Here is a 67,077-nt window from a genome sequence, read left to right as displayed (position 1 = left end):
CTCTGGGCACCAGCATCCCGTCTGCCAGATGGGATCAGTCATACTGAGCCAACAGTGGAGCACTGAGGGTCAAAGCATTATCCGAATCTGAGGAATGAGGAGGCTGGGACCATTCTCAAGGGGCCTCAGCATCACAGGATCTGAACGTCAGAGTTCCGCGAGCCCTTGGTGGTCACGTAGCTCAGATTTGTTTTTCTAAGTGAGGAAGCTGAGGCCTAGAGAAGATACACCTTGAACAGGCTGCCATGGCAAGAGGGAGGCCCTGCACGCCAAGCCCTCCCCCTTTCAAAGGATTTGTGCTAGGGACGCCCAAACTGCCCTCTACCTCTGTTTCTCTGTTTCTTCCATCTCGTTCTCGCTTCTCTTCTGCTTTTTCCTCTGTGCCTTCCCTCTCTTCCTCTCTCTCTCTCTTCCTCTCTCTCTCTCTTCCTCTCTCTCTCCCCTTCTTTTTCCCCCACCTTTCTCCCCCTTTTCTTTCTTTCCCTTTCTCTCTCTCTTTCCCTCTCTCTTTCTCTCCCTCTCTCTCCTTCCCCTTTGCTCTCTTTCCCCCTCTTCCACTCACCTCTCCCTCCCTCTCTCTCCTTCCCTCTCTCTCTCACCCTCTCTCGCTCCCTCCCTATCTTCCTTCTTCTTTCTGTCTTTCCATCCCTCCCTCTCTCTTTCCCTCTCTCTCCCTCTGTCAATCTCTCTCTCTCCCTCCCTCTGTCCCCCCACCTCCTTCCCTCTCCCCCACCCTTCTCTCCCTCCCTCTCTCATCGGTGTAGGTATGCCCGTTGGTCTCTGAAGCGGGAGTTCCGATGCTGTGGGTCGTGGCTTCTTGCATTACTCTCTCTGTCCCTCCCTCTTTCCCACTTCTAATCCCATAAATTCTCTGAGATTTTATAAACAGCTTAAAATAAGGAGAAAAAAGTTTACAAGTACAGAGTAGGGATGAGAACAGGTTGTAATTCACTGGGGTGCCAGGGGCCTTAGAGAGTGGAGCGGAGCTCTGTGCACATGCGCCAGAGAGAGAGAGAGAGGAAGGGAGGGACAGAAAGAGAGAAGGAGAGACAGAGAGAGAAAACCAGTGAGAAGAGCAAGCAAGATGGAGGAGGGACAGAGAGGCAGAGACAGAGCAAGGGCAGCTTCCCCAGCACAAAGCCCACTGAAATGAGGGGTCTTCACACACTTGCTTCACAGGCCCAGGGAGCGCAGCTCAGACCCGGCTGGCTGGATGACCTCCGGGCTCTCTTGCACTCATCCAGGCTCTGAGTCCAAGGACAGCACAGTGTCCAGAGGCCCGGTAAAAATAGAGCCGGGGTGGTGGCTGGCCTCCCGGACCTCTGGCTGCCCAGGGCCCTGGAGAGTCAGCCCAGTGCCTCCAGCAGAGGAGGAAACTGCAGCCCAGAGTGGGCAAGTGACCTGGCCAGGGTCACAGCGCAGTTGGGCAGCAGAGCTGGAGCCGGAGCCCCAGGCCTCCCAGCTGGCATTCTCCACAGTACCTGAGCCCTCCCTGTGGGCCCTGAGGCAGGCCCTCCCCTCTCTAGATGGTGACAGCCTTCCTTACTTGAGTCTCCACTGCCTGTAATCTCCTTGAGGCCTGGCGGGATGGGCGTGGCTGTCCCCTGCAATGCACTTCTTACCAGGCGTAAGAAGAACAAGAACAAATAGCTCACAAGGTGTGCCGGGTGCTTTCCAAGTGCTGCACACATATTCACCTCATCTTCACACCAGGCCTAGGAAGCAGAAGCTGCCATCACACCCATTTTCCAGATGAGGAGACTGAGGCCCAGAGAGGTTAACTGACTTGCCCAGGGTCACAGAGCGTGAAGTTTGGTGTGGCTGGTGCTCCAAGCCAAGCTGTCTGGCTCTAAACGAATTAATGGATGCAAAGGAAAATAAAGGCTTGGTGCTCCAGCATAGCTAATAGCTGCCGCTGTCATTTGATTTTGGGGCCACCAAAGGTCACAGAGTCCTCCCTACCACACACACAGGCAGGCTGGGCCCACAACCGTTCCCTCGGAGTTCCTTTTGTAGGGACCGTGGTGCTGGGAGTGGAACCACTCCTTCAAATCCTAAGTCTCATTCCTAGCCAGATAATTCTTTGTCATTCCCCAAGGCAATTTGGTGGGATGGGTCAACGTGAGGGTACAAAGCAGAGAGCAGCCTGAAAAAGCATGTTCCAAATTGTATTTCTTTCGGTTGAGGTATGGTAATCGTTTTAACAATACAACGTTCCAGGCCGGGCGCGGTGGCTCAAGCCTGTAATCCCAGTACTTTGGGAGGCCGAGGCGGGCGGATCACGAGGTCAGGAGATCGAGACCATCCTGGCTAACACGGTGAAACCCCGTCTCTACTAAAAAAATACAAAAAGCTAGCCGGGCGAGGTGGCGGGCGCCTGTAGTCCCAGCTACTCCGGAGGCTGAGGCAGGAGAATGGCGTGAACCCGGGAGGCGGAGCTTGCAGTGAGCTGAGATCCGGCCACTGCACTCCAGCCCGGGCGACGGAGCGAGACTCCGTCTCAAAAAAAAAAAAAAAAACCAATACAACGTTCCAGGAGGTGGCTCATAACTGTGGCACTTTGGGAGACCGAGGTGGGAGGATCCTTTGAACTCAAGAGTTTGAGACGTCTCCTGAGCAACCTAGTGAGACCCCGCCTCTAAACAAAAATAAATAATATTTGAGTCCCAGCTACTTGAGAGGCGAAGGCAGGAAGATCACCTGAGCCTGGGAAGTTGAGGCTGCAGTGAACCATAATCGCACCACTGCACTCCAGCCTGGGTGACAGAATGAGATCCTGTCTCAAAATAAAATAAAATAATACAAATACAAAGAGCATTTCAAGAGGTCCTGAAATGTTTGCGTTTATCCCAAGGAGACTTGCCAGGAATGGGGTGAGTAGAGCTCCCTAAGGGCGTGAGGGCACCTGCCGAGGCTGACCCAGAGGACAGACTGGGGAGAGCTGTCTCCCAGCCCCAACAGGTGCTGGCCAGGCCAGTCCTGGCACAGCCTCCCGGGTGCTGGTGATAATCACGTCCTGGGGGTCAGCTCCAGCTAGAGAGGGACAGGTGTTGGGAGAGGGTGGAGGTGGCAGAGGGGACAGTGGCTCAGGCTGAGTCATCGTAGGAAGGCTGGCGGCTGGGGACTGGGAGTGTGAGCAGAGTGGACTGCTTTCATGGGGGAGGTAGGGCAGGAGAGGGGGGAATTATTAGGAACCTGTGACTTGGTCAATCAGTGCCAGAGAAGGGGTGGCCCTCAGGAGTTCCCAAAGGTAAATTTAGCCACCCCAACCCTTCCCCAATGACTGCCTTATATATTTCCTTTTCTCCCTGTAACTCGAGGGTGTAGAGGCCAGACCTGTGCCTCCCCCAGGCCCTTCACCCTCCAGCCCTGGCCCTTAGGATTCACAAACTCCCCGACCCTCCCAGCCTTTCTTCCAGTCCTAGATCCCTGAGCCTAGGCCCCTGAAGCTGTCTGGCTACTCTGGATTCCGGCCCTAAGAAGGGTGGCTGAGGATCTCTGGAGTCAGACAGACGTCTTCCAGATCTGACACACCGTTTCTGAGCTGGGTGACCTCGGGCAAGCTCTTAACCACGCTGAGCCTCCGTTTCTTCATCTATAAAGTTGAGAGGACAGGCCAGGTGTGGTGGCTCATGCCTGTAATCCCAGCATTTTGGGAGGCTGAGGCAGGTGGATCACCTGAGGTCAGGAATTTGAGACCAGCCAGGCCAACATGGCGAAATCCCGTCTCTACTAAAAATACACAAATTAACTGGGCATGGTGGCTGGCACCTGTAATCCCAGCTACTCAGGATGCAGAGGTAGGAGAATCACTTGAACCCAGGAGACGGAGGTTGCAGTGAGCCGAGATCGTGCCATTGTACTCCAGCCTGGGTGACAGACCAAGACTGTGTCTCAAAAATAAATAAATAAAATAAAATAAAATTGAGAGAACACTGTTTTTACTGCAAAACGTTATTATAAGACTTCAAAAAGCGGTGCCTGCAAAAGACCATATGTCGTGTGATTCCATTTATACAAAACACCCAGAAGAGGCAAATGGATAGAGACGGAAAGTAGATATGTGGCTGTCTAGGACTAGAGGTGAGGTGGGGAGCGGGGGTGGGGGCTAGGGGCTGCGGGATTTGTTTCTGGGGTGATGAAAATGTTCTAAAATGGCTGTGGTGCTGGTTGCACAGCTGTGAATATGCTAAGACTGCACTTTGGTTTTTTGTTTGTTTTTGAGACAGGGTCTCACTCTGCCGCCCAGGCTGGAGTGCAGTGGTGCAATCTCAGCCTCCCAAGTTCAAGCAATCCTCCTACCTCAGCCTTCCAAGTAGCTGGGACTAGAGGGGCATGTCACCATGCCGGGCTACATTTGTTTATTTTTAGTAGAGAGGGGGAGGTCTCACTATGTTGCCTAGGCTGGTCCTGAACTCCTGGACTCAAGCGATCCTCCTTCCTTGGCCTCCCACAGTGCTGGGATTACAGGTTTGAGTCACCGCGCTCAGCCTGTGCACTTTAATTGAGCAGAGCGTATGAGTGTGAGTTGCTCTGGGTGGCAGCGGGGCTGCCTGGGTGCTAGAGGCTTACAGCCCAACCTTGTGGCTGCCTGGCCACCTACCCCACATCCTGACCAAGGGCAAGAAGCTGAGTCATTTTCCAGAGGGTGGAGGCTGAGATTTCCTCACCCAGTGTGCTCATCCCCTGCTCCCTGGAAGGGCAATGCCAACCCAGGGTGACCGAGGTCTCAGGGGCCACTGCTAAGCTTCTCTCCTTCCTGGCTGACTCTGTGACCTCAGGCCAGTGATTTCACCTCTCCGGCAGCAGTTTCCTTTTCCTGAAGAAATGTAGATGATGAAATTCCCAGTCCTTATCTCACAGGAGGCTGTTAGGCTCAAACCGACTTAATGTATGGGGATACCTCAAGAAGGGTTTAGTGCATCCTGCATGCTTGGAAAATATCTCATCATCTGCTAGGAGGGCAGCGTGGGCAGGGGCAGAGTGTGGACCAGAGACCCCGAATCCCATCCACTTTGTGCCAGAGCGGCAGGCTTTGTGAAGCCCAGCCCACCCCCTTCACGTCCCTTCCTCCTATTTCCGCAGCAGCCTGTGCCCTGCATGGCATCAGATCTGGGACAGGAGAATTGGACCCCCGTGGCCTTGATTTGTTCATCTGTTGAATGAGCGGACTGAACCAAAAGAAGTCCAAGGTGTCCGACACTCACCTTGTTTCTGACAACCTTCACCTGCTCCCTGGCTCTGAACACCCGCCAAGTGGCCACCTTTGTCTTCAGGACTCACCCTCACCTTGTCTACGGTCCCGTGGCTTCTTTTTTACCCTTCCTCCTTCTCCTGGCCCTTGGAGGAAGGAGCCCACCTTTCTCCTGGCATGATATAGGGCGGGTTCAACCGTGTCTTGATGAAGTGACCTTGGGCATATTCTGGCTCTGGGCCTCAGTTTCCCCTGCTGAACCCTCTTTGTCTTTGGGGGAGGATAGTGAAGAACCCCAGCATCTAGGGGGTAGTAGGGGTCTCAAGCGGCACTGGGTTCAACACCAAACCCAATGCTTAAGGCCTCCACTGCACCCAGGCTGTGCTTGCATACCTCTGGAGGGATGGGGAGCTCACTGCTTCTCCAAGCAACCCACTCTGTCTGTTCGCTAGACAGCAGTGACTGTGTCTAACAGGGATCACACACAGTGGCTGGTACTGAGTCTCAAAAATGAACAGGAGCAGGATGGCACAGAGGTAAGGACCTCGTTCGGGTTTGAATCCTGACTGTCTCCACCTCATACTGGCTGTGTGTGGCCGGTGAGAGTGACTGAACCTAATCAAACCTCGGTTTCTTCATGTGCAGATGGCAGTAATGAGACTTGCCTTGCGAGGTTGTTGGAAAGATTAGTGCTATGAAAACCACACATCCCAGCACACATGAGTGTTTGTCTCATACCAGGCTCATTCATTCTCAGGAAATAGGTGCTGCTGCCACCTGCATTTGTTCAGATGAATTGTTTAGAGGCACAGAGAGGTTAAGGAACTTGCCTGAAGTCACACAGTGAGTGTGATGGGTAGAGACCAGACCTGGACCCAGGCATCCTGTGCCCAGACCCCTTGTACCCTCTCAGAAGGCGTCCAGCTCTGTGCCAGCCCAACTCTCTTCTCACGATGGTGTGGGTCTGAATGCTACCTGCTCCCTGGACCCTAACATCCTTTTAGGCTTCATTTCTCAGAGGACAAGAGAGGCTTGGGGTTTTCCATTGTTACTTCCAGCTCTGTCCCAACTTTATCATTTCAGATCCAGAGGACGAAGGCTCTGAGTCCAGCCAGAACCCTGGGGTGTGTAACCTTAGGAGGTTTGCTAAGGAGACCAGCACGATGAGCCGGCTGGAATCTGAGCTCTCTGACACCCACTCCTGCCCCTACAGCCACTAGGTTCCATGGGGCGTGGCTGGACAGAAGCCATCCTTTTCCTTCTGCTCTGTCCAACTGGCTTCTACCGGTAGGTGACAGGGCAGTGTTCCCAGCAGTGGGACAGGAGGTGCTGGCGCCAGGCCATGAGTCATGCATTCCTAGCTCTGCAGGGCATGCATGCCACATGGACTGTGGCAGCGAGCTCTTCCAGGCGCCCAGTGAGTCTGAGAGGGGGTTTGGGAAGAATCAGGAGACACCCAGACAGTGCCATGTGACAGTGAAGCATCTGGCCCCAATCTGCCAGGGTGAAAGCCCCAGGACTGCTGGTGTGATGTTGGGTGAGTTATTTAACCTCACTGTTCCTATTTCTCCATCTATAAAATGGGTAGAGGATAGTAACCTTCTCACAAGGCTGTTGTGACAGTTTCCTATGAATTAGCACATGTAAAGTACTTAGCACGATGCCTAGTGCACAGAGAGGGCTCAGGGAGTGGGAATTGTTGTTATTCTCATTCAGCATCCATCTCTCCACCACTTTATACAACAGCTACTTAGAAAGTGTTTGGGAGGCCGAGGCGGGTGGATCATGAGGTCAGGAGATCGAGACCATCCTGGCTAACATGGTGACACCCCGTCTCTACTAAAAAAATACAAAAAACTAGCCGGGCGAGGTGGCGGGTGCCTGTAGTCCCAGCTACTTGGGAGGCTGAGGCAGGAGAACGGCATAAACCCGGGAGGCAGAGCTTGCAGTGAGCTGAGATCCGGCCACTGCACTCCAGCCTGGGTGACAGAGCGAGACTCCGTCTCAAAAAAAAAAAAAAAAAAAAAGAAAGTGTTGGATTCAGTTCTGCTCCATAACAAGGTACTCCAAAACTTAGTGGCTTAAAACTATCAGCATTTCTTCTCACATACAATGTGTGAGGCATCAGGAATGTGGGAGTGGTTTGATCTCTCACAATGCTGCTTGAGTGTCTTCCCACATGGCAGCTGTATTCTCCCAGAGCACGTGGTGCAAGAGAGCCAAGGAGGAAGTGAGGTATCTTTCATAACCTAGCCTTAGAGGTCTCACTTTGGCATTTATGCAAAGTCCTCTCGGTAGCACAGGACCTCTGCTCAGTGTGGAAGCAGACACCACAAAGATGTGCATACCAAGAAGCCAGGATCTGGAAGGCTGGCTAAACTCTGTTTTGCTTTAGGGATGCAGCAGTGAGCAAAATCACGGTGACTGCTCTCACAGTCAAGTACGACTATATGTGTTTGTGGTTGTGTGTGTGCACGCTGAGTACAAAAGAACAACAGACAGCAAACTCAAAGAAATACCTTGAGACATATTATACGAAGCAAACAGACAGGGTGGCATGATGCTGTATAACAGGGTGTTATAGAAAAGGCTTCTCCAAGGAGGCGGCTTTGGGATTGAGGCCCGAGGGTAAAACAAGCCCACCAGGGGCCAGGGAGTGGGAAAGGGGGCTGCAGGCAGTGGAACAGCATAGGCACACTCGGAGAGGTGGCAATGCAGTGGCCCCTGGAGCTGGCCTGCCTGGCTTTAACGCTTCTTGGCCACCCTCTTTGGACTCAGTTTCCTCATCTATAAAAGGGGATAATAACAGGTCCTACCGCCTACGGGGTTGGAGGGATTAAGGGAGATACTTTGAGTAAAGTCCATAGTGCACTGCGTGGTGAACCAAGTGCTCAGGAATGTGACTGTCATCATCACGATTCAACAGTGGCACGCAAAGATGACAAAGACCTGGCCCAGTTGTAACTGTGGGGCCTAACATGGAGGGAGGAACTATTCAGTGTTTCCTAGCGGTGATCTCACCTAATGGAAGGCAAAGATCTAGTATGGGAGATGGGCACATAAGGCAAGCGTTGGAACACCCTGGACAGCGGCTGGGAGCACAGCTGGGAGAGGGAAAGGGGGAGGAGGGTGAGCTCCCTGACCCTGCGGGGGAGGGGTGCCTGGAAAGGCTTCCCCCGGAGTGGCATAGCCATCTGGAGAGATGAGTGGGCAGAGAACCTTCTAGGCGGCCAATAGGGGCTGGAGGGAGCGCAGAGTCTAGCTCCGTGTAGTTCCAGGTGGCTGGAACTCTGGTCTCTGTGGACACTAGGAAGGAGATGGGGAAACAGACTCATGTAAATGAATGGGGTGGGCCTTGCCCGTCACAGTTGAGTGGGCTTTCCTGTAGGGTGGGGTCAACGAGCAGGAGGGCTGGAGGAGGCAGGGACAGACAGATTTGGTCTTCCTCTGGCTACAGGGTGGAAGGAATGGAGGCAGGGAGGCCAGTGGAAACACAAGGCCAAGCAAGGCATGGTGAGGTCAGGCCCAGAGCAGTGGGTGTAGGAATGGAGGGGAGGGGGTGTGCCCCACAGGGGAAGGGGGAGCTGAGCAGAAGGAGAGGAGGGGCAGAGGAGGGGAAGAGGGCAGTGCCTCCTGCCCATTCCACAGCCTGGCCAAGTCCTCACTCCTTTCCAGGGAGCTTCCCTCTTCCCTCCTCTCCCTGACCTCAGATGCAACTACCCCCAGCCCTAAGATAATATCAGAAGAGCTCGGCGCAATGGCAAAGGCCTGTAATCCCAGCACTTTGGGAGGCCAAGGTGGGTGGATCACCTGAGATCAAAAGTTCAAGACCAGCCTGGCCAACATGGCAAAACCCTGTCTCTACTAAAAAATATTAAAAAATTAGCAGGGCATGGTGGCAGGTGCCTGTAATCCCAACTACTCAGGAGAATCACTTGAACCTGGGAGGTGGAGGTGGAGTGAGCCAAGATCACACCATTGCACTCCAGCCTGGGCAACAGAGCAAGACTCCATCTCAAAAAAAAAAAAAAAAAGGATAATTCCAGATAGGCATGAGATTTTGGGAACTCTTTGGCATTCCTGCATTACAGCACTTACTAATTCAATGGTGGCTACCATCTATAGAGCACTTTCTGTATTCCAGGTAACACACAAATACACACACACACAACTTCATTTTAACCTCACAATAGCCTAGCAAGGTAGGCACATGGCCTCTGTTTTACAGATGAGAATCTTGAGGATTGGAAAGGCTAAGTAATTTACCAAAAGTCACGCCGCTAGTCAGAGAGGGTCTGGGTTTCACTAAATTAGCTAATCAAAAGTGCTTATACTAGTGCTTGGCATATAGTAGGCACTCAATAAATGTTAGCCACACCACAATTTTTTTTAAGAGACAGGACTGGGGCCGGGCACGTTGGCTCATGCCTGTAATCCCAGCACTTTGGGAGTCCGAGGTGGGCAGATCACGAGGTCAGGAGATTGACACCATCCTGGCTAACACGGTGAAACCCCGTGTCTACTAAAAATACAAAAAATTAGTCGGGCGTGGTGGTGGGTGCCTGTAGTCCCAGCTACTCGGGAGGCTGAGGCAGGAGAATGGCGTGAACCTGGGAGACGGAGCTTGCAGTGAGCCGAGATCGAGCCACTGCATGCCAGCCTGGGTGACAGAGCGAGACTCTGTCTCAAAAAAAAAAAAAAAAAAGAGATAGGATTGGGCTAGGTGTGGTGGCTCACGATTGTAATCCCAGCACTTTGGAAGGCTGAGGCGGGCAAATCATAAGGTCAGGAGTTCAAGATCAGCCCGGGCAACACGGTGAAACCCCATCTCTACTAAAACTATAAAAAATTAGCTGGGCGTGGTGGCAGGTGCCTGTAGTCCCAGCAACTCGGGAGGCTGAGGCAGGAGAATGGCGTGAACCCAGGAGGCGGAGCTTGCAGTGAGCCAAGATCACACCCCTGCACTCCAGCCTGGGCGAAAGAGCAAGACTTCATCTCAAAAAAAAAAAAAAAAAAAAAAAAGATAGGATCTTGCTATGTTGCCCAAGCTGGAGTGCAGTGGCTATTCACTGGTGTGATCATGCACACTACAGCCTCTGACTCTTGGGCTCAAGTAATCCTCCTGCAGAGTAGCTGGGACTACAGATATGCACCACCATGGTTGGCCCTTCCACTATTTTTGCTAACATCATCAGCTAGATCTGTCTGGTTGCAGAGCCCATGGCGCTCTGGGAGGCCATTTGAATTTATCTTGTCCAGTTCCGAGAGTCTGTCATCTGTTTATCTGCCCCACTGAGCTGTGGAATCCTGCAGAGCAGGGACCAGATCTTGTTGGTCTGTGGGTCTTGAGCGCCCCTCATGGGGAAGGCACAGAGTGCATGGTCAGTGATGGTTTGTTGAAGGAATGAACAATATATCAAGTTCCTATGCCTCTTAGAATCATGGGATTTCTCAGCCATGTTTATCCCTTAGCATGATGGAATTTCATTAGCCATGTTTGTTTCTAAGCATCCTGGGGTTTCTCCAGCCATGTTTGGCCTTAGATCATGGGATTTCTCTATGGAGGAGCTTTGGTGATCACTTCAGACAGGACACTCTCTGGCCCATAATCCAGCTCCTACCAGCCATACCCTCTTCCTTGTCCCAGGCCAGTGCCCCCTCCCCATCCCCAGGCCAAATCTGGAGTCTCCACGAAGAGCTCACTTGTGTTGTTCTGGCCTCCTAGCGGCTGGACAGACTCCCTGCTCAGGCTCAGGGCAAGCCCCACCTCCCTGCCAGTCCCTCCAGCCACCTGCATCTGCCCCTGACTGCGCTGGGGTGTGTCAGTCTCCTCTCTGAGCCTCTGTTTCCTCAACTGCAAAATGAGGAGGATCATTTCGAACACTTTTAGCTCAGCTTTGTCAGTTTGCTACCAGGATCCAGCTGGGTGGAGGATCCTTATGTGTTACTCTCTCTCCCTGCGTCTCTGTGGGGTTCCTTGCAGCTTCCGGGGGAAGCGCATGTCTCTTCACAGCCACTAGATGGCACCAGCGGGTCACCCGTCTCCCTGCAGGCTGCCCTCAGGAGGAATTCCACCTGTGAGGTTACACCCTAAGGACCACAGCCATCTCCCTCCTCCCACTGGTAGAAGCCCCCGAAGATCTGCCGGGGCGCAGGCAGGATGTGCAGTAGTTAGGGACAGGTGTGGGGGTCGGACAAATTTGAACTGGGGAGTTCTGAGCCAGACCCTGCTCTTAGAGAACATCCTGGATCTCCGCTTGGCAGTTAATTATCTGGGTGACTCTGGGTGTGTCATAGGACCCCTTTGAGACTTCAGGTTCTTCCTCTGTGAAACAGGGCACCAAGTCTCTTCTCCTGTGCATCATGGAAACTGAATGATGCTGGGCACGTAAAATGTCCATTCTGCCTCCAGGCACAGAGCAAGCTTCCACAAGCATTAGCTGCCACACTAGTTATTAGTGTTACTTTGTAATTTGGTATTATGTCTCAGAATCTCCTCTGGGAGGAGCCTTAGGCAGGATGCCCAGAGATCTGGGTCTGCAATGGACTGTTCTCTCGCTGTGTGACCTTTGGCAAGTCACTTCCCCTCTCTGGTCTTCGGCTTGGCCTCCGCCAGCCTCAAGAGGCTGGGAGTATCATGGAAAAATAAGGGCTTGGGAATCAGACAGACTTGGGTGTGAATCCCGCCCACTTCTCCTCTTCCCAGCTGTGTGGCCTTGGGCTGCTCTGATAATTCCCTAATGATTTGTGTGACTGTTTGTTTTAAGTCTGTCTTCCTGGTTCTCTGGGATGTTCCACAAGGGCCAGGCTCATGTCAACGTGGCTCACCTACATAAACTCAACACTCAGCTCAGTGTCTGGTACAAGTAGCTGCAATAAACAAGGGCGATTCATTATCCGTGTTACTATCACTGTATACATTCACTCAGCAGCAGCAGCAGCAGCAGGCCCTGTGTTCAGAGTTTCCTCGGCACTCTTTTTTTGTTGTTGTTGGGTGGAGTTTCGCTCTTGTTGCCCAGGCTGGAGCGCAATGGTGCGATCTCGGCTCACCGCAACCTCTACCTTCCAGGTTCAAGTGATTCTCCTGCCTCAGCCTCCCGAGTAGCTGGGATTGCAGGTGCCTGCCATCATGCCTGGCTAATTTTTGTATTTTTAGTAGAGACAGGGTTTCTCCATGTTGGTCAGGCTGGCCTCCAACTCCTGACCTCAGGTGATCTGCCTGCCTCAGCCTCCCACATTTCTGGGATTACAGGCGAGAGCCACCACACTCGGCCCCTGCACTGTCTTAATAATCCTCCATCTGTTTTATGGATGAGGAGACTGAGAGCCAAAGAAGTTAGGTTGTTGCCCAAGGTCACACAGCTACAAAGTGACAAGCACTGGGCTTAGAAGCTGAGCTCCATGACAGCCTTGTGTGAATGGATGTGGCAAGCTGAGTGAGGGTCCTCCAAAGATACCCGTGTCCTAACCTTATCCAGCAAAGGGAATTCTGCTAATGTAATTAAGTTAAGGATCTGGAGATGGGGATAGTATCCGGGATTGGCCAGGTGAGCCTAACGTCCTCACAGGGATCCTTCTATGAGGGAGAGAGGCACGTGGCAGTGGGAAAAAAAAGATGAGACGACCGGGCGCGGTGGCTCATGCCTGTAATCCCAACAGTTTGGGAAGCCAAGGCGGGCAGATCACCTGAAGTCAGGAATTCGAGACCAGCCTGACCAACATGATGAAACTCTCTCTCTACTAAAAGTACAAAAATTAGCTGGGTGTGGTGGCACGCACCTGTAATCCCAGCTACTTGGGAGGCTGCGGCAGGAGAATCACTTGAACCCAAGAGGTGGAGGTTGCAGTGAGCCAAGATTGTGCCACTGTACTCCAGGCTGGGCAACAAGAGTCAAACTCCATCTTAAAAAAAAAAAAAGCAAAAAAGAGAGAGAAAGAGATGAGACTGAGGAAATGGGAGAAAAGACCATGGGATGTGGGAATGAAGAAAGCATTGATTCTATCTTGAAAGACAAGGAAAACCAGCCGCGCTGACACCATTAACACAGTGACACTAGTTTTGGACTTCTGACCTCCAGAATTATAAGGTAATAAACGTGTGTTGTTTTAATTTACCAAGTTTACAGTAATTTGTTACAGAAGCAATAAGGAGAATAAGACACAGACAAGTGAGATAAAGCATAAAAAACACCTGGTATATAGTTGCCGCTCACCAAATGCTCTTTCCTTCCCAGCACTACCCCATTTTCCTTTTCCAGCTACAACAGAATGGCAGAGAGGAAAGGAAGCTCCGGGATCTTCCATTTCAGCCAGTCCATTTTACTGAGGTGGAGCCTACCCAGCCAAGGAGAAGGCTGCCAGAGGTAGGGAATGGCCCCTATCTTGCAGAGGTGAAAGGGGTCCAGGGAGCGATCTTGGGGGAAGGTCCTGGGTTGCTTGGTCTGTTCTAGTGTCTAGCACTGGGCAGCCTGGGTGAAGTCACCCAGTCCAAACCCATTTTCCAGGTGAGGAAACTGAGGCTAGGCATTGCCTGAGAGATCTGCAACTTGCACCCCAAGCTGACAGGGTGTGTGCAGGCCTGGAGCCCTCATGAGTCCTCCTATTCAAAGGCCCTTCCCTCCCCCTCTTGAGCACTGCTCCTCCGTGTGTATCCATTGCAGACAGGGGCCAGCGGGGTCTGGGAAAGCCACATCAGAAGCCTGCCCAGCTGTGGTGGGGGAATGGGAGAGCACTCCTCGGAGGTCTTCAGCCTGGGAAAAGTCCGAGGCCTTCCTGTTCCCGCCCACCCTGCTCCTCCCAGGCGGGTCTGGTCCAGACAGCTGTGAGAAATCCCCTGGAGGCAGCATCCCAGTGGAGCTAGGAGGAAAGAGGGGCCCAGAAAGAATGAACTTGATCTCTGATCCCCAGCCAGTTGGTAGCATTATCCTGGATTATCCTAAACTGAGCCTGGAATCCTGGGCTTGTGTGACAGACCAAGGGGCCCCATGGGCTCTCCCTGCTCAGGCAGCTGGAGAGACAGGTAGCACCGTAACATCCAGCGACACAGGCACGGTTCTTTTCTGTAAAGCATTCACACCACTGCCAGCCTTGATTCTCAAAAGAGCCCTGCCAAGGAGAGGCTGTTATTGTTCCATTTTACAGATGAAAAAACCAAGGCTCAGGGCCGGGCGCGGTGGCTCACGAGGCTGAGGCAGGCAGATCACCTGAGGTCAGGAGTTTGAGACCAGCCTGGCCAACATGGTGAAGCCCCATCTCTACTAAAAATACAAAAATTAGCCAGGTGTGGTGGCGGGCATCTGTAATCCCAGCTTCTCGGGAGGCCGAGGCAGGAGAATTGCTTGAACCCGGGAGGCGGAGGTTGCAGTGAGCCGAGATCGCGCCATTGCACTCTAGCCTGGGCGACAGAGCGACTCCATCTCAGAAAAACAAACAAACAAACAAACGAAAAAAGGCTCAGAGAAAAGAGGGGACTTTCCAAGGTCAACGTCCCATGGTGGCAATGCTAGAACTCCACTAGCTCCGGGACCTAAGCTCTTGTGGGATGACCTTGGACCTGACTCTAGCATGTTCTAGTGGCAGCCTTGCTGTGGGACCTTGAGCAGACCCCTTCTCTGAGCCTCTGAGTTCCCATCTGCAAAGGAGCAGATAGCAACCACATCTACTTCATGGGAGCACCGTGTGGACAAAGGAGTGAGCACTGTGCCTGGCACACGGGAAGCACTTCACTATTGCTCACCCTCACCATCACGGCATGGGTTACTGGATCACCGCGAATGATACTGAGTGTGTACCGGGCATCAGGAACCCAACGGACAAAAGTCCTTGCCCCGTAAACAGGCAATGCAGGAAGTGAGGGAGTGGCCACCCCGGTCCCTGGAGGAGGAGCCTGCCAGGTAGAGGGAAGAGTAAGTGGGGTGGGGCTGCCTGGAGTGTTCAAGCCACACCAGACAGGCCAAGCCAAGTCGGCTGAGCAGTTGGGCAAGGCCCAGTAGAGACCAAAGAGATGGTGGGGGTAGGACTAAGCCTGCAGACCACGGTACCCACTGGTGGACTTCAGCTTCCAGTTTCATGAAATGGGGCCATCGCAAGGTGGCCTCATTGTCAACAAAACCCACAAGGCCTAAAATAGGCCCTTGGACCCTGGGTCACCATCTGAGAAGTGGAATGGTCACGAGGCAGCCACTGTCCCCCACTGGGGACATTTTGTTCTTCTGGCTGAGACCCAGGGAGTCCCCAGGGGCACACTGGGATTGCCCTGCTGAAGGCCTCTGCAGCTGAGGTCCTCCTCTGCTGTGGCTCCGAAGCTGTCTGCAGAAGCTATGTAGCCTGCTGCTCTGGTGTGGGTGCAGGGCCCCTCCCAGGCTGCCCTCCTGCTGTATGCTGTGTTGAGGGGAGTGTGAGTGTGAGCGTGGGCCCGGGCACCTTCTTCCCACTCATCTCACTCCTAGGGCTTCCGTTCCATCCTTAGACATTGGGGTACAGTAAGCAACTGCTCACTACCCCATTCCACGAGTGCCCTGGGTGAACAGTCAGCTCCTACCTCTCTTCCCCACCCTCAGGATGCCTATGGTAAGGCTGTAGCTGCTGCCATCAGCCCTTTGGCTTCGTTCAAGGAGAAGGAATATCTGCCATCCATCCATATCCTGGTCTTCTGCCCTCCTACCTGTCTATCTGCTTGCTTGTTGGTCCATGCATTTATCTTTCCACCAACCTACCCAGTGATTTCACTCACATATCCAACTATCCATCCATCCATCCCTCCATCCATCCATCCACCCATCCATTCACCATCCATCCATCCATCCACCCATCCATCTTTCACCCATCCATCCATCATCCATCCATCCATCCATCCACTCATCCATCCAGCATTTATCTATCCATCCATCCATCCACCATTTATCCATCCATCCACCCATCCAACCATCCATCCATCCATCAATCCATCCACCCATCCATCCATCCACCCATCCACCATCCATTCACCATCCATCTATCCATCCATCCATCCACCCACCCATCCATCCATCATCCATCCATCCATCCTTCCATCCATCCATCAATCCATCCATCCATCCACCCATCCACCATGCATTCATCCATCCACCCATTCATCTATCCATCATCCATCCACCCACCCATCCATCCATCATCCATCCATCCATCCTTCCATCACTCCATCAATCCATCCATCCATCCACCCATCCACCATGCATTCATCCATCCACCCATTCATCTATCCATCCATCCATCCACCCATCCATTCACCATCCATCCATCCACCCACCCATCCATGCATCCATCATCTATCCATCCATCCTTCCATCACTCCATCAATCCATCCATCCACCCATCTATCATCCATTCATCCATCCACCCATTCATCTATCCATCCATCCATCCACCCATCCATTCACCATCCATCCATCCATCCACCCATCCATCTATCCACCCATCCGTCCGTCATCCATCCATCCATCCATCACTCCATCAATCCGTCCATCCATCCACCCATCCATCTATCCACCCATCTGTCCATCATCCATCCATCCATCCATCACTGCATCAATCCATCCATCCATCCATCCACCCATCCACCATCCATTCACCATCCATCCATCTATCCATCCATCCATCCATCTACCCACCCACCCATCCATCCATCCACCATCCATCTATCTATCCATCCATCCATCCACCCACCCATCCATCCACCATCCATCCATCCATCCATCCATCCATCCACCCATCTATCCACCTTCCTTCCTTCCATGCATCCACCATCCATCCATCTTCCTTCCTTCCCTCCTTCCTTCCTTCCTTCCTTCCTTCCTTCCTTCCTTCCTTCTTTCCTTCCATGCTCTGAAAAACCACCAGTCTTTCTGTCTGATTGCTATTGGTCCATCCTCTCACTCATCCAGCCAGCCATTTATCCATCTTACACTCTCTCTCATCTACCTATTGGTCTTCCCCAAAACATATCTCTCTGCCTGTCAATTGGTCTATCCATCCATCCACCCACCTACCCTCTTGCCAACTTCCCATTCATCCTCCGTCTATCCACCTTTCTCCCATTCATCCATCTCTCCACCCCACTTCCCACTGGTCTGCCAAACAACTTATTAGCCTGTCTGTTGTTTCATCTGCCCATTCATGGGACATTTATAGAGGCCTATCCTGTATGTTCAGCATTGTAATAATAGCTGCCAATAATAGTAAAATCTACCAATCACAGAACATTTGTTTTACGTCAGGGAATTTTCTACCTTCTCACGTTAACCTATCCTCATTTGACAAATGAGGAGAAAATGCTAAACAACTTTTATTTTTATTTATTATTATTTTTTGGAGATGGTGTCTCACTCTGTCACCAAGGCTGGAGTGCAGTGGTGCGATCTTGGTTCACTGCAACCTCTGCCTCCTGGGTTCAAGCGATTCTTCTGCCTCAGCCTCCCGAATAGCTGGGACTATAGGCACGTGCCATCATGTCCAGCTAATTTTTTGTGTTTTTAGTAGAGACGAGGTTTCACCATGTTAGCCAGGATGGTCTCCATCTCCTGACCTCGTGATCTGCCCACCTTGGCCTCCCAAAGTGCTGGGATTACAGGCGTGAACTACCACGCCCGGCCGCTAAACAACTTTTAATAGACAATTGTCAAACTGTTTGATTCTAGCAGTGACTTTACAAGGTAGATACAATCGCCATTTTGCAAATAGAGACTTGGTCGTGCAGTTTGCCTGAAGTCACATCTCTCATGAATGGCAGGCAGGATGTGAACCAAGTGTTCTGACTCGAGTTCAGCACTCCTTCCCTCCGACCACCACTGCCTGAGCTCTGGCATGGGCGCCAGATTTCCAGTCCTGGCTCCTGCCATCCTGGGGTGTGACTGAGTACATCAAGTCAGGCTTGGGGCCCCCATTTTCTTGTCTGGAGGTTGGAGGAGTTGCTTTTGAAAGGCCAGGATTCCTACAGCTCTTCCTTTGCTGCTTCCTCTGCCTCCTCGTGAAAAGCCATGAGCGCCCAGGAGAGGAGCTGGGCTAGGGGAGCTCTGAGTCTCTGACCTTGGACGTGGCCTGGCCCCATGTCGACCCACTCTAACCTTTTCACTCACTCACTCACTCACTCACTCACTCACTCAACAAATCTTCACTGAGTGTGTACAACAGGCCCTACCCCTGGGGGTGCCATTTCTTACCATGGCTTCAGGGCTAAGTAACACCCAACCAAAGAGAAGGCGGCAGGCCCCCTAGGAGAGGAAACCACATCTGCCCACCAGCTTGCCTGGGACCTCAACGCTGCCCTTGGTTTTCTCATCTGTGCAATGGGCTAATAATGGCCACCTCAGAGGATCCAATGAAGGAACATACATGTGGACCTGCTCAGCATGCCCTCTCCTCTCCCTTCCCTAGGAAATAATGGGGCTGGCTCGAGCAGTTTCCCCAGGGAGACTGGTGGGTCGACTTCTGGAACAGGGGCCCCTTGAAATTGCATGCAGTGTTTGATGTGTGTGTGTGTGTGTGTGTGTGTGTGTGTGTGTGTGTGTATGAAATCTTCCACCAGGAAGCTCCTTACCTTTCATCAGACCTTCTGGGTGTCCATGACCTTGTTCCTCATGATTATAAAAATGATTATTTGAGTGTTGACTCAGTACAGTTCTAGGTTCTTAGTACTCCTTGCCTCATTTATCCTCAATAGACAGCAGACCAGATAGTGATGGAGCTCCAGGATCCCAAAGCCTCATTGTCTGGGATTAAATCCTGGCTCCATCACTTCCCAGCTGTGTGCCCTTGGGCAGGTTAGCTAACCACTCTGTGCGTCAGGTTCCTCAGCGTTAAAGAAGGATGACAATAGTATCTGCTTCCTAGGGTTGCTTGGAGGATGACATACGGGAGCAGAGCCATGCCTGTCACTGAGCAGCGCTCCATAAGTAGGATCTGTTAAAGTAGTGAGGAAACGGAGGCTTGGAGAGGTGAAGGCATTTATCTAGGGTCAACCATTGAGAAGAGAGCCGAGACTCGGATGCAGGTGGTCTGACATTGGAGCCCTTGCCTCAACCGACCTGCCCTATCTATGTTCTCTAAAGGACCCTGACCTCATTCCACCCTTGTCCCAGTTCTGGCATACAAAGCTCTAGATTTTATTCTTGTCTGAGCCAGGCAAAGTAGGGGGCACTGGTCTGGATGGTCTCTGAGATGCTCTGCCATTTCTGGCATTGGAGGCTTCTCTGCAGGAGTCTCAGTCTGGGGGCCGTGTACCCAGCAGGCTGACATGCCTCCAGAGAAGCTGCAGAGAGCAGGGACACGTGAGAGCCCTGAATGTGTGTGCAGCCCCTGCCCCCCAACCCCCAGCCACCCACAAGGTGCAGCTCCCAAGGCTCCCTGCACAGCCTCCAGGGGGAGGCACCCCCGTGGGCTCTGCTCCCTCCCAGTGCCATGTGACACCAGCGGGTGGTGTGGGAGGGAGGAGGAGACGGGCTCCCCCGCTGACTGACAGCTTTCTCTCTGGGGAAGGCAGGGAGCTCCCGAAGCTGTGGTCCTCGGCACCGGATGGCTTTTAACAGACTAGAACACAGAGACATGATTTGCTGGGCCATTTCCTAGCTTTGTGTACAAGCTGGGCCAGCATCTTCATTCCCCAGGCCTCACTTTGCTCATCCACAAAATGGGGACAATGGCTCCTTCCGCGTGGGGCTGTGGTGAAGGTGACAAGTGGAAGAGGCTGTGTGTGGAAGCCCCAGCCCCTAGCAGGCTCTCAAAACTACCAACTCCTCCTCATCCCTGCTCCTCTCTGGAGGCTGAGAGGGACTCAGGCCTGAGACAGGAAGTGCCCTCCTTCAGCATCTTGTCAGAGGGACAGGAGTTTACCTGTGGCCATGACTTGGGGCTTGGAGTGGACTGCGGTGGCCTGTGGAAGAAATCTCAGTTTCTTTTCTTCAGGGCAGCTGCTCAGGGCCCCAACTCTGTGCCTGTCTGAGCTCAATGAATGGACTCAAAACCCACTCCAGGCCTTGGTCTGCCCCTTTCTCAGCGGGATCTCTGAGACCTGCACCAGCTTTAACATCCCGTGAGCTGGGCGAGCATCGAAAAGCCTTCATGGCTGGGGGGGGCGGGTCTACTGGGCAAAACCAGTGGCCGGGGAGGGTGAAGTTTGGGGAACCTTCTCCACATTTGTTGGGGGAAGCAGACAAATACGTATCCATATTCATTGAACTGCATATTTGCTTATTTAATCCCTCCTTCAACAAATACCTGTGATTACCTACTATGTGCCAGGTTCTAGGTGCTGGGGAAACAGCCATGAGCAAGACCACTGCTTTATTCTGGTGGAGGCAGTCAGACTCCAGAGAGCAGATTATGATGAATACTATGAAGGAAAACCAAGTAGGGGAAGGAGATGGCGAGTAACTGGGCTGCTCGTGAGGTGGGAGGGTCAGAGAAGGCCTCTTCCAGGGGAGATATTTGAGCAGGACCCTGATGGAAGTCAGCGGGGAGCCACATGGACAATCAGGGCCAGTACATTCTGGGAGGAGGGCATGGTACGTGCAAAGCCCAGGACTGTAACCACTTGGTGTGTTTGAGAACCAGCAAGAGGGCACTGCGGCTGGCAAGCAAGGAGCCGGATGGGGTCAGAGAGGGAAAGGTGGGGGCAGGGGATGGTAGAGAACCTGGCTCAGGATCCTGGGCTTCAGGAGCTGGGGAGGGGACCCTCAGGCCATCTTGCTTTTGGAGCTGGGGAGAGGGGACATTCTTTGGGATCACTCCTCTGAGACCCCTGACCCCAAAGGCAGTAACAACTTGAACTTAGCAGATAGACAAGAACACATTCTTGAAATTCCGCGTTCGGCCAGATGTGGTGGCTCACGCCTGTAATCCCAACACTTTGGGAGGCCAAGGCGGGTGGATCATCTGAGGTCAGAAGTTCGAGATCAGCCTGGCCAACATGGTGAAACCCCGTCTCTACTAAAAATACAAAAACTTTGCTGGCCGTGGTGGTGGGCGCCTGTAATCCCAGCTACTTGGGAGGGTAAGGCAAGAGAATCACTTGAACCTGGGAGGTAGAGGTTGCAGTGAGCCGAGATCGCACCATTGCACTCCAGCCTGGATGACAGAGCAAGACTCTGTCTCCAAAAAAAAAAAAAAGAAAGAAGGAAAAGAGAAGAAATTCTGTATTCAACCAAAAAGCCCTAAGGCAATAAGAGGTCCTCTGGCCCAGCCCCCTTTGTTCACACAGCCCACATTGCAGATGAAGAAAGTGAGGCTCAGAGAGGAGAACCAGTTTCCCGAGGACACCCGTCCCCATGGCGTGCCTGAATCCAGGGCACGCGTTTCCTGCTTTGGCACACTACGGCTCCTTTTCAAAACGATGTTTGTGAAAATTAGTCTCAGTAAAGACAGCTAAGAAGGATGGGTTGGGGATGTTTTTAGCTGCCTGTAAGCCAGATAAAAGGTTCTGTTGTTGCAAAAGTGCTTTTCTTGGGTTTGCTATAAGCATCTGTTAATTTCAGAAATTATCTAGCCTCACTAAGTAGAAATGATGGGTTGCTTTTTGAATTCGAGATGAAGACGGGTTTTTTTTTTAAAATGTTGTTGATGGTGGTTTATTTATGACAGACTCTTTTCATACCCTGAGTGTAATAGCTTAAATTTCAATGAGGCAGGGACCACTTTTTTTTTTTTTTTTTCATTTATGCAGCCCTGGCAGAGTAGGTACCTTTTTAGCATTTACTGAAAAGGAGATTTTTTTTTCTGAATGGCCACTCAGAAAACTACAATTGTGCAGTCCTCTATATTCACATGTAAGTGGATAAGCAGATAGTAAGTTGAATGAATAAATAAATTAATTAATTAATTGGCGCCCAACAAGGCATGACTTTGAGTTACAAGTAGCCAGGAACCACCAGTTTGAGATCTATGACTAAGGTAAGGAGGAAAAGTAGTATTTTAAGGGGAAGGTCAGAAGGTGAGGAAACAGCCAAAAAGTTGACAAAAGAAATTCCAAATTTGGGTTCCTATACTCTGTGAATAATGCCAACACCCCCCTCCAGACCTAAGCTGCAGGCACAGCAAAGCTAGAGGGGCTCGTATTGTTTTTCACCAGGTTTTGCTGCTTAAGAAACAACCTCGATCTCAGTTTCTTACAGCAATAAATCTTTATTTATCCCCCATGTTGTGTGTCAGTGGCAGGGGGAACCGCTGCCACAAGCTCCAGTCCAGGCTGTGACCAGAGTCAGGCCGGCTCCACGTGTCTGTCATCCCAGGGCCCAGGGCAGGAGTGCAAGGCGGTGGGAGGAAATTGCAACACCTCTCAAAGCCTCCGCTGGAATCCATCACGCTGTCACACAGGCCCACATTTTGGGGGAAAATAATGTCACGCAGTCAAGTCAACATCAATGAGCAGAGCTGGTGATGAACAGTTGCTAAACAAAGATGCAATTTACTACCAGGATTTAGGGAACTGTGAGTCCATGGGAGTTAAACTGTTCTCAGAAGGGCCTTGGGGTTCCTGGGGCCTTTCCAACTACCTTGGGGCACAGGGGAGGAGGGAAAGAAAGGAGTCCAAATGGGCAGGATTCCAAGACTCCTGCCTTCAACATCACCACCTCCGCTTTATCTGTTGGATTGCCGTGTATGTTTTCACCTAAAAGTGGCTTTAAAAAATGGAAAAAAAAAAATGACCTGATATTAACACAATTCTCTCATATTGCAGAGATGAAGATCAAGACCTCAAAAGGAGATAGGCATGAATAGGCCTATGACAGGCCTACCTGATCAGTGGCAGAGCTGGGACATGTACCCAGCAGGAGCCATCTTCATATGGCACCCCCAGTCAGTATGTGTTCACATAGTCATTCAACAAACATTTGCCACCCAACAACTTGGCACAATTTTGGCAATCATAGCATTCTCTCCCATCCATTCTGTATCTTGATAACCTAATTTGTGCTTGATCCATTTGTTCATTCAACAAATATTGTCTGAGGACCTCCTATATGTTAGGCTGTGCTATAGGCACTGGGGATATTTATTTATTTATTTTTGAGACTGAGTCTTGCTCTGTTGCCCAGACTGGAGTGCAGCAGCACGATCTTGGCTCACTGCAACCTCCACCTCCTGGGTTCAAGTGATTCTCCCGCCTCAGCCTCCTAAGTAGCTGGAACTGCAGGCGCGTGCCACCACGCCCAGCTAATTTTTATATTTTTAATAGAGATGGGGTCTCATCATGTTGGCCAGGATGGTCTCAATCTCTTGACCTTGTGATCCACCTGTCTCGGCCTCCCAAAGTGCTGGGATTGCAGGCATGGGCCACCGCATCCGGCCGGCACTGGGGATATAGCAGTGAACAAAATCAGTGTTCTGAGCTTTGAGATTTACTTTCTTTTTTTTTTTTTTTTTGAGATGGAGTCTCCCTCTATCACCCAGGCTGGAGTGCAGTGGCCGGATCTCAGCTCACTGCAAGCTCCGCCTCCTGGGTTCACGCCATTCTCCTGCCTCAGCCTCCCCAGTAGCTGGGACTACAGGGCACCTGCCACCTTGCCCGGCTAGTTTTTTGTATTTTTTTTAGTAGAGATGGGGCTTCACCATGTTAACCAGGATGGTCTTGATCTCCTGAGCTTGTGATCCGCCCGTCTTGGCCTCCCAAAGTGCTGGGATTACAGGCTTGAGCCACCGCACCCGGCCGAGATTTACATTCTAGGGGAGACACAAATAGTAAATAAAATATTTGTTTTATTTATGTGTAATGCTATAGGAGCTATGAAGAAGAAAAGCAGAGAGGGGGAGTAAACAGTGCCCGAGGCGTTATTTTGGATGGAGTAGATAGGAAGTTCTCTTTGAATAGATGGGATTTAAGCACAGATGTAGGTAAAGTGACAGATGAAGCCGCATGTGTATTTGGAAGAAAAGTCAGTGGGCAAAGCAGGTACCAAGGCCCTGCGGCTGCCTGTACCTGTGTTGGAGGCACAGCAAGGAGATCTGGGTTGAGGAGTAGCAGATGAGACCAGAGATGTACCAGGACCTCGGAGGCCTGGAGAAGGAGCTTGGGTATGTTGCTGGGTGAAGTTGGAAACCTTCGGATGGTCTGGCTCCGGTAGAGGTGTGACCTGCCTTGGATGGGTGAAGCACCGAGAACAGGGAGAACCAAGAAGCAGGCTGCAACCACGTGCTGGTGGGTGTGTTGCTGGTAGCTCAGAGGGGTTGGAGGCTGCTTTCAGCATGCGGCCAAGACGGTCCTAGCCAGACTCCACTCCACAGAGGGCAGACTGTCGGAGGGACCGAGGACAACCCTGGGGGTGCCAGCCTGTTGCTGTTCTACTTGCATCTGATGCAGCCAGGGAAGCAGCAGCAAGGCTGAGGCTCAGAGGGGCTGACACCAGCCAGGAGGCAGGGTAGTGCCCATCTCCAGCAGCAATGGATAGCAGAACGGTGCAGTCCCTCCAAGGTGGTGCCAAGGCCCTGAGGGTCTCTTTGCTGGAATCCTGCCCTTTGCTACTGGCTGGGATGCCAATGCATCCCAGTGCTGGCCTCCCAGGAGCACTGGGATGATGGGCCGCTGATGCTCAGGACCCAGCTGCAGGGCCACCAAATTCCTTCTTTCCATTAATCTCCCTGCCCCATTTCTCCCTTGCTAAGTTAAATGGGCCCTTGGAGGGTGGATATTCTTTTTCCTGTTTTATTTTTGCCTGTGATGTAAGAGCAGCTGAACCATCCCTTCCCCAGGAGGCCTCGCCAGGGGTCCTCTACTAAGAGCCAACTCCACTGTGCCCCTGATAGCCCTTGCTAGACTTGTGATGGTCCCTTTACCTGCGTGGTTATTTGGCAACTATCCGTCTGTCCCACTAAATGATAAACTCCCCAGCAGCTGTCTTTCACTTTGGGGGCGAGCTGGAGGCTCCCCATTGTCTTCCAGACTCCAGTTCATCCCAGATACACAGCAGGTCAGTGGATGTGAGTCCTCACCTTGGGGTATTTCAGGTCCTGCCTCCAGGTTCAGGACCTGATGGGCAGAACAGAGCCAGCTGTCTTGAGACTGGGGGGATGCAGAGCTGAAGACTCCATTCCTAAGTATTCCAAGAGCCTAGCCCCTAGCCAGGAGGGATCAGGGTGCGGCAGGTGTGCCTGACTGCTGTCACCCATCTGCCGCGTGCCTGCTCTCCGTTAGGTGCTCAGTGTTTCAGAGAACTCAGGGCAAAGACACTTCAGAGCAGTCAGCGGCCCTGCAGCGACCACAAGGAAGTCTGCAGCCTATTCTCAGTGCACCGCGCCACAGCTCAGGGGTCTTGAGGGATGTCATTTTGGGTTTTTGCTCTGACCTCATCTCAGGTTCAGGGTTTCACCTCCGACACTTTGCAGCAGGTAGGTAGGAAGGGCCCAGCTACGGGCCAAAGCTCTTTGTGGAAGAAAAAAAAAAGTCTGGCCAATGACCTGCAGGTCTCTGTAAACCTAGGCCCACCACCTAGCGAGAAAGAGGAGTTGGCAAGAATGGGAGAATCAAACCTTTTCTGGAAACATCAAGACTGAGAGAGATATTAGGGTCTGGTTCAAGCATCTTGGTTTATAATTGGGGAAACTGAGGCATTGGGAAAGGGGAGAGACCAGAACTAGACTATGCAGCTCAGCTGCTCCCAGTTCCTGTGAGTGAGAGAATAAAGGTTTATTGTTGTTTTAAACCACTGAGTTTTGGGGCAATTTGTGACTTAGCAAGAGCTGACTAATATAATCACCACCTTATCCTGCCAAGTTTGGCTCGAAAGGCCTTTGGCTGCTTCTCAAAATCAGAGTGATCCCTAAAGAATGAAGATTTGTGCTCTCGGAGGCTTTGAGAAAGGCTGTCCTCCAATGTGGATGATCGTGTTGTCTCACGGGGAGTTTGGAGTTGATCCTGAGATAATGGGGACGACACGGGGAGCAGAGAGAGAGATGGACACAGCCAGGGAAGAGGGTGCAAAGAACCTAGATCTGAGGGTAGGGGCTTGAGGTGGGCCTGGCCTCTGTTGCTTGCTAGCCACACGTCTCTGATGAATGACTCAGCTCCCTGGGCACAGGTTCTTTGTCTAATACTCAGCTGACAGTGCTGTTATGAGGTTGACAGTCTGTTCCCCCAACAGCAGTCAGAAGGATCTAGTTAAATTGCAAATCCGATCATGTCATTCCTGTGCTTGAAACCTGTTAGCGGCCGTCACATTGTCCGGATAAAACGCAAGGTCCCAGCTGGCCAGCACCACAGCTCAGCTATGCCTCCCTCACCTTTCCCACAACGCCTCCCACCTTTCCCGCACGCAGCTCTCTCCCACTTGCTAACTACCCCGCAACCTCCAGATCTCACCTGGAATGGGAAGCCACCTGACCGCTTCAGCTGCTCCGTGTGCCTGTCATCATTGCCGGTGTGTTTGGGTGATGAACCATAAATGTCTGCCTCCCCTGTGGGTCAGTAAGTGCCACAGAGGCAGGGCCCCTCTGTCTCATTCCTGGCTATAGGCACAGCATGGTCACATTGTAAGTGCATAAGTGCTTGTGTGGAATGAATGAATGAGCACACAAAGGGTGCCTAGTACTGTGCAAATACTTGGTCGTGTCCACTCCTCCCTCCCCTGATTCCACACAGGCTGCAGGAGCTTCATGGGGTCTCAGGACTCAGGTCAAATAAACCTTACAGGCACAAATGCTGACAGATTTTCATTGTTATTAACTTTGGTTAAGCACTGGATATTGGGGTGACTAAAAATGAAAGTTTTCCAAAAGGAGATGCCTGGGTCCCACCCTCAGAGATCCTGGTGCACAGATTGAGGGTGCACTGGATATTGCGGTGACTAAAAATCCTCCAGGACAAGCCTCAGAACCACTGCCCTGGGTAGTGAGGAGACCAGGGGCCTGGCATAGCCCTTCTAGCCTGGGGACCAAGACCGTCTCATAATCTATGACTACTGGGCTATAAAAAATGAGAGAAATGTTCCAGATTCTGCAGTAAGGACTTCCCTTAATGAACTCGGGTAATCTTCAAAAGAGTCCTATGAAGAGGATAGTATTATTATCCCTATTTCACAGTTGGGGAGACTGAGGCAGGCAGCTATCAAGTCACTTGCCCATAGTTACCCAGGTGGCAGAGCCAGGATTTGAATCCTAGGAGGTCTAGCTTCAGGGTACAGTTGCCCATCAACTGCCCTAATTGGTGGAGAGGGACTGTGGAGAGGAACCGGCTAACTGTTCTCATCCTAAAGATTGCTTTCCCATCCTCTGAGGGATCAGTGGGGGCGGGGCTGCTGCCTGTTCAGTGTCCTTTCTGAAAAAAATGTGCCTCAAGGGACTAGTGGAGCCAAGATTAGACAATCTCAGCCCATCCATTTCGGGCTGGGCTCCTCAGACATCCAAAGCATTCCCCTGGTGCTGGAGCCCATTGTCAGCCTTAGGAAGAGACGGGTCGCTATGGAAACCTCTGGACTGTACAGACGTACAACGGGCTGGCTTCAAGAAAACCTTTTCATGGTTCTGTCTCTGCTGCAAGGCAGCCGAGGGTCCTCCTGCTAATCGGGTCCCCTGTTTGGACATAATGTCAGGTTAACTCCCAGTGCTCAGCAGCAGCCTGGGTGCACCCTCCCCTTGTCCCACCTGGCACACAGAGACAGCGTTTCCAGCCCTCCCGTGGGAGGGCACATTGGTGGGGGAGATCTGCTGATGATTGATGTGTGGGGTTGAGTCTTTAATTAAAGCATTCATCATGTGTCAGTCAGCAGAAAAGAAAGTTCAGCTCTATGCCACGGTCTGTATCCTGATCATCAACTCAAGAGCCGTTTCCCATGAGGGGGTGCGTGACCTTGTCTAATAGCTGCACTGAGATCTTTTGGAGACTTTTCCAATCTGCTTCTGAGCTCTGCATAGGACAGCATGGTGTCGGTGTGCAGCCCTGGCCATGGGACCACACACCCTCACAGCCAGCGCTGGGCTAACCGTTAATGACCATCAGATCTGTGCTTTTCAACCCTGGCACCCCGTTGGCATCACCTGGGCAGCTTTTAAAAAATACCTATGTCTGAACCTCACCCCCATCCAATTAAATAAAATCTGAGTGGCATCCTGGCCAGGGTACTTTGTAAGAACTCTGCCTGTGCTTCTGAGGTGCAGCCGGGTCTGAGAACAAATCTAACCCACTCTCTGTACAGATGGGGAAACTAAGGTTTCAGGAGGAGAAGGGATGTGCCCTAGGCTTCCAGGTAGTAAGGCACTCAGAGCATGCGGAATCAGATCTCCATCCCACTGACCATCCTCAGCTCCAAAGGTGGGATAGGTGAGAAAATGGCTTAGGAAGGGGAGGTGGGCGGCATCATGGGGCCTAGAACCAAGGAGAAAGGGAGAACATGAGATGCTGTCATCACTGTCCCAGCCAGGGGTGTGGGGAGCAGTGCAGGAGAGCCAAACCTCAGCCCCATTACACCCTTTTAAAAACCATGGAAGAGTGATATAACTTTCTTCTCTCTCTCTCTCTCTCTCTCTTTTTGAGACAGAGTCCGTCGCCCAGGCTGGAGTGTGATGGTGTGATCTTGGCTCACCTCAACCTCCACCTCCCCAGTTCAAGCGATTCTCCTGCCTCTGCCTCCCAAGTAGCTGGGATTACAGGCACACGCCACCACTCCTGGCTAATTTTTGTATTTTTAATAGAGTCAGGGTTTCACTATGTTGGACAGGCTGGTCTCAAACTCCTGGCCTCAAGTGATCTGCCTGCCTCAGCCTCCAAAAGTGCTGGGATTACAGGCGTGGGCCACGGCGCCCAGCCTGAGTGACATAACTTTCTAGTGAAGGTATACTCACAGGCCAGCAACATCGGCATCACCTTGGACCTTGTCAGAAAGAATCTTTTTCTTTCTTTCTTTCTTTCTTTTTTTTTTTTTGAGATGGAGTTTCTCTCTTGTTGCCCAAGCTGGAGTGCAATGGCACGATCTTGGCTCACTGCAACCTCCACCTCCCAGGTTCAAGGGATTCTCGTGCCTCAGCCTCCCGAGTAGCTGGGACTACAGGTGCACACCACCACGCCTGGCTAATTTTTTGTATTTTTAGTTGAAATGGTGTTTCACCATGTTAGCTAGGTTGGTCTTGAACTCCTGACCTCAGGTGATCTGCCCAGCCTCCCAGAGTGCTGGGATTATAGGCGTGAGCCACCGCGCCCGGCCAGAAAGAATCTTAAATCTGGAACTTGTTAGAAAGAAGCTAAAGTCCACCTCAGACCTATTGAGTCTGCACTTTAACAAGATCCCAGGGAGATTCATATGCACATTCAAGCATGAGAAGCCCTGTAGCGATGAGCACTGGGAGGAAGCCGCAACACATGGATTCTGGTTGTATGACCTTCAGGAGGCCCTCTGCACTGATTGCAGCCACGATTTCTTCATCTGTGTATGGGGATAACTGAACCTCGGTCTTTCCACTCCCCATCAAAGCTGGAAGGACCAGAGATAGGGAGTGGATTGACTGAGTTCACACAGCAAAAGCATGGCAGAGCTGCAGTTAGCAGCAAGAGCAGGGCATCCAGCCCTGCATTGCCTCCCTGTGGTGGGGTAGGTGGGTGAGAGGGGGAGGAGAAGTTGGAGGGTGCTACAGATATAACAAACACTCCAACAGACCTCCAAATTCTTTTGCTATGCCAGTTTGCCTAAGCAGATGCATTGTTAGAAATCATATCTTCCATCTGGAAACCCCGGGAATTTGGTTTCCATCCCATGTCTTCGCGATCTAAAAAAATAACAAAAGATATCAAAACAAAAGTTTGTGCCAAGGAAGATAAGTCATTTGAACTAGAGAGAGAAGAATGATGTGTCTGCCTTCCTCCTCCTGACTTGTTCTTGGCAGAGTGTGTGGGCAAGCCTGTGGCTGCTGTGCCTCTGTATGCATGCATGTTGTGTGTGCTTATACGCATGTGTGCACAAGCATTTGTATGTCTGTGTGTGCATGGCTGTAAATGCATGTGTATGTGTGTATGGTGTTATGCATTTGTGTATATGCATTATGTGCATGTATGCATGTGTGATGACAGAGGGTAGACATGTGCATGCATACCATGCATGAATGTGTTCATGCAATGAGCATGTATGGGGGTGTATACATGTACATGTGTACATGTGTGTGGCACATGCCTGTGTGTTCATGTGCATTTTTGTATACACATGTGCCAATGCATGTGTCTGTGTGAGCATGCATGCACGTGGCTTTGTGCCCATGATGTGTGCGTGTGTGTTAGGTGGCATGGGACATTAGGTGACTTAAAGCTTGAGTTCAGGAGTGGTAGAGACGTGGAAAGCCCAGGAAATCCTTAACATTCAAGAATTTAACATGCAGTGTTGAGTCGTTTCAAACCAGTCCGTGGCTGGTACTAATTCGTAATTTTGCTGGGGCAAAAATGTCAGCGTGGAACTGAGCGAGTGAGTGAGGCCAGCTGAACACCCAGCAATAACCACAGCTTCTTTCTGGAAAATGACCTCAGAACTCTAATTGCTAGTGCTAATAATGGAGAGAAAGATGAAGATGTCTGGGACTCTGTTGGCTTTTAATCTGAAAAGTAGGAGCAAGGAGTGGATTAAAGAGTGGAGAGTTGAACTTGGCCCTGGCTTGAATCTTTGGCTCCAAATGAGCCCACCATATGCTGCTGTCAGTGGAAATCAGGGAAAGTGATTCCCTACGCAGCTCAAGAGAGCCTCTGGAGCCAGCAAGGAACAGCTCAAGTGAGATTGGAGGCTTCAGTTAATAACTGTGGAAATGGCTTTGGTCCCGTTCTTATAGTCGTTAAATATCCAAGATAGTAGCTTAACATTTCAGTTACACTCTGCTCCTTTTAAAGATGGATAGTTTATGCAGAAGACAGTATTTCCCAGCGTGAGATTCTTAGAGATCTTGTCTTATTTCATGTGAATGTTAAGGGCTCACAGTAATTGTAAGTATCAGGAAAAAATGCGGACACAGGTGCGGTGGCTCACGCCTGTAATCCCAGCGCTTTGGGAGGCCGAGGCAGATGGATCACTTGCACCCAGAAGTTTGAGACCAGCCTGGGCTACATGGCAAAACTCCATCTCTACAAATAAAGCAAAAACTAGCCAGGCATGGTAGTGCATGCCTATAGTCCCAGCTACTTGGGGAGGCTGAGGTGGGTGGGAAGGGATCATTTGGGCCCAGGAGGTCGAGACTGCAGTGAGCCGTGATTGCACCACTGCACTCCAGCCTGGGCAACAGAGCAAGACCCTGTCTAAAAAATAATAATAATAAATAATAATAATATTTTAATAGCTCATTGATATTGAAAGCTGATGGTATGTTGGTACTGAGCCAAGGGCTTTTATATTAAGTAAAATGACACTTACGTTAAGTAGAACAATAAGGTTCTTCACTTCTAGGAGTGTTTTCTGGTAAAACTCTATAAATCCTTAAGAGGCAGCTAAAAGTGTCACCTCCTCTGAGAAACTTTCCTATTCGTGTTAGCAATTACATTCCTTAATTGTAATGCCTGTCTGTTTCCCTCTTACCCCCCTAGATTCTTTGAGAACTTTATTCATCTGCTCCAGCACCCAGAGCCGCCAGGGCCCAGAGAGAGCTCTGTGTTTGTGGAGTGAATATTAAATGTCCTATGAATTCCACTCCCCGCCCTTTCTGGACCAAAGCCTTTGTCTCTGTCCACTTCTCATTTGAGATAAAATTGATTTGGGACTTTTCGAATTCAAGTTTAACTTCTTATAAAAACACTAGAGAGTTGAGAACGTCCTCTCTTGGAGCCCGAGCTCCCTCTCCAACAGGCAACACAGTGGGAAGCCAAGAGCCTTGGACGGCAGGACAAAGGCTTCCCCGCAGCCCAGGCTCCGCTCAGTCCACTGCAGTCTCCCCTCCCAGCCTTCTCCTTGGAGATCACCATCTCTTCTGATGGTCACACCCCTCTGCCTACGCCCGGGTCTCAGCCCTTCCCCTGTCTCCAGTGTCCCCTCTCCAGCAGTCACCCCTTCCTTCTCCCCAAAGCATCCTCCTCCTTCTCTTCCTGATCTTTCTTAACAGCATTTCAGTGAGTTGAAGTCTCGCCCTCTTAAAGAATGGTGATAACGCTAACAGCCACCCTTCTAGAACACCTCATTCCCTTCTTTTTCACCTCATGTTTCTCTTTCAGTTTTATAATTATGCTTATTGAAATTTCCTTTTTTTTTTTTTTTCGCGATGAAGTCTTGCTCTGTCATCCAGGCTGGAATGCAGTGCCTTGATCTAGGCTCACTGCAACGTCTGCCTCCTGGGTTCAAGTGATTCTCATGCCTCAGCCTCCCAAGTAGCTGGGATTACAGGTGTGTGCCACCACATCTGGATAATTTTTGTAATTTTTAATAGAGACGGAGTTTCACCATGTTGGCCAGGCTGGTCTCGAACTCCTGGTCTCAAACGATCCACCCGCTTAGGCCTCCCAAAGTGCTGGGACTCCAGGTGTGCGCCACTGCATCTGGCCCTTATTGAAATTTGTTTGTTTGTTCATTTGTTTGTTTTCGAGACGGAGTTTTGCTCTTGTTGCCCAGGCTGGAGTGAAATGGCGCGATCTCAGCTTACCACAACCTCCACCTCCCGGGTTCAAGTGATTCTCCTGCCTCAGCCTCCCGAGTAGCTGGGGTTACAGGCATGGAGCACCACGCCTGGCTAATTTTGTATTTTTAGTAGAGATGGGATTTCTCCATGTTGGTCAGGCTGGTCTCAAACTCCTGACCTCAGGTGATCCACCTGCCTCAGAATCCCAAAGTGCTGGGATTACAGGCGTGAGCCACCGTGCCCGGCCTGAAATTTTTTTTTTTTTTTTTTTTTTTTTTTTTTTTTTTTTTTTTTTGAGACGGAGTCTCGCTCTGTCGCCCAGGCTGGAGTGCAGTGGCCGGATCTCAGCTCACTGCAAGCTCCGCCTCCCGGGTTCCCGCCATTCTCCTGCCTCAGCCTCCAAGTAGCTGGGACTACAGGCGCCCGCCACCTCGCCCGGCTAGTTTTTTGTATTTTTTTAGTAGAGACAGGGTTTCACCGTGTTAGCCAGGATGGTCTCGATCTCCTGACCTCGTGATCCGCCCGTCTCGGCCTCCCAAAGTGCTGGGATTACAGGCTTGAGCCACCGCGCCCGGCCTGAAATTTTTTTTAAAGAAAGAAAAGAATGCTTTTTGTATTTGTTCACCACCCGCTCCTCTTCCCATGCAACACAGCCTGTCTCCACAGCCTGGGTTCCAAGCCTCCAGTGACCTTCGTGTCACGAGCCTAGTGGACACCCTTCAACCTGCTTCTTGGCATCTTTTGATACTAGAGACCATTTATTTCTTCTCAAAGCTTCCCCTGCCCTCAGCTTCCATGACCCCACCATCTTGTTTTCTGTCCGTCTCTCCTTTCTTCCTCCATCCCTCCCCTCTCTGCCTTTCCCTAAGTCATGGCGTTCCTCCCGGTCCTCCTCTCGCTGTATGGCTTAGTGGTCACCCTCTCCATGGCTGATGGAACCCCAGATTTTCCCTCTGGTCAGCCTTCTCTCCTCAGCTTCAGACCCTTACAGCCAGGCTCCTGTCAAGCAATTGCACTTCAAGGGTCCCTGGGAGCCCCAAATGCCGCACAACACAGATGTGACTCACCTCCTTGATGCTCACCTCATGGGGCCTTCCAGTGTGCACTCTCTCCTCTTGGAGCTCCAGCTGAGTGGGTGCATCACCATCCACCAGCTTCTCACATGGCAATCCTGAGCCCCACCTTTGCCTCCCCACCCAATGCCACGCCCTCCACCTGGGAGATTCCAGCTCTTCTGTCTCCCTCCTCAAATCCGACCCCTCATCATCCTCGTGTGGGCTCTCCAGTGAGACTCATGCCATCAGCTCCCACGTGGATAGCTGAAATCCCCTCTCCCGGCCTCCTTTCAAACACCCTTCCAACCCACTCCCTGCAGCCAGAGGGGGCTTCCAAAAGGTGTATCTGATCATGCCTCTTCCTTCATTCATCCGTCCAAGTCCTGATATATTTATCCAAGACCTACTGTCTGCCAGGCACTACGCTATGCTGGGAGAAGTGTGTCTTAGTTTTCTGTAATTCACATTTTAGCAGAAGAAACGTATCATAAGCACATTATAAGAAGTCAAGTGATTAGCCAGGCACAGTGGCTCATGCCCGTAATCCCAGCACTTTGAGAGGACAAGGCGGGTGGATCACCTGAGGTCAGGAGTTCGAGACCAGCCTGGCCAACATAGTGAGACCCTGTCTCTATTAAAAATAAAAAAATTAGCTGGGCGTAGTGGTGCATGCCTGTAATCCCAGCTACTCGGGAGGCGAGGCTGGAGAATCACTTGAACCTGGGAGACAGAGGTTGCAGTGAGCTGACATTGCACCACTGTACTCCAGCTTGGATAACAAGAGTGAAAAAAACCCAAAAAAACCCCAAAACAGTCAAGTGATGATCAATACTGTGAGGAAAGAGAAGGCAGGGGAGTGGGGAGAAAGATGGATTAGGGAGGAATTTTCAGTAGAGAGGTCAGGGAAGGCTTCACTGAGTAGGTGACATTGAGCTGCAATAGGAATGAAGTGAGCAAGTAAGCCAGCACGGTCCCTAAAGGAAGCACGTTCCAGGAAGAGAGAACAGCATGTGCAAAGGTCCTGTGGCAGCTGGATATCTCCAGTATTTCAAGGACCAGTAGGCTTTTTCCTTCTGTGCTCCAGCTACATTGAACTTCCAGTAGGCACTGTCTTGCCTCCAGTCCCTTGCACATTCCATTTAGAAACATCCTCATTCTTCTAGTTAGCCTTTATGAATCTGTTATATTCAACTCCAGTATCATCTCCCCAACCAGGGAGGTTGGTCCAGAACCTCACCCTGGCTCAGTTAGAGGCTCCTCCTCGAGCTTCCACAGCACCTGTTATAGCATGGACAGATTATATTGCAATGGACAGTTCAGGGGCTGCTTTTTGGTTCTTTGTGGAGCAGAGACTAATTCATTTCTGTCTCCTGAGATTCTGACAATGAAGAAGGCTTTCGTGAATGTTCTGAATATGTTGCTGCCTAACCACCCCAAATTTAGTAGCATAAAACAACCACTTTATCCTGCTGTTAGATTCTGTAGTCAGGAATTTGGCCCACGCACATCAGGAATGGCTAATCTCTGCTCTGCTGTGCCTAGAGGACACCCATGGCTGGGGCTGGAGGCTCCTGCACCACTGTGCCTGGCCTTCGGGCTGGATGCAGCTGGGACTGTGTCCTGAGCACCCCCACACGGCCTCTCCTCATGAAATGAGCTTCTCACAGCACAGCAGCGGGGTTCTTAGCAGGAGCATCCTGACAGTGACAGAACACCCTTAGAAAACCAGGCAGAGCTGTGTAACCTCTTCTGACCTGGCCCTAGAAGTCACAGGGCATTACTCCAGTGAACACCATTGGTCAAAGCAATCGGCATCTCACCCTGATCAAGGGGAGGGGTACAGACTCCGCCTCTTGGTGGGAGGCACACCACAGAATGTAGGGGCAGTGTCTTAAAACCCGATAGTGAACGTGTGTCAAATGATCCTGATGGCCAACGTCTGTACCCCATATGACAAATCGCCAAGTGCTTTGATGTACACCTTGTGTGGTCCTCACTGAGATTCCAGGATGAAGAAATGGAGGCTCAGAGAATGAGGTGTGTTCTAACAAAAGGCACACTGTCAGAGCCCATGCTGACCAGGGCGGGGGCCCCAGGGGGAGTGCTGCTCACCCCCAGGTGGACCTGCAAGGAGCCTCAGTGGCACAGAAGTAATTATGGCCAGTGCTTATTATGTGCCAGGCACCGTTCTAAATGTTTCACAAGTATTAAGTCATTTAGTTCTCATAACCATCCAATGAGGTGGTGTAATTATTCCTATTTTACAAATGAGGATGCTGAGTCATGGAGAAGATACGGAGGAGCCAGGGCCAGAACTAGGGTGAGGCAAGTGAGGCGATTATCTTAAGCACAACATTTCAGATGCCCTCTCACTCCCCCAAACCCCCAAGAATCAAGGTAAATAACATTTTCATATTATATATATATATATCATGCTATCATTAATATTCTATTTATTATAATTTTTTTTTTTTTTTTTTTTGAGACGGAGTCTCGCTCTGTCGCCCAGGCTGGAGTGCAGTGGCCGGATCTCAGCTCACTGCAAGCTCCGCCTCCCGGGTTCAATCCATTCTCCTGCCTCAGCCTCCCGAGTAGCTGGGACTACAGGCGCCCGCCAACTCGCCTGGCTAGTTTTTTTTTTTTTTTGTATTTTTTAGTAGAGACGGGGTTTCGCCGTGTTAGCCAGGATGGTCTCGATCTCCTGACCTTGCGATCCACCCGTTTCGGCCTCCCAAAGTGCTGGGATTACAGGCTTGAGCCACCGCGCCCGGCCTATTATAATTTTTATAATATATAATATATTGTATTAATTTATATTATAATTATTATAATTATATTTATTTATTATTTATATATTATCATTATAAATTAACAATATTTAATGCTATCATTTATATATATCTACATAAAATTTTTTGAGACAGGGTCTTACTCTGTTGCCTAGGCTGGAGTGCAGTGGCCTGACCATGGCTCACTGCAACCTCAACCTCCTGAACTCAAGTGATTCCCCCATCTCAGCCTCCTGAGTAGCTGGGACCACAGGCATGTGCCACCACACTTGGCTAATTTTTTTATAGTTTTTGTAGAGATGGGGTTTCTTCATGTTGCTTAGGCTGGTCTCAAACGCCTGGCCTCAAGCAATCCTCCTGCCTCGGCTTCCCAAAGTGCTGGGTTTACAGGTGGGAGCCATAGTTCACAGACTTATGTAATATTTTTTAAAGAAAAATTAATGCAGAAAATCTATAATGAACAAAATGTCAAAAATGTAAATAAAGACAAGACCAGTACTGAGGTTATATTCAGCCTAGTCCACTCAAACTGCAATTGACCTAGGGACCTGTAAACCTAAGAAGAAATGCTTGTTGAGAACTACTGAATTTTGGGGTGGTTTGTTACACAGCACTATTGCAGCAATAGCTGACCAATACAAAAAGTCATTTGCCTTTTAGCAGATGAGCAAATGGCAGACGTGAAATTTGAACTCAGGCATCCTTAGACCAGAGTCTATGTTATGAACAAGTCAAACGTTCTGCCTCTCTTATTGAGGGGCACATTTAGGTGTGCACCTAGGATACCTGGGTAAGTTCAATCCTGAACTCTCTAACTCGCTTTCCTGCTCAGTGTTCCTCTTCCTAGATGAGGTAGGGGTCCCTCTGTGGGTGGCATCCCCCAGACCCCTTTATCTGGTGGATGACTGTGGCCTCTTCATTTTGGCTGACACTTTAAGAAGGTTGACCTCAGATTCCAAAGTAAGATGTCAAACCAAGAGCAAAATTTGCAAAGCATTTGGCCAAGAACCGGCTCCTTGACTCTTGTACTTCTCACGTTTGTCAAAGATATACAATAGTCAGCAGGAAGAAGATTTCCTGCGAAAGAGAATCGCTGTTGCACACTATAGTATGCTGTGAAAGGGACTGCCCTTAGCTCAGGCCTAAAGAGCTAGACATGTTTCCATGAGTGGAGTGGCTCTGTGGGCCACTGTCCTCTGCCTGATAAATCTCATGTGTGACAGACTGGCTGGGTTAGATGCTAAAGATCCCAGTAAACTCAGAACAACTTACACTTCTAGAGTTGATTGGGGTAGAGGGTGTGAGTTTCATATGCGCCAAATGTGGACTGACCACAACAGGAAGCAGGCATGGCGGTGCCTCAGGCCCTGTCCAGTAGAACACCCCAGAGAGGCAAAAAGCCTCTGCACAGAGAATCAAAAGGTGTCAGAAGATTCCTTGGGGCTGCAGAGGTACTAAGCAACTAACCTAGTTTTCTTCTGTCTTCAGGTTCCTCCATCTCTAGGACCTTGTCTCCATCTGCCTGGTTGAAGCCACTGCCACATTCAGGTTCAGTCAAAGGGATAGGGGAAGAGAGTGTGGAAGAGGTACACCTGGAAGATAGGGATGCATAGAACTGCATAGAGGCCTCTGTAGATGACAGGTTCCTAGTGACAGCAGGGAACAATCTCCAAAATAACCCACGAGATTTTAATGCTATCGTTAACCATTGGCCATACTTGGAGTATGACACCATCTTCCCAAAGTGCCGTAGTAACTAGGCAAGGAAGAACCTCCCTGCTCTTCTCCCTCCACCCGTTCTCAGCCTCTTCTCCCTCCACCCCCAAACCCACCTCCCAAGAATGGAGGAGAGAGGAGCCAGAAATAGCTAAAGAGAGAGAAGGCGAGTGAGAAAAGTGAACTGTCCACCCTTCTCTTCCCGAGTCTCCAGCTTTTTGTGTGCAGTAGACCACTGCTAGGGGAGGGAGGGAGGCTCTTTAGAATGAAGACTGGAAATTTGATGATCACACTGGCCAAGGAATTTTAGTTGAGACTGTACTTATTGGTTAAAGTGCCTATGGTATATTCTGTTTATCTCTCTTTTTTTTTTTTTTTTTTGAGACGGAGTCTCACTCTGTCGCCCATGCTGGAGTGCAGTGGCTGGATCTCAGCTCACTGCAAGCTCCACCTCCCGGGTTTACACCATTCTCCTGCCTCAGCCTCCTGAGGAGCTGGGACTACAGGCACCCGCCACCTTGCCCGGCTAGTTTTTTGTATTTTTAGTAGAGACGGGGTTTCACCGTGTTAGCCAGGATGGTCTCGAACTCCTGACCTTGTGATCCACCCGTCTCGGCCTCCCAAAGTGCTGGGATTACAGGCTTGAGCCACCGCGCCTGGCCTTTATATTCTGTTTTTCAAGATCGATGGGAAAAATCATGGGATAGTCCAAGTTTTCATCTGGGGATGGGGGTTGGATGTGACTAAGTGCTCAGAGTCAATTATTTTAATTTTTATTTATTTATTTTTGAGATGAAGTTTCGCTCTTGTTGCCCAGGCTAGAGTACAATGGCATGATCTCGGCTTATTGCAACCTCCACCTCCCAGGTTCAAGCGATTCTCCTGCCTTAAGCCTCCCAAGTAGCTAGGATTACAGGCATGCACCACCATGCTTGGTTAATTTTGTATTTTTAGTAGCGACAAGGTTTCTCCATGTTGGTCAGGCTGGGCTCGATCCACCTGCCTCAGCCTCCCAAGGTGCTGGGATTACAGGCATGAGCCACCGCGCCTGGCATGCTCAGAGCCAATTTAAAGCAGCCTTGGGAGCCTAGAGCTGCTTTCTGATTTCATCTGCTAAGTGGAGCTTGTTTGAAGTCAGACCGCCCGTGGTGTCCCAAGGCTGGTCCATTGCATTAGGGTAGCTGCTTGGAGATAACTGACTGGTCAACCAGATCCCTCTTCTTTTCCACAATGGAGTCACTGCTGGGCATGGGGCCACCTAGCAAAGGACTGCATCTCTCAGGCCTTCTCACAGGTAGGTACAGTCACATGGCTGGGCTCTTGCCATTGCTAGAAAGTGGAAGTGATAAGTCCGTGGCCCTGAAAACAGCAGGTGTACCTCTTCCACACTCTTTCCCCCTATCCCTTCAGCTGAACCTGAATGTTGCAGTGGCTTCAACTGTGCAGATGGTGACAAGGTCCTAGAGATGGAAGAACCTGAAGACTGAAGAAACCAGGTGGAGCAGAGTGACTTCACCATGAAAAATAAGTTGGGTTCTTCTCTTGTGACAGCAGCTCAGCCTTTTATTGTGAGCAGAAGAGCACCCCATTTTCTGAGTTCCCTGAACCACATCCAGACACTGTACCCCAACTCACTGGACTCTCCCGCTAGAGAACAATCCCTCAGCTGGCTCAGTTTTAAAAGCCCTGGAGACAAAAATGTGCTTTGGAATCAGACATGATTTCTCATCCAGCTCTGCTCCTTCCTGGCTGTGCAACTTTGGACAAGTGACTTAACCTCTCTGAACTCCATTCCCTCTTATCCAAAAAGGGATTCCAGCTAGCTCTGCCGTGAGGATCCAATGAGAGGATGCAGGTAAAAAACTCAGCAAGGTGCTTGGCACAGAGTAAGGTCTTCACAAAGGTCGACTCCTTTCCCTTCCCCCATTCCCGGCAGCCTTCACTGCTGAGCCCCTGGCAGGCCTCCCATCAGCCCCCACCAAACCATGACGCAGACTGAAGTTTTTCTTTCGAGTAAGTGACAGGTTCAGGGAGGCGGAACAGAACAAATACTTAGAGTTCACAGCACAGAATTCTTTGAAATCATAATCTCAATGCTCCCTTCCTAGGTTCGGGGGATTAGCCGGCTATCCTGGGCTTGGTTCTAAATGGTCTCACTGTGAAGGGAATTTTCCTACAATCTTATCCTACCCGCTGTCCCAGGGCTAAGAAGACACGTGTCTTTCTCCTCTATGGCAGTCTGTCACTGTTAACCCCATTCCAGGGCAAGGACTGTGGGATGCAGGGAACAAGGAGTGGGGCTAGAGCTGGAGCTGGGGTGAGCATGTTCTGTTTGGTGATGATTGCAATGCTGTGAGTTATGCAATAGGAATATCAATTCCTTCTAGCAGAGACCATCAGGACTGCGAGAGGCTGTTGGTGTGTATCCGGTCCTGATGCCTTCCTCCCGCCTCTCATTTACTCATGAAGAAAAGGAGGCCTGGGAGGGGACGAGACTTATTTGCAGACCCACATAGAGAAAGGGAGTGGCAGCGGCGGGCTGAACTCCAGCAGGACACTGTGGATGCCTGGCTCTGTGCACCAGCGCCCTTGTTATGGTGCATCGCTGACCGCCATGAAGAAAGGAGCGTTTGCCTCCATGCTTCGTGCGTATGAGAACCAGGATCTAGAAAGTGTCCGAGGGACATGCCTCCCACACTGACCTTCTGTGGCTGGTGTGGGCAAAGGATCGGAGGGGAGCTGGGCTGCTAGATTATCAGAAGCTGGGAGACGGGCCCCCAGGTAGGCAGAGGTTAGGAGCCAAGCCCCCAGGTAGGCAGAGACTAGAAGCAGGATCCCCGAGGTAGGCAGAGGCTGAAAGCAGGGCCCCCAGATATGCAGAGGCTGGGAGTGGGGCCCCCAGGTAGGCAGAGGCTGTGAGTTCTCCAGCTCCCCACACCACGGACTTGCGTGGTCTTGCCTCCACCACTGCCTGGCTCTGTTTGTTTTGTGAATGTCTGTGCAGAGGTTGTGGCTTCCCAATGGACAATGTGGTTCCCAGTGGACCTTATACTGACTGTCTCTCAACCTCCTTTAGGGCCTGGCTCCCTGATCCTGCTGGTGGCATTTGCTGATCAAAAGAACAGACTGTTTCCACCTCCCGGATGCAAACTCTTTCTTCAGCCAGACAGAGATCAGACAGCCTCTGGTGTTGAATCCCTGATCTGCCACTTCACCAGCTGTGCCATCTTGGACAAGATATGGAGCTCTCTGAACCTAAATGCTCAGATGGGGTGAACATGAGTGGGCTTCCTTCAGGGCTGGGTGATAGGATGGCGTGAGACCCGCCTGGTAAAACGCACAGTGAACACTCACTGACTTTCTCCTTTCCCTCTGTCCAGGGAAACCTCTCATTCCCGGGGGTACGTTCAGTGTTGGTCAGGACCCAGACCTTCTTCCTCAGCCTCCACTTGCCATCCCCACCCACATCCTGTCTTACTTCACAGGAGGGCTCATGCCGTGAGCCCCGTGTGTACTGGGTTCCGTCCAGAATGTGGTCCAGCAAATCCACCACACGCGGGTGGGGGCCGTGTCCTGGCCCCCAGGTTGAGTCTAAGTAAGGCTGCCCACGCTCAGCATTTGAGGCCAGATAATTCTCAGTGGGGTGAAGTGGAGGGGTGACCTGTGCACTGGAGGATACTGAACGGTGTTCCTGGCCTCCACCCACCAGGTGAGAGCAGCAGCCCCAGCCCCAGGCTTGGAAAAGGTTTCCAGAGATTGCCAACTGTCCCCTGGAGGTGAAACTGCTGCTGTACAGGAACCATGAAGAACTAAGACACGGAGAACCTCCTGGAGCTAATGGTCCACAGGGGCCCCTCCTGTGTGGACACAGACACCTCGGTACACAAACCTGGAGGACCCAGGAGGACCAAGCTGAAGGAGGGCATCACCTTCCATCTGGGGGTCTTATCCCCCTCCCCCGATACTGAAACTTGAAGGTGGACTCAGTACTGACCCTCAGGGCCAGGGCACTCAGCAGGTGCGTTTTGGGCAGGAAAGGCCAGCTTTGGTCGGGGAGGGGGCACACTTCCTCTTGGAAATATGAAAAATACACATGGGCAAGGACACGGCTTTGTAACAAACCCACTTTTATTGATAGTGTACACGGAGATCCATGGCAGCGGGGCTGTGCCTGGGAGAGAGCAGGCCACACACTGGTGCAGCCAAGGTGCCTGGTCTGCTCAGAGGGCTCAGGCAGGGGGTGGGGAAGGGGACAGAGGCAGGGTTGGAGCTGCTGCGTTCAGCACAGACGCAGGCAGGGGCCAAGGCTGAGATGCAGGTGCAGGTATGCAGAGCTGGGGCTGGAGCATGTGTACATCTGTGTGTACTTGTATATACATTGGCATGGGGTACACAATATCTACAGGGACCCTCACAGACTGATCTAGGGAGAGGGTTGAGGACAAGATGTCCCAAAGCCCTGAAGGCCCCAGGGGCCAAGCATCAAGAGAGGGGGCACATCGTGGTAGGTACTGAATGCCCAGCACTAGCTTGCTTCTGCCACCCACAGACTTGCTGTGTGACCTGGGGGACGTTACTAACCCTCTCTGGACCTCAGAAAGATCCATTATAGGATCACTAAGGTTCCTTAGGGCCTGAAAACTTCCGTATGTTTAGAGAGATTAAAATACAAAATATACTTGTTAAGAGCTGATGACAAGGGCCTTTGGTTTATGGGTTCAAACCCACCATGCCTGAGTACATGGTTGGACCCAGCATAGCCCAATCCCAGGCACAAGGAGAAGACCTGCCCTGAGCTTTTCTGTTGGACCCCTCCCAGGCTCAGTTCTGGGTCCCAGCTGCTCCTCCCTGCCTCCCCACCGCTGTGTGTGCAGAAGGTGGTGGGGCAGCAGGGGCGGGCAGAGGCCAGGGCTGGGAACCCTCTTGGTTTCCTAGGACACAGTGAACCCAGCGCCCAGTAGGTGCTTAATAAATGCTTGAGGAACGAGCACAGTAGAGGACAGCCTGGTTCTAGGTGGAGCTGTACCCTGAACTTGCTAGGGGACAGGGTTGTGGCCTGGGGCTCATCATGTCCCCTCCGAGTCTCAGTGGTATCCTCTGTGAAATGGGAGCATTAAAAAAAGCAGCCCTGGCCTGTCCACCCCACGCTTGTGCAATTGTCTGTAAACCGTGGAGTTCAATGGTGGAGGTCAATGTCTAGTTGCAGACAGGCCATGGAAACCCTGTTTGGGAGTAGAGGAGGAAGGCGTCCCCAGAGGAGGCCGTGGATCTGAACTGGGTGAGGGCCTGGCCAAGGAGGGAGTCACTAGGCTTTTACAGTACAATGATTTCCATTTCTACTGCTATACATGACACGAAAACAGCTGCAACCACAACAAAGCACAACTGTGGGGCGGAGGGATCTGGGAGAGGAGGCTGAGGAACGTGGTCTAGGAGGTGGGCGTGGTCTAGGAGGTGTGCCACGCCCCCTTCAAACACACAGACGCCACTGGCTCAATGTCAGGGGCAGCTGGGGGCCAACTTGTGTGTGTGCTAGGGGTGGGAGGGGGTGCAGAGGCAGCTAACCCAGAGGGTAGGAGTTGCAGGGCTGGGATAGAAGTTCTCCCAGCTGCCACCCAAACCAAGCTGGGTGTTATGCCAGGGGAGAGGAGACCTTTCTCATCTGGCCTTCCGTGTCCTTTGCATCCTGAGACTTGTCCCAGGAGGCTCCATATGACGCAGCAATCTTCACCCCTCTGGGATCAACATTCCTTCCAACCCCAGGAGAGGAAGGTGTGAGGCTGCAGAGCTGTGTCCTCCCACTGAGGAGCTGAAACCACCAAGGAGCTGTGGACAAGGGGACTCAGGAAAGCTGTGAGAAGGCAGATGAATGTGCGGAGGCCAGCGCCCGGGGGCCTCCAGTCTGTGCCTAAGGTCTGTGAACAAGACTGCTGCGGGGGCCTCGGCGGGGGGATGCGCACAGTGGGCATCTGGGGCCACCTCCCTGAAGGCACTGGCCAAGCCTCGCCCCAGCATCCCTCGCTCACTGGATGGTGCACTTGTCCCTCTCGCGGGCCTGGCCTTCCCGAAGGACCTTGGCCTTGATATACTTGAGGTCACTGTTGACGCTGGGGCGGCGGGCGAAGGGCGAGACCATGCCATAGGCGTCCATCTCCTTGACGCGGCGCATGCAAAAGGGCCTGGGGTGGAAGGCGTCACCGTACTGCACAGAGATCTTGCGATGCAGGGCGGGGCTCATCTCGTGCGGTAGTTTGGCCATGCTGAAGAGCACGTAGAACATTTCGTCCACGTTGGTGTTCTTCTTGGCCGACACCTCGAAGTAGGCGCAGTTCTCGTCGCCGGACACCAGCAGCTCGGCCTCGGTGGTGGGCACCTGGCGGCAAAGCTCGCCATGGTCGTTCTTGTTGCCACAGATGACCATGGGCAGCTCCGCCGCCTCCTTGGTCTTATTCTTCAGGCAGGACTTGACCTCCAGGATCTGCTTCTGGAGGCGCTTGACCTCATCGAAGGACTCCCGGTTATCCAGGCTGAACACCAGGATGAAGACATCCCCTGCAGGGAGAGAGCCCAGGCAGTGAGTTCACCTGCCAGTGCGACCCCTGCCCTCCTCTGGCCACAGAACACCAGTCCTAACAGCTGGGAGTCACAGGCGCCCTGAAGCAGTTATGCGGCGTAACTGACGTAACCTACGCAGCGACTCTTTGGGGTAGCTGCGATTATTCTCCCCATTTTCCAGGGCAGGAAACTGAGGCTGAGGGGGTTGAAGCCCCTGTTCACAGTCGTATAGCTAACACGTGGACCACTTGGTTCAAATACAGTTAACTCACTTCACATTTCCTTGCAGGGCTGGAGAGGGGTGGGTGATTTGTGTGGACTGTGTTCAGATAATAATAATAATTTCTATGAGCGCAGGTGGCCTGCCTGTTTTGCTCAATGCCTAGTTTGCATCTGGCCTCATCCACTTAGCTGCCAGCAGACTTGAGCAGATCACGAAACCTCTGTAACCTCAGTTTCTCTGTCTGTTTCATGCAGATGAAATATTACCTTGCAGGATAATTTTGAGAGTTATGCAAGATAATGAATGGACAGTGGTACATGCTCAGTGACCTCAAGTGTCAGTGACGATGAGAATGAAGGCCTACTGGGGGCCAAGCACCGGGTATGTGCTCCAGGCCCATTGTTCTCTTGATTCCTCACTATGCCTCTGTCAAGGAGATTTTGTTACCTTTGCATTACAGGTGAGCAAACTGAGGCTCAGAAAGGGCATGCAGCCTGTCCAAGATCACACAGCTTCCGTGTGGCTAGGCTGAGACTTCTACCTGATTCTGTCCTCACCTAACTAGTGCCTGACACCCGGTGGATGCTCTCTGCTTCTCAAATAAATCATGGGATGAAAAAGTGAGTGCTGGCCTCCAAGGCCCACACTGCCTCCAGGATAACTCACCCCCTCACTCAAGGCAGGGTTGTGAATCTGAAACAGGGGCTGCTGTGGAGACGGTGGGGAGGTGAGGAGGCTGTCTGGACTGGTGCCTCCATCCCGATTTCCAGCTCTTAACAAGCACCTTCCTCACTTTTGCGTAAACTCTTTTTTTTCTTTCTTTTTTTTTTTTTTTTTGAGATGAAGTCTTGCTCTGAGGCCCAGGCTGGAGTGCAGTGGTGTGATCTTGGCTCACTGCAACTTCCACCTCCTGGATTTAAGTGATTCTCCTGCCTCAGCCTCCGGAGCAGCTGGGATTTCAGGCGCCTGTCACCACGTCTGGCTTTTTTTTTTTTTTTTAGACAGAGTTTCACTCTTGTTGCCCAGCCTAGAGTGCAATGGCATGATCTCAGCTCACTGCAACCTCCGCCTCCCGGGTTCAAGCGATTCTCCTGCCTCAGCCTCCTGAGTAACTGGGATTACAGGCACCCACCACCACCCCTGGCTAATTTTTTGTATTTTTAGTAGAGACAGGGTTTCACTGTGTTAGCCAGGCTGGTCTCAAACTCCTGACCTCAAGAGATCTACCCACCTCGGCCTCCCAACGTGCTGGAATTACAGGCCTGAGCCACTGCATCCAACCACTTTTGCTCAAACTCTTGATAGCCTTGTGGTGTGACAAGATCCCTGTCTCACAGATGAGGAAACTGAGGCCCAGAGGAATCAGCAACTGGCCCAAGTTCTCGAGAAGAGAAGCAAGCAGCTCCAGCTTCTGGCAGAACGGCTGCCACCTTCCTCTGCACCCCCAGAGCACATCATTTGCTCCCACTTAATGGCACATGGCACATTCAGAATGGTGTCCAGGCCAAGGGTGTGCTCCAAACAGTGAGCTCAGGCACAGGGGAGGGTTCCATCACCCACTCATCCTAGTCTCCCCAGGGCCTGGCACACAGTGTTCACCAAGGCAGGCTGAATGGATGGGAGGTGATGGAAGAAACTGCAGTGTGGGCTCTTCTGAAAGGCACTTGCAAGGCAGCATCAGCTTGGCAACTCTTCCTTCTTGGGCTGCCAAACCCCATCCCATTAGGCTAATCCGGGGCCCCTGAGGACTCGTGGCCTTGACATATTCAAATGCGAGACTGCGATGCCAAGCATCAGAGATGCCTGTCTGGCAGCTGGAAGAAGAGCTGGTGGTGGAATTAATGGCTTTCAGAATTTCCTGAGCAGCAGGAAAATGAGGTTGAAAAAATGAGGTTCCACCAGGTTGGAAAATGAGGCATGGGTTGGTGTGTGAAAAAAACAAGCATCAGACAGATGTACTCAGAATGATATGCGCTGTAAAAAAGAGACAGACAAAAATACTCTCCATTGTGGGAATACAAATACGATTGCCAATGTAGTCACGGAGGCCCGGAAGGCTCCATGCCAGACGGCCAGGGTGGCCACCTCCGGGGCAGGGGCAGGAGCCTGGCATTGGGGACATGGGTCAAAGGGGCATTAGCTTTATCTGTAGCGTTTACAGGAGGGTGTGTTTGTGTATTACTTGTGTCACTGAAAATTCATGCTGAAAATATGCACGTGCTTCCTCTCTACATCTCCCCTCTCCTTCCCTCTGTCATTAGCCTTATTCATAGCAGTGGGTACCCAGTCCCCTCCCCGAGGCTGAGAGGGCTGACACCAATGCAATACCCGTCACGGAGCCTTCTTGCAGTCCTCACAGCCTCCCTGCAGGGTATGAGGTTAAGCCCACTGTGTGGCTGGGGAGGCTCAGACTCAGACGGGATGCATGTGCCTCTGTTCACACATTTAAACCAAGAGGCCCAGAGAGGATTCGAACACAGGTCGACCCAGGGCTCTCCTATCTACATGCCCCTTCTCCAAAACTCGGGGTGGAGCGGGGAGCTTGACTGCTGTCTGGGTCAGATGCTCTGAAAAGCCAGCCTGGAAGAGAAAGCACTCAAGGAGGGGCCACCCCGCAGCCTCAGTCTTGGCCTCAAGGCGGCGGCAGGGCTGGGCATGGCATGGGTTTCTCCGTATAGAAGTATCTCAGTTGAGGGGTTATCTTAATGAGGCCTAGAGAGTTGCCTGCGCACTCCTTCGCTTATCCCTGCTCAGCAACTTGAGGGGAGTGACTTGGGAAATGATCGTGTGGCTGGGAGTAGACCCACTCCAAATGCTGACTCAACAGAAGACTCAGGGATTTATTGTGCATTTACTATCTGCTCACCAAGCGCCTTATGCGTAATAATTCATTTAATTCTCACAGTGCCTTTAGGATGAGTGTTGATGTGATGCAACTTTACATGAGAATGCTGAGACACAAAGAGATAAAATCCCTTGCCTCGAGGTACAAAGCCGGGAAGCAGCAGAACCAGGATTCAGACCCAGGTGCTGGGTCCCGGACTTGTCCTCTTAGTTACCATGTTAATGCAGTGTAAACGAGGGCACAGCCCCTCAGCTCCACTCACCCTTTCTTCCCCACCCCGCCCCACCCCCCTGCAACCTCCCTTTCCCTCCTCACCCCTCCCAGCAGGGCTGAGAGGTTGCCGTGTGGCTTTGTCTGAAAGCACAAGAGCAGACTGCCTTTTCGAGCTGTGCTGCCATTGGAGTGAGTTACTTAACCTCTCTGGGCTTCAGTTTCCCCACTTGTAAAAAGGGAATGAATAACTATTTGTGAGGGTTAAATAAGTACATGCCGGACGAGGGGGCTCACACTTGTAATCCCAGTACTTTGGGAGGCCGAGGTGGGCAGATCACGAGGTCAGGAGATCAAGACCATCCTGGCTAACATGGTGAAACCCCATCTCTACTAAAAAGACAAAAACTTAGCCGGGAGTGGTGGCACGTGCCTGTAGTCCCAGCTACTTGGGGGGCTAAGGCAGGAGAATCGCTTGAACCTGGGAGGCGGAGGTTGAAGTGAGCTAAGATCGCGCCACTGTACTCTAGCCTGGGTGACAGAGTGAGACTCCGTCTCAAAAAAATAAAATAAAATACACTACATGCCAAGCTCTAAGAACAGGGTCAGGCCCATAGCTTCTAATAAGTGTCATCTACTGCCATCACTGTCACTATTACTATGACCAAGCCCCCTTCCCTTTGTTGACCACTGCCATGATCCTACCCTTACCTCTCTAGGAGGTGGCAAAGGCCTGGGGTGTGGGAGACCCGAGCCCCGTGGACTGACTGTGGGCCCCGGAGCTCTGGTGGGTCATCTCCCAGAGGAGGAAAGCAGCAGCCAGGGCATCATTCTGTTCGCTAGAAAGGAATATCCCTGGGGCACACTGGTATCAGCTCCTGATCTGAAAGGCGGCCCCCACAGCCATGAGTAATCGATCTGGAGTCTAACAGAATGGAATCAGGGCCCCTGATTCCATCACTAGTTCTAGTAAGTGGCAAAACCTCTCTGAGCCTCACTGTGCAGGGATGATGCCTGTCTCAGATGATGGCTATGCAAGTACTATGCAAACTGCCAAGTGCCCAGCACACTCCACACCCATGCCCCGGCCCTGCCACCCCAGCCCAAGCACCGGTGGGCCTCACCTGTGAGGATGGAGAGCCTGCGCATGGCGGGGAAGGGGTGGTTGCCGGAGGTATCCAGGATGTCGAGCTGGTACATGTCGCCGCGGATGTTGTACACCTTGCGGTGGAAGTCCTCGATGGTGGGTGTGTACTGGTCCTCGAAGCGCCCATTGAGAAAGCGAGACACAATGGAGCTCTTGCCCACCCGAGAGGCGCCCAGCACCACCATACGGTATGAGTTCTTGGCGGGCACACTGAGCGTGCAGTTCCCGCTGGACAAAGTCTTCATCATGGCTCGGGGCTGTGACAAAGCGAGAGAAGCAGACGTCAGGGGACCCCCGACCTGACCCTGCCACCTCTTGTTAGAGGTCTTGGCCTTCTCTCTAGGGCCTCTGTCTAGGTCTCAGTTTTCTGTCTGTAAAACGGGAACCTCAGACAAGGTTCTAAGGGGCCTTGGAGTTCTACCCTCTCATTCATTCATGCCCTCTCTCCTTTACTCCTTCCTTCATCCACTCACTCACTTACCGTCCGTTCATTCATCCTTTCGTTTATGCAAGCACCGGACTACTGGGATTTGAATCCTTGCCTTGCCTCTAGCTACTGACCTTGGGCAAGTAGCTTAACCTCTCTAGAAGCCACTTTTCTCGTCTACAAAATGAGCCCAAGTCATAGAGTTGTTGCAAAAGGCTCAGCACGTGGTGAAATCTCAAAAATGGTATCTATCGTGAGAATCCATTCTTTCCCTGGTTCATCCATCTGGCTTTCCAGGAGCCTGTGAGTCTAGGATAAGACACAGGGAAGGCACTAGCATGCATTTCTTAAGCCTGAGGCAGGAGGGGGTTCTGTGGTCATTCAGCCCTCTTGGGAAGAAGGGAAGGCTATGTCCACACCGCATGCTCCAAGCTGGATGCCTGGGGTTGCTCCTGCAGCCACCCACATTTAGACCTGTGCTCTGCATCTGGCGGGCTCCCTGCGCTCCATGGCCTGCCCTGATATTTTTGCCTCCCAGGCCCTAGATGTTTACTTGCCTCCAGGAGACCCAGAGGCCCAGAGTAGAGGATGTGGAATGGGGAATAACTCATGGCTGGCTCAAGTTTCCCGCCCAACTCCAAAGGTTAATGGTTCTGGGGCAAACCCAGAGCTTTCTATGGGAGCCTCTTGACCTCATGAAAGAGGCCAACATGGATCCAAGCTCTTGTATAAACAAACCCACAGCTCCACCAGGCTCATCCCAAAGGCTCTTTACAGCCCAGCCCTCCTTCCTTTCCTACCTCAGTGCCCACCAGAATCCTCACCCCAGAACCCCTGACCCCAGTCACCCTAGTTAGTTTGAGCTCTGCTGAGATCAGCCTCCAATCCTTTGCTCATGCCACCCCTCTGCAGAATACCCTCCTCCCCTTAAGTTTCAGGATCTGGCTCAAGTGCCACCTGCTCTCTGAAGGCCTCTCTGATCTCCCCACCCTAGCAGGAATCCCTCCTGTCTCCAGAGAGCTTTCCAGCTCCTGAACTGCAGATGGGCACAGGCCTGCTGAAATGTCAATCCCCTCGGTCCTCCTCAGGCTGCCACAGGTTGTGCAGGTTGGCCACTGCACAAGGCACATGGCTTGGTGGGCAAGTGGGGGCTGCATCCCAGAGGTGGGAGCTGCATCCCAGAGGGAGGTGCATCTTGTGTAGAGGAAGACGCATTGTTTTTAAATTCACACAAAAAACTGTATGTGCCCATACTCAGTCCCCACCCCGGAATGCCTCAAGTTGGTTTCTTTGAGTGCCTCGTCCATTGACCCAAGGTGCTTTCCAACACCATCGCTTCCTGGCTATCATGATGCTAAGGTCTGAGATGGCCACTCGAGGTGGAGAGGTTGCCTGCATGTGAGTGCCTGGCACACATCTGGATCTGCTCACCCTGCCCAACTACCAGCCTCTGTGCAGGAAACCGGCTCTCAAAAATACCTTTGTTAGAAGTCCTGATTGGTGGTATTTGCCAATTTCCATGGCGTAAATGCTCCCACCATGGTCAATTCTAAGCTACCAATGTGACTTTGATGAATGAATCACAAAGGGACACACACAATAAGCCAGCTCAGCACACAGCGGACCCCAGGCCTGGAGCCACAAGGACGGCAACTGCTGCCACTTGAGCCCATGCAGTGTGCCAAGCCCCGCACTAAGTATAGAAATAATCATAGCTGGCATTTATTTTGCAGCTAAAATATGCCAGAGTGTTCTAAGTGCTGCACACATGTTAACCTATTTCTCCCTTCAGTAACCCCAGAAAACAGGTGGTGTTATTCTCCAATTTACAGATGAGGAAACTGAGGCACAGAGAGGTTAAATTACTTGCTTACAGTTGCACAGCCAGTAACCAGGAGAGGAGAGGTTTGATCCCAGGTGGTCTGCTCCGAGCTCAGAAGGCTCTGTGACTAGCCTACCTGGTTAATAAGGGAGCCTGGGCAGTAGTTCAAGCCTAAGACCCCCACGTCCCCCACCCCGCTCCCACCTAAAGCTGTCTTTGAATTTATCCCACAAAACTGCCATGCCATGTACACAGCAGGGGTTCAATAAACGATCTGTGTATTCATCAAATGGTAAATGGCTCTGTCTTTGGGTTTGCCTGAAGCCCCGCTCTGGGACCTTCTTTCCTCTGCCTCAACCACCTGACTGGCTCAGGGTCTGTGCTAAGGAGGGCCCTCCCCTAGGGCAGCCCTGATGAGGTGCCCAGGGCATACATGTGGGAGGCAGGAAGTGAGAGAGAGGAGGGTGGAGAGAGGGCTGCCAGACCACAGCAGGGAGCCCTTCTCAGTTTCTGCCAGGCTGTCTTAGCCAGCCTGGGCCTTCAGCAGAGATTGTGGGGGAAAGAAGCCCTACCCCATGACAGCCCCCTCCCCAAGTCCCTCTGCAGACAGCTTGACTCTGCTGGTGGTCACTTCTGTCTAGACAGGATGGGAAAGGGGCCAGAAGCTCCCAGGGATAGTATTTGTCTCCATCACTGCCCTGCCCAGCCTCCAGCCCAGAGCTTGGTACAGACGAGCTGATAGCAATGACTTAATGAGCTTCAGGGAGTCAGAGAGAGGAGGCAGGAGTCAAAGAGGCAGAGAATCAGAGAGAGGAGGCAGGGAGTCAAAGAGGCAGAGAATCAGAGAGAGGAGGCAAGGAGTCAAAGAGAGGAGGCAGAGGGTCAAAGAGGCAGGGAATCAGAGAGAGGAGGCAGGGAATCAGAGAGAGGAGGCAGGGACTCAAAGAGAGGTGGCAAGGAGTCAAAGAGGCAGGAAATCAGAGAGAGGAGGCAGGGAGCCAGAGAGAAGAGGCAGAGGGTCAAAGAGGCAGGGAATCAGAGAGAGGAGGCAGGGAGTCAGAGAGAGGAGGCAGGGAGTCAGAGAGAGGAGGCAGGGAGTCAAATAGGCAGGGAATCAGAAAGAGGAGGCAGGGAGACAGAGAGAGGAGGCAGGGAGTCAGAGAGGGGAGGCAGGTAGTCAGACAGAGGAGGCAGAGAGTCAGAAAGAGGAGGCAGTGAGAGAGAGGGGAAGCAGGGAGTCAGAAAGAGGAGGGAGGGAGACAGAGAGAGGAAGCAGGGAGTCAGAAAGAGGAGGCAGGGTGTCAGAGAGGAGGCAAAGAGTCAGAGAGAGGAGGCAAGGTGACAGATAGAAGAAGCAAGGAGTCAGAAATAAGGGACAGGGAATCAGGGAGGGCAAAAAAGGAGAAAAAAATCCTCTGTGGTTTTTATCTCTGAGAGAAGACTGATTCTTCACATGGCCTGAGCCATGTGGGGCTGTGTGAGACATCTGGACACCTGGACGCCAGGTGACAGTGCCTCTGTGGGCTCTGCCTCCTGCCTCCACATCTTTCTTCCCTCTCCTCCCCCAGAGATGGCACCATGGGCACCCTTGTGGGCACGTCTCTCCTCTGCAGCCTGTTCTCCCTTCTCCATCCTCAGCCAGGCTGACCTCACACAGCGAGGAGCAGACAGGGATGAGTTCGAAGGGCCCTTTGGGAATTTGGAGTCCAATATCAATGACTGAATGGATTTCAGGAAGTCAGAGAGAGGAGGCAGGGAATCAGAGAGGGGAAGTAGGAAATCAGAGAGACGAGGCGCCGAGAGGCAGGAAATTCAACAGAGACCCCCTAACAACACAAGTAACCGAATGCACATACTGTGACTACTGACCCCACCACAGGGCCATTCTGAGGACAGGTGGAAGCCAGAACGTTTCCAGAGCAGAAATGAGGGGGTGCGATCCTGGGGGCACAGTAAACACAGCCAGGAAGGCATCCATCAGCCCACTTAACTGATGGGGACATTGACGCTCAGAGAGGTTAAGTCACCTGCCCCAGTCGACACAGCAGATGACTAGCTGGGCTGGGATCAGAACCAGGTTGTTTGGCTCCAAAGTCTGGGCTCTTAACTCTATGAAAACCCACTCCCGGCCAAAATTGGTCTTTTCCAAAACACTGTCTGTCTCAGTGAAGCCTCAGCTGGTGTCAGGCTGGGGGATGACCTCTGAGACATATTATATTCTCACTCCCTCTCTCCCTGCAGGCAGCGGAGCGGAAAGGGGACAGGCACCTCCCAGGATTCTCCCCCAACCCTGCCAGCCACCTCCGAGCAAGTGCACCTGTGGATTGAACACGTCTTCTCCCTTAAGCCTCTCCCCAGGGCCTGCCTGGAAGATGAAAGGGTCACACAGGCACAGGCAGCAGGAAAAGAGTCTGGACGTGTTCTCCTGGTGTATGCCCCAGAGCCTGTTTCACTGCACTGCCCCTCCTCCACCCCCCCCATGCCTCCTCCATCAGCGCACACTCAGCCTCTCTGGACACGCACATTGCCGTCACTGGCCTCCAGCTGCCACTCTGAGAGTCCAGGGGCTTGGCAAAGCCAACCCCACCACCCTTGGCAGCTCAGGTGGTAGAAGGTAGGCAGGCATCCGCTTCCAGCAGGCCAGCTCTGCCTCTCACCAGCCCCGCAGCCCTGGGCAAATGACTTGGCTCCCTGGGGCTCAGGTTATTCCTCTGTTAATGGTAAGAAATGAACCCCCTGTGTGGCCCTGGGCTTCCAATAAGTCTGGAGGCTGACCCAGCTCCTGGGCCGCAGCAAACTGAACACATGCTGGGTTCTTTTCTTCGTGGCACTTTATCTTGGCAGCCGTGGGACTGCCCAGTGAGGCTGGACTGGAATGCAGGCGCAGGTCTTGCACGGAACCCATCTTGTCTCTGACACCATGGGAGGCCTGAGTCACCAGCTCCTGACCTGGCTGCTCCCTCCCAGCCTGGCTTCCCACCTTCCATGAGGTCTTGGACAACATCCCCTGTCATCCTCCCAGTGCTGGGGACAAGAGGAGGGGAGGGCACAGAGAGGCCTCCAGAGCTGCCTTCTGGGCCCTCCAAGACAGCTAAGTTACAGGAAACCCCTCCTGGAAAGGGGATCGTCCAGGAAACTCACTCAGCACCAACCCAGAAAAAGCTCAAGAACTCTGGATAAGGAAGGCACTTCTAATCTTCCTTAGTCAGCTCCAGAAGGGGGACAGGAGTGTTTGGGGAAGTTGACTGTCTTCCTTAAGCCCCAGTTTCCTCCTATTTAAATGGGCTATTACTCTAGCTCTTTAAATGGAAAGCCTCTGGCACCAAAACTAGAACATAGTAGAAGCTCAATAAATCTTTCTTTCTTGGGATAAGTAAAGGGTACAGCACCCAGTTTGACACATATAGTAGGTGCTCAACGAATTTAATTTTCTCCAGGTATGTAAAGTTGCCAGACGATCCCGGCACATAGTAGGTGCTCAATCAATTTCACTTTCTCTGGTCATCTAAGGAATCACTGAGCTTTCCTCCTCCAAGCCTCTACCCTTTCTTCCCGGCTGCTCCACTTCCCCCAGATCCCCAGCTCTACTGGGGTGTCTCCTACCTGGGAATGGCGGGCCGGGCCTCTGGCACGGCTGGGAGAGCTGCCTGGAAGCGCCGAGAGCTGCGGGGAGCCGCCTGCTGCTCCAGCCGCCGAGCCTCCCAGACTCTGTGGTGACTCCCGGGTCACTGCGCGGGGATCCTCCCCTGCGCGGCTCGGGACGCCGGGCTGGGCGCGGCCGGGCAAGGAGGCGCAAGGGGCAGGTGCCCCATGGGTGGGCTCCGAGGGCTCGGCGGGGCCCGGGCAGGGGGCGGGCTCCGGCTCGCCGCCGCCGGCCCTGCCCTGCCCCGAGCCGGGAGCCTCCTGCTGAGCCAGGTGCCCGGAGGCTTGGGGACGTCCGATCAGGGGGTCCCCGCCTGGGGCTCTGGGGTTGGGGGCGGAGAGGTAGGGGCGACTCCGGTGATGAAGGAGCAGCCTGTAGAGACTCGGGGAGGGGGATCCTTTGGAGGTGACTGTGGGTGCGTGTCCCTGGTGGGCGAAACCTCCTGGTCGCCTATGCCACCTTCTCCGCCTGCCCCAAAGGAGGTCGCTCGGATTGGGGATATCGGGCTGCGGGGCTCGGCCGCGGCCTCCTCCTCTGCCCGCGGCTGTGCAGCTCTCCCCGCGCCGGAGGGACGGCTTCTTTCTCCCGGCGCGGCGACGCCAGCAGCTGGAGGAGGAGCAGGGCGCTCCGCTCTGCTCTGCGCGCGTGTGGGAGGGGGCCTTGAACGCCGCCCCAAGGTTTCGCAGCTCCAAGTTAGCACCAACCCGACTCCTCCTCCTCCTTCACCTCCTCCTGTCAGCAGATGAGGAGAACTTTGTGTGTGGCCCTGGGTTCTCCCTCCTTCCCCCTCTCGCAGGCAGATGCCCCACTGTCACCCGCAGGGCGAAGAGGTCGCTGATCCCTCCGAAAGGTGGCAGAACCTCAGGCCCCTGATGGCGGTACCAGAGGCGCCCTCCCGCGCCCCTGCAAGCGTCGCCCACCTGCTCCTTCGGCCCCCAGCGAGCAGCGCCTCCCACCGCCCAGCGCCAGCGTCTGCTCTCCAGAGCCGGCTCGCCCCGCCCCACCCCGGCGCCCCGCCCCGCCCCGGCGCCCGGCCAATGGGAGGCGGGTCCCGCGGCCCGGCCCCGCCCACCCCGTTCGCAGCCTCAGGGGCGCCGCAGTCTGCAGTTCCGCGTGTCCCGGCGCGTGGGACCGGGGCCGCTGGGCGCGCGCACCTTGCCCAGAAGGCGGCACGGGCCTCGGAGGCTGACGTCTGCGCACGCGCTCACACGCACGCCCTTCCCGGCCGCAGGTGACCCGCATGGGGTCCGGCCGCCTGCCCACTCGGCCGGGGTCCCCAGCGGCTTGCACCTGGCCAGGCCGAGGGCGCCACGGCTCCAGCGCCCTCCTTCTTCGCAGAAGTCCCCGGGTGCCCTCCCAGGTGTCCAACCTGTCTGTCCCAGCCGCCGCCTCCCTCCCGAGGTCACGGTGCCCACGGGACCCTGCAGACTGGCACATGGGCCATGCACGTGTCGCCTAGGGGGGCGGGGAGTCACCTTGGCTTAGTGGCCAGAGGTCTTCGAGGCATGCGAGTCGCAGAGAGCACGGCCGCCAGGGACACACCAGGTGCCTTGAGCATTGCCTCTCCTGCCTGCATTCTCCCTTCCCACCTTTAAATGAGGGGCTTGACCTAGGCCAGACATCGTACCTTCTCACCATATCTCCACACCACTTATTACTTAATATATTTTTTAAAATACCAGATCCACTTTCCCCACCCCTTAAACACATTTTTTTTTAGAGAATCATTATATCGCTGCCTTAAATGGGAAACCAGTATCACTTGCCATAAATAGAAAGTAAGAGTTAAAATAAGCACAGTGAAAATAAAGCAAGGTTATTAAATTCTAGCTGGAAACTGTGGTCTGCCAAGGCTTGAGATGTGCCCTCAGTGAAAAAGGGAGATTGGCAAGATTTGGAGAGGTGTTAAATACCCATTAGCACCTAACAGAGACTTTCTCCTTCACGTATCAGGAGGCTTAAAAGAGAATGTTCTCATTGTGTGATACAGCAAAGGAATGCGATGCTGTGTCTGTGTCCCTCAGTTCCAGACCCCTGGACCTCAGGGATGTCTGCCAGCCTCACCCCCAACCCAGACCTGGCCTCCCTATCTCATGAAAGGCAGCAGGGGTCTGGGAGGGCACCTGAGGGGCCAGCTCCATTGGCTGAAAGATTGGCATTCAAGTTCTGTCTCAGTAACTACCTAGATGTCTGACCTTGGGCCAGTCATGAAAAGTCTCTGGGTCCTGGTTGTGCCATCTCCAAAATGAGTATAATATTGATGGGTCCACAGAATGACAGAAGTACTAAAATGGCCTGGGACTTTGAATATGGAAAGTGACTTGCTTTGCTTGTCTCTGTGACATCTTGAGATTCTCCAGGAAAGTTAACCAGAGAGCATGGGGCAGGTGGAGGTGAAGGGTGCAGTACCTGTACTACCTGATTGTGTTTAATGCCCCAATTTAGGCCACAGAGGGGCTAAGGGGATGTGCCCAAAGTCACCTGGTGGCAAGTGGCAGGATCGCAGCCCGGTACATTTTCTACATCCAGACTTTGCCTCTGGGAACTGGCTTCAGCCCAGGAGGATTTGTGCTGGGCATGACACACACAGACTGTGAGCCTTGAGCTGGCAGTGAACTTGGCAGTGGGAGGTGTGCAGGGTGGCATGCTTCATCTGGAAGGCTGGGGTCAGGAGGACTCAGGTCGCTGGGCCAGCTCTGCCACCCCCATCACGGAAATGTGGCAGGCGGCCCAGGAACCCATTGCTCCCAGATTCTAAAGAGTTGTAAAACAGAATGGGTCATACCCCACTGATCATATCACTGTCGTGAGGGGAGCTGCTTATGGAGTGAGAAGCCTGGGAGGTCCACTTACCCCAGCCTCTGTGTTCTGCTCCTGCCCTCCCCCACTCCCAGTATGGTATGCCTCAGTCAATAAGCAAGTACACACAAGGGATCACCTGATGCCCAAGGAAGCTTTGCGTGGCAACAGTGCACTGCCCACATGTGCCTATTTTCCCCTTCCCTGCTCCCCACAGCCCACTTGCCTCACCATCCCCCATCAGATCCTTTGCCATAGCGCCCCCTTCGTTCCCTGGGCTCCCTGTCACCCTCTCTCTCCCATATAACCTGTGACCATTTTAACCCTGTTCTAAAACTGCCACCTCCTGTTCAAGAATTTTCAAGGGCTCCCCATTGCTTAAGATATAAAATCTTGGGCCAGGTATGGTGGCTCACGCCTATAATCCCAGCACTTTGGGAGGCCAATATGGGAGAATCACTTCAGGCCAATAGTTTGAGACAAGCCTGGCCTATGTTGGCAAAATCCGATTACTAAAAATATAAAATATAATAATTTTATATCAAAAATATAAAAATTACCCAGGTGTGGTGGCGTGCGCCTGTAATTCCAGCTACTCGGGAGGCTGGGACATGAGAATTGATTGTACCCAGGAGGTAGAGGTTGCAGTGAGCTGAGATTGTGTCACTGTGCTCCAGCCTGGGTGACAGAGCAAGACTCTGTCTCAAAAAAAAAAAAAAGACATAAAATCTAAAAATCTAAATTCCTTATCCTAGCATACAAGGCCTCCAACCAGGACGTGATTCCCACCATGCCCTGCGCCCAACCTACATTCCAGCAAAATCAGATCACTTCCAGGTCTCTAAAGAAGCCAGGCTTTCCCTCCTCTGGGCTTGTGTATGCTGGTTTCTTATCAGGGATACCCTTTTCTCTATATTTACACATCAAACTCCTACACATTCTTCAAAGCACTGTGTCCACACCTCTCCCCACAAAACTTACTCCCAGCCTTTCTAATGGTGTGAATCTCCTCTTCTGGGTTTCCACAGCACCAAAGCCTGGCTCTTGTGCTGTGGGTAACTGGTCCTCTCTTTAAGCCTCAGTTTCTTGGCCTGTAAAAGTGGGTGTTACAGCCGGGCGCAGTGGCTCACGCCTGTAATCCCAGCACTTTGGGAGGCTGAGACGGGCGGATCACGAGGTCAGGAGATCGAGACCATCTTGGCTAACACTGTGAAACCCCGTCTCTACTAAAAATACAAAAAATTAGCCAGGCACGGTGGCGGGTGCCTGTAGTCCCAGTTACATGGGAGGCTGAGGCAGGAGAATGGCGTGAACCCAGGGGTCGGAGTTGGCAGTGAGTGGCGATCATGCCACTGCACTCCAGCCTGGGTGACAGAGCGAGACTCCGTCTCAAAAAAAAAAAAAAAAGTGGGTGTTACAATAGTAGCTGCCTCATGGAGTTGCTGGGAGGATTAAAATAAACTGTGAAGTTCTTCACACATAGTGGCCTTCACCATGATTACTTCCTCAATAGCCAGTGTTACATCCTTCCTCATATTTTGGACACATGCCTCGTCACCCCCATTAGCATGTGAGCTCTTTTGAGTGGGGACCGAGCCTGATTCATCCTTGTATTTCCACATCATTAACGGCAGCATCTCATACATTGTAAGTTTTTAATAAATGCTTATTGAATTGTGTTCAGCCAAACAGTCTCAGAGCAGAAGAAACATACGAGCTCTCCTTGGACACAGGGAAAGACGGACAGACACAGTGAGGCAGAGTTTCATTTAGTCCTCCTAACAGCCCCACCTACAGAAGGGGAAACTGAGGTTCAGGGACTATTCACCACCAGGCAGCTAATGAGAGGCTAAGCTGGGGTCCAAGAGAAATTATTCCAACAGGAAAAAAGGCATATGTCAGGCTGCTTTTCTAGAACAGCAGTTCCTAACGCTGGCGGCACATTAGAATCACCTACAGGAGCTTTTAAAAGATATCAGAACCCAGGCTCCCCATTCAGAGATGCTGATTTAATTGCTCTGGGGTTGGGTTTCGTCACCACACGGTTTAAAGCTCCCCTAAGTAATTCTAATGCGCACCCAGGATTGCTAGAGCAGTAATTCTCAAAGTGTGGTCCCTAGACCAGTAGCATCAGCATCATTTGGGACTTGTTGAAAATGCAGAATCTCAGGCCTCACCCTAGGCCCATGAACCTGAAGCTTTGGGAGTGAGGCCAGGCCACCTGGTTTTAACCAGCCCTCCTGGTGATTCTGATGCACGCCAAAGTTTGAGAACCACTGACCAAAAGACTGAAGTTGCCAATACCATAGAGGTCATGTGGCCCAGCCTTCCTGTTTTGTAGACAAAGAGATGGTTTGTGGCTCAACCGAGTTCAACACATGCTCATGACAGGCTAGACCCAGAACCCAGAACTTGACCCGAGCACAGCGCTCCTTCCTGCTGAATGCACCATCCCAGACTACACTATCCCTAACTGAGTCTCTTGCCTTGGCAGGCCCGGGCACCTGTGCCAGCCTTGAACTTCAGCAGAAGTCAATGGGTCATCAGCTGCATAAGCTCAGCTGGATTGGGGCACTGGGCCAGGTGCCAGTCAGTACAGAGGGCAGATAGCCAGAACAGGCTGGCACCTCATCCAGCATTCAGGGCCTCACCCAACATCCCGGAAGGCAGACTGACAATGACATGGGAGGAGAGGTGTCCCCCCAGGCCAAAGGTCAACATGAGCACAGCTGAACCAGCCACACCCTGCCCCCTTCCCTGGAACTGACCATTTCTGCCTCCTGCTGCCTCTCCGCCCACCCACTGAGCCCGATGATCCGAGCAAGCCCCAACTCAGTCAGGAGCCTGGGTTCTAATCCCAGCTAAATAGAAGTTTGCTGTGTGACCCTTGAATGGGCTGCTTAACCTCTCTGACCCTCATTGCCAAGCATTCTTCCTCCTCTCCTTTATGCTCCAGCCAAAGAGACTGACTTGTAGTTCCCTGAGCTTGCAAGGCTCTCTGTACCCCAGATCTTTGCACATGCCAGAGCCTGTGCCTGAGGGGCCACTCATCTCTGGATTGCCAGCAGACTCCTAGTTTTCCTTCCATCAAGTATTCCTGCCTCTGGGAAGTCTTGGTTACTCTCTCTTCTGTGCTCCATGGAGCTGCCTTACAGAAATCTCTTGCTTTTGGATTAAACCCTCACTGTCTGAACTCTTGGTACTCAGATCTGAAACTCGGGGTTCCAATAGATTTGGATAATGCATCATCTTTTACTCTCTGAACTTGCTATGTAAGCTCTTTTTTTTCTTTTTCTTTTTGGAGACAGGGTCTTGCTCTGTAGCTCACACTGGAGTGCAGTGTCGTGATCATGGCTCACTGCAGCCTCGACCTGCTGTGCTCAAGCGATCCTCCCGCCTCAGCCTCCTGAATACCTAGGACTACAGGCACACGCCATCGCACCCAGCAAATTTTTAATTTTTTTTGTAGAGACAGGGTCTTGCTATGTTGCCTAGGCTGGTCTCAAATTCCTGGGCTCAAGCAAGCTTCCTGCCTCAGCCTCCCAATGTGTTGAGATTACAGGTGTGAGCCACTGCATCAGCCAGAGCTTTCTACGTAAACTCTTGATGTCCAGAATCAATATCCAAATGGGTTTGAAAAGCATGTAATAATCTGTCATGGTGTCCTTGCCCTCTTGAGAGGAGAGGTGGTACTTGCCACTTAGTGTGCAGTAAAATTTGGATGAATGAATAAATAGTGGTCAGTTTCTTCTTCTGTCCAACAAGAATGTTGGGTGCTGTCTGAGACCCATCCGAGTCTACATTTCCAAGCTGGTTTAATCCCACCACGGATGATTCAGGTGCCTTCCAGCCCATATGTTGTTTTTATGCAAATAAAAGAAAGGTTCCTTTTCTGGGCAGAGGCAGCCCCTCTTTAAAGCTCTCAGCTTTGAGGGGAAAGGCCAAGCTATTTCCTCAGCTGAGTGCCCTTGAGCAGTAAGCAACCTACACAACCATACAGGGCAGCCCTTTGTGACCTCATCTAGTCCTTGAGAATGCACCACAGAATATTTTTGCAGGGAACTGTGATGACTGTGATCAACCAGATTGGGCCAAGCTGAGTGGGCAGCCAGGAGAGAAAGAGCCAGAGTGGACTAGAGGCTTGCAATCATAATGAGGACCATTCATGGATCCTCCACTCTTTGCAGGCACTAGGTGGGTCCCTGTAACTACATGGACCTATTTTAGCCAGACCACAACCCTATGTGGAGAGGCATTATTAGAGTCATTTGTAGATGAAAAAACTGAGGCTGACAACACCTGAGCAAGGAAGTAACAGAGCTTGAACTAAGTCTGCTTGATAGCAACAGCTGCCTGGGCTAGGATCTGCTCTCAAATACAGCAGCAGCAACCACAGCTGCCTGTGTGTATGAAAATGCTTGTGATCCCCATGGAGGCTACCTGTGCAGCGTGCAAGGCAGGGTTCTTTTTTCTGTTTTACAGGTGGCAGACCTGACACTCAGAGATGTTCCATAACTTGCCCAAAGGCACTTGACTAGTAAGAGGCAGAGCCTGGACTTAAAAATATTTGGATATTTGAACAACTACCCTTTGATCTCTTTTTACGATGCCCTGTTGTCTTCTTAAGGCTTGGCCTGCATCCCTCCATCCAATGTCATATCACCATCATTAGCATCTCTATCACCATCATCTTCATCATCACCATTGCCATCATCACCATAATCGTCACCATCATCATCATCACCATCATCACTACCATCATCACCATCATCACACCATCACTCCCATCATCACCGTCACCACCATCATCATCATCACACCATCACTCCCATTATCACCGTCACCACCATCATCATCATCACACCATCACTCCCATCATCACCATCACCACCATCATCATCATCACTGTCGTCATCATCACCATCATCGTCACCATCATCACCACCATCATCACCACCACCATCACCATCACCATCATCACCATCATCATCCTTACCATCATCACCATCATCATCACCACCATCACTCCCATCATCACCATCATCATCATCACTGCCATCATCACCATCATCACCATCATCATCACCATCATCACCACCATCACCACCATCATCACCACCACCACCATCATCACCATCACCATCATCATCATCACCATCATCATCACCATCACCATCACCATCATAATCACCAGCATCATCATCATCACCATCATCACCATCATCATCATCACCACCATCATCATCCTCACCATCATCACCATCATCACCACCATCACCACCATCATCACCACCACCATCATCACCATCACCATCATCATCATCACCATCATCATCACCATCACCATCATCATCATCACCATCATCATCACCATCAGCATCATCATCATCACCATCATCATCCTCACCATCATCACCACCATCACCACCATCATCACCACCACCATCATCACCATCACCATCACCATCATCACCATCATCACCATCATCATCATCACCGTCATCATCACCACCATCACTCCCATCATCACCATCATCACCACCATCATCATCACCATCATCACCATCATCATCACCATCACCATGATCACCATCATCATCACCATCACCATCATCATCATCACCATCATCACCATCACCATCACCACCATCGTCATCACCATCATCATCATCACCACCATCACATCACCATCATCATCACCATCATCACCATCATCATCATCACCACCATCACATCATCATCACCACCATCATCATCACCATCGTCACCATCATCATCATCATCATCACCATCATCACCACCATCACATCATCACTATCATCATTATCACTGTCATCATCATCATCATCAATCTCACCATTATCACCACCATCATCACCATCATTATTATCATCACCATCATCATCCCCATTATTCCCATCATCACCACTGTCACCATTATCATCACCACCATTACCACCACCATCACCACCATCATCATCATCACTATCATCACTGTCACCATCACCATCATCACCATCATTATTACCATCATCACCACCATCATAATCAGCATCATCATCATAGCCATCATCATCGTTGTCATCATCATCTCTCAAGCCCATGGACCTTTTGCTCCTTTTTAGGTGCTTGTTGGGTCCCTTGGCCCGGGCCTGGTGTGGTCCAAATGGAGACACAAAGGCAACACAACTTCCTTCAGCTTTCTCTCTTCAGACAGGATTTGACAGGTGTCTCCTCCATCCTCTATCACATCTGATCCTTCCAACAGCTCTAGGAAACATGCAGAGCAAACTATTATGTGGGAGAGAAGCTGAAGCAGCAAAGGTTCCATGGCAATGGAGGAACAATAGGCCTTCTAGCCTAACATTTACCAACTACTCTCCTTATGCCAGGCTCCAGCTGGGGAGGCAGGCCCTGTTCTCAGACTGCTACAAAGTTAACTCATTTAACTTTCTCGACAACCATCTGAGGAGTGTCTTATTATCCCCATTTTCCAGACAAGGAGACTGAGGTTCAGATAATTGGAGTAACTGGGCAAATGTCACTCAGCAATAATTGGTGGAGTTGAGATTCTTAGTCTGTTTTTTGGACTCTGGAGTCAGTGCTCTCTCTGCTACAGGAACCACCTCCCATGCAGCTCCCTGGTGGTAACACCTCCTGTTTCTGACCTGGAATCTTCTGTGGGCCCCTTTAACCAGAGGGTACCAAAGACCCTGGGAGTTAGCACAACCCTCTGGATTCTGGTAGCAGCTGAGCTGCCGGCCTTACCCTTGTTGTCTACAGAGCAGGCACCTGTAAGCCCTCAGTCTAACAGACACTGGGAGACAAGGCTGCCAGAGGCTTAGCCGAACTCTGTGTGACTTGGTAGCTCAGCCCCAGGTTCCACCTCCATTTCCAGTGTTACCACCTGGAAGCAATGGGACAGAGGTGCCTTTGCCCTTGCCTCTTTCTCAGACACTTTCTCCCCACTCCCCATCACCATCATCCACTCCTTCATTTACGCCTGAGTGCCAGGTGTAGTCCAAAGGGCACAAGCTTGGCCACCACACAGACCCAGATTCAAATCCTGACTCTGCCTCTCACCTCATCTTGGCCTTGGACAAACTGGTTCTCTCTGAGCCTCAGTTGCCTCATCTGTCAAAGTGAGCTCTTGTGAGGAGTCATTCACTCCATCATTCAGTCATTCAACAAATACTTACAGAACACTGGGCTGGGAGCCAAGCAGTACTTCGGGAGTGTGTGGCACTACCCCAGAGAAGCCTTCAGTCCAGCAGAGAAGGCAGAGAGCCTAAGGTCTGAGGATGCATTCAAGTTAACCCAGCTAAGAGACAGGGAGAGTGCATCGAGCAATGGGGACAGTACATACAAAGACCTGGAAGAGAAAGAGCAGCCTGTTTGAAAACGCTGAAATATACCCAGGTTAGTTGGAAATCAGAGAGAGGGAATAGAGTGCAAGATGAGGCTTGAGAAAAAAGCAGAGGCCAGATGCACCTAGCACAGCACTTGGCACACAGTAGGCCCTTAATGTATAGGAGCTGCTTTCCCCTGAGGCTACAGCTGAACCCCAAGCCCCAGGTGCAGGCTGCTGATGATGGAGGACGGGAGTCTATTTCCTCTCTTGATCAGCATCCAGCACTTCTGCTAATGCCACATAATACGGTGGGCTCATTACCTCAGAGTGCTGAGCTGGGGAGACAGGGGCAGAGGTTTGCCAACTACCTCTGATCTGCCAGAAATAGAATCCAATGTTCCAGGATGCTAATGACTGTGGCCTTAGTGTATTTCTCTTTCCTTTTAGTGGTCTCCAGTTGATGGAGTTGTTTGATGAAGAGGAAAGCAGCATAGTGGAAGAGAGGCAGAGTCAGCCGCACCGAACACTGGTTTAAGCCCCAAGCTGATGTATGATGAGCTTCACTTTAGGCACCAAGTGTGTGTCCGTGAAGTTGTGCATAAGTCAAACTTGTGTCATTCACATCTTACTTTTTTTCTAGGCTCCATGATCCCATCAACTTCCGACGGAAGTTTGTCAGCAAATATGGCCACTGATGATACCTCCCAAGAGATGGAGTTTATTTTCTCTGCATTGGAGTCTGAGATAATGTGGGACATGCTTTGACCAATAGAATGTGGCAAAAGTGAGGCTGTATCAGTTCCAGGCCTGGGCCCCAAGAGGCCTGTAAGTGGCTGGGCAAAGTGTCTCATGCCTGTCATCCCAGCACTTTGGGAGGCTGAGGTAGGAGATTGTTTCAGTCCATGCGTTTGACACCAGCCTGGGCAATAAAGCAAGACTCCATCTCTTAAAAAAAAAAAAAGTTTTTTAATTAACTGGTTGGGATAGTGTGTACCTGTAGTACTACCTGCTCAGAAGGCTGAGGTAGAAGGATCACTTGAGCCTAGGAGTTTCAGGCTGCAGTGAGCTACGGTTGTATCACTGCACTCCAGCCTGGGCAACAGAGCTGGACCCCATCTCAAAAAAAGAAAAAAAAAAAAGGATGGGGTTCCTGGAAGCTTCTGCTTTCACTCTCAGAGTCCAGTCACCACCATGTGAGGAAGTTCAGGCTGTCCTGCCCAAGGGAAAGACCATGTGGCAAGAAAGGCCATATGGAGAAGAACTGACTGCCCTTCTAGAACCTTCTAGCCACCAACTGAATGCAGCTGCCTTCATGTCCAGCCATGATCATGTGGAGCAGGAGACTTGCCCAGCTTACCACAGAATCATGGGAAATCATAAAAATATTGTTTTACACCATGAAGTTTTGAAATGCTGGTCTAGTGCAGTGGCTCATGCCTATAATTCCAGCACTTGGGGAGGCCAAGGTGGGTGGATCACCTGAGGTCAGGAGTTCAGGATCAGCCTGGCCAACCTGGCGAAACCCCATCTCTACTAAAAATACAAAAATTAGCTGGAAGTGGTGGCGCATGCCTGTAGTCTCAGCTACTTGGGAGGCTAAAGCAAGATAATCGCTTGAACCCGGGAGGTGGAGGTTTCAGTGAGCCGAGATCATGCCATTACTCTCTAGCCTGGGCCACAGAGTGCGACTCCATCTCCAAAAAAAAAAAGTTTTGAGATGCTTTGTTATATCACAAAAGACAACAGAAGTAGATCCTTTTGCTTTGTTTCTGT

General features: G+C 51.7%; 1 protein-coding gene and 1 long non-coding RNA gene across 6 annotated transcripts; one reads left to right on the top strand and one right to left on the bottom strand.

Annotated features, from left to right (window-relative positions):
- The first annotated feature begins 6,529 nt into the window (after positions 1–6,529).
- On the top strand, positions 6,530–42,264 carry LOC117095939. Of its 4 annotated transcripts, none has more exons than XR_004442252.1 (4): positions 6,530–6,731; positions 13,453–13,557; positions 20,468–20,575; positions 22,373–23,214. It is a non-coding gene; the product is annotated as an uncharacterized LOC117095939 (long non-coding RNA). The 4 variants fall into 4 exon arrangements; XR_004442250.1 differs by having other exon boundaries at positions 13,429–13,557; XR_004442253.1 differs by lacking the exons at positions 20,468–20,575; positions 22,373–23,214 and adding an exon at positions 41,359–42,264.
- A 128-nt stretch (positions 42,265–42,392) lies between these two features.
- Positions 42,393–56,122, bottom strand: RASD2 (RASD family member 2). Of its 2 annotated transcripts, none has more exons than XM_033232770.1 (3): positions 56,075–56,122; positions 49,240–49,519; positions 42,393–44,834 (listed from the first exon to the last, which is right to left on the bottom strand). In XM_033232770.1, exons 2-3 carry the CDS (start codon positions 49,508–49,510, stop codon positions 44,305–44,307), a joined length of 801 nt encoding a protein of 266 aa, XP_033088661.1. In that variant the 5' UTR covers positions 49,511–49,519; positions 56,075–56,122; the 3' UTR covers positions 42,393–44,304. The 2 variants fall into 2 exon arrangements, with proteins under 2 accessions (XP_033088661.1, XP_033088660.1); XM_033232769.1 differs by lacking the exon at positions 56,075–56,122 and adding an exon at positions 55,115–56,063.
- Positions 56,123–67,077: the final 10,955 nt, after the last annotated feature.

The sequence above is a fragment of the Trachypithecus francoisi genome, unplaced genomic scaffold, assembly GCF_009764315.1.
Source record: "Trachypithecus francoisi isolate TF-2019V2 unplaced genomic scaffold, Tfra_2.0 Lachesis_group14, whole genome shotgun sequence".
NCBI lineage: Eukaryota > Metazoa > Chordata > Mammalia > Primates > Cercopithecidae > Trachypithecus > Trachypithecus francoisi.
The sequence above is the reverse complement of the archived record's forward strand: the minus strand, read 5'-3'. Positions and strand labels throughout refer to the sequence as shown.

Excerpts from the sequence above, each read along its gene's own strand:
- RASD2 (XM_033232770.1), bottom strand. The coding sequence starts at position 49,510 with ATGATGAAGACTTTGTCCAGCGGGAACTGCACGCTCAGTGTGCCCGCC. Across the intron at positions 44,835-49,239 it reads CAGGCTCTCCATCCTCACAG|GGGATGTCTTCATCCTGGTG; the intron begins GTGAGGCCCACC and ends CTCTCCCTGCAG.